This window comes from Megalopta genalis, chromosome 7, assembly GCF_051020955.1.
Source record: "Megalopta genalis isolate 19385.01 chromosome 7, iyMegGena1_principal, whole genome shotgun sequence".
In the NCBI taxonomy this organism is placed as follows: Eukaryota; Metazoa; Arthropoda; class Insecta; order Hymenoptera; family Halictidae; genus Megalopta; species Megalopta genalis.
Window position 1 is genome coordinate 21,852,985 of NC_135019.1, and position 72,089 is coordinate 21,925,073.

The 72,089-nt window shown below is 44.9% G+C and overlaps 2 protein-coding genes and 1 long non-coding RNA gene across 3 annotated transcripts; 1 reads left to right on the forward strand and 2 right to left on the reverse strand.

Annotated features, from left to right (window-relative positions):
* Positions 1-3,307: 3,307 nt before the first annotated feature.
* On the reverse strand, positions 3,308-4,312 carry LOC143259840 (uncharacterized). The gene is made up of 4 exons (XM_076523566.1): positions 4,139-4,312; positions 3,901-4,033; positions 3,604-3,846; positions 3,308-3,504 (listed from the first exon to the last, which is right to left on the reverse strand). The coding sequence occupies exons 1-4, from the start codon at positions 4,310-4,312 to the stop codon at positions 3,308-3,310; spliced, it is 747 nt and encodes a 248-aa protein (XP_076379681.1).
* A 4,198-nt stretch (positions 4,313-8,510) lies between these two features.
* LOC143259881 (uncharacterized) lies at positions 8,511-48,223 on the forward strand. The gene is made up of 2 exons (XR_013033911.1): positions 8,511-9,538; positions 43,427-48,223. It is a non-coding gene; the product is annotated as an uncharacterized LOC143259881 (long non-coding RNA).
* Positions 13,166-13,782, reverse strand: LOC143259880 (mariner Mos1 transposase). Its single transcript, XM_076523878.1, is given in 3 exon segments — positions 13,166-13,389; positions 13,391-13,638; positions 13,701-13,782. Coding segments are annotated over 3 exon segments (537 nt in total). The 3' UTR covers positions 13,166-13,182.
* Positions 48,224-72,089: the final 23,866 nt, after the last annotated feature.

A 72,089-nucleotide genomic window follows, 5' to 3' on the forward strand; every position in this document is an offset into this window, starting at 1 on the left:
GATAAATGAAAGTCATTTGAGAAGGGTATCTGAATTTAAAACTAAGGTTTCAGTTAGAAAATTGCTGAAAAATACTAAATTTCGTATGGGGTCAAATGACCCCCCGTGGTACGTAAGGTAGGTAAAAAATTTTTCGTTAGAAAAAATTAGCTACGAAAAAAACGAAAAGCGAGAAATTGAACAATCCGATGACATACAGTCGGTCACGAAAATATTCGGACACCACTATAATTTTAACTATTATAATCCGTACTTTAGACAAATATTTAAAAAGAACAAAAAGAGGCTTCACGTATGTTACTATGCAGTATGTAGTTAACAAAAACATAAAAAATATTTATTTACGATACGTGGTTATATAAATAATTAATGAAATATAGAAAGAAGGCCTATTTTAATGTCACGAAAATATTCGGACACCATGAAAATTAAATTTATTTTATTGTACATAAATCTTACTTTTATAAATTAATATTTCGTTGCATATCCCATCTGCTTTATGACGTATCGCAATCGTGTTGGCATATTACAAATTATTTTTTTTAAATAAACTTGCCCAATACGTAGCCATTCTTCTTGCAGACGTCGTTTGAGTTCTTCTTTTGTGTTTATGGGTGTTGTCCGAATTCTACGATCCAATTCATCCCATAAATTTTCAATGGGATTCAAATCTGGTGATTGCGGTGGTGGGTGGAGGACATTTTTACAAGTATATAAAGGGAATTCTTGCACAATTCGCGATTTGTGCTTTGGGTCGTTATCCTGATAAAACTTTATCCCATTTTTAAGACCCATATTTTCCGCACTTTTTTTTAAATTTTTTTGCAAAATGTGCAAATATCTGTTTTTATCGAGGATATCGTCGATAAAAACAAGTTCTCCTACGCCATGGGCCGAAATACAGCCCCATATCATCACAGATCCACCACCGTGTTTCACAGTCGGCTGCAAATGTTTCGGATTTAATTCTTCCTTCGACTTTCGCCAGACTCTAATTCTTCCATCACTTCCATAAACATTAAATTTGGACTCGTCCGCGAAAATTACGTCCTCCCACCATTCACTGTCCTTTGCAATGTAGTTTTGTGCAAATCTCAATCTTTTCATTCTGTTCGCTGCGTTGATATACGGCTTCTTTCGAGCGATTCTTCCATTATAGCCCTCCGATCGTAACACTCTCCTTATGTTTTCTGGATGCACTGATATTCCACGGCATTCATTTAATTCAGTTGCTAATTTTGGAGCACTTATTCGAGGATCACATTTGATTTTCCTAATTATAGAGCGTTTATCGCGAACAGTTAAGATCGGTTTGCGTCCGCTTTGAGGGATAGATTCAATTCTATCTTCGTTCTTGTAACGTTGAACAATGTCCCATACGGTGCTCTTGCTAATGTTCAATAAATTAGCAATTTCGCGAATCGATTTCCCCTTTTCCCGATGAAAAATTATTAATTGTCGCTTTCGGGTAGGTTCGTTCGTAATTAAGTGTACTCGGGTGCGGTGGTAGAAAGTTCTTTTTATTTCGCGGACTATGTCTGCGGACGAGTCGCGATACAATGATCTTTCGTTTTGCCGTTTGCCCTGGTAAAATTCTTGAACAACCCTGATTGGTCAACCCCACGCGTTGGGCCTTTCCAATCAGCGTTGCTCATTTTGTCCTTCTCACCGCCCGCCCCTTACGCTCTTTGCGTATTTTCGGGACGGCTCGGTAATCGGGGGGGATGATGAGTCATACGTGACACGTGTGGAAACTTTCCTCCGGGTCACCCACGTCGGACCACCTGGCCTTTGAGTCGCTGGGCCCGCCTCGAGTACCCTTCGGAAATTCTCCTAATCTATGACGGTCTCTTTAGCTATTGAGGAATTTCTTAGAAAGACTCTACTGTGTGAACATCTACCGTGAAAGACTCTACTGTGCTATCAGGTGGTGAGCTTGTCTTCTCAAAAATAGCTTCTTCGAAGGAGAGTCATAAATTACGTCAGCCGTTTGCACGAAGACTAAAGATCTTTTTGTGCGCACGACTGGTCGCTACATCACCCCCTTACCAGTGCAAACGTTACTTAATTCTACTTAAATTAACTTATCTCTAGGTCTAAAACTACTATATACAAGATTTTACTCGGTACTTTTTACAATGGTGTCTACCTATTTCCGACTTGCAGTCTATCTGGAAATCGCACTCGCCTACCCGAACGAGTGCGAGGGGGTTCCTGCGTGCAAGTCGGCGGACCGTCTGGGTTACGCTCGTCGTTCGGTCTCTGTTCGTCCTGTTGAGTCTGTACGTACCCGTCATTGTCGTCGTCTAATATGTAGGCGGGTTTGAGTCGGTCGATTGAGACCGTAGTCTCTTTACCTCGAACCCGCACTACGAATGTCTTTTCACTTCGCGATACGACCGGGAATGGGCCCTCGTACGGATTCTGAAGAGGGCTTCTTACCGCGTCTGTTCTAATGAAGACGTGCGATGCTGTCGCCAAGTCTTTGAAGACGAAAACTCTCTTCTGACCGTGCCGAGAACCACTCATAGGTCGTATGTCTCTAAAATGATTACGGAGCTGGCGCACCACTTCGGCTGGCTCTGCTTCGCTGGTGCTCTCGTTGCGAAACATTTCCGCGGGCAGCCGTATGTTTTCGCCGTACACCAGCTCGGCTGACGATGCGCGTAGATCATCGCGGTACGCGGCGCGGATACCTCGGAGAACGGCAGGTAACGCATCGGTCCACCGGTCGTCGGCGCGACACTTTATCGCGGCTTTTAACTGTCGGTGGAGGCGCTCGACCATACCGTTCGCTGCGGGGTGGTAGGCGGTGGTTCTGAGATGCGTGCACCCGAGCAACACGCTCAATTGTCTAAAAAGATGGGACTCGAATTGCCGGCCTTGATCTGTGGTGATCCTTGCCGGTGTCCCGAAACGCGCGTTATGACATCTACGACCTTAGAGACCTAACGGACGCTACCTTTTGTCAACTGCACGTCGCTCGTTGACGGACGGACAACTCGCCTCGTTGAGTCGGAGATTCCCCGTCCATAAATGTTTTTTTGGGGGGGTGGGGGGGTGGGGGGTGGAAGGAAAAGGGAATTCGTCCCGGAGAAAGCTAAGCGGATGCGGTCCGAAATTCCGTTGAAGGACGGAACATATTTCCCCCGTTGAGAGGGTACCGATCAAGTTATATGTGCGATTGGGTTCGTGAACGATACATAGATAAGAGCTAAATAGACATGATAAACCTATAGTGATGCAGTACAGTAAAAGGCTTCGATATGACGGGCTTATACAAGAAGAACGGTGTGAGAGTCCTTGACTACTGGTTGTTTATGGATGTCGTATTCTCGTTTCGGCGGTGCTCCTCCGGTTGATGAAATATGGGTACTAGTTTCTTCACGCTGCGATCGAACACGTTCGCGGCGGTCTTCACTGTGACGGCTCGAATAATGCCGTCGGATCTGGGGTGGATCTTGAGGACGCGTCCTAGAGGCCATTGCATCGAGGGCACGTTGTCTTCCCGGAGAAGGACAAGCGTACCTTCGGTGATCGGATGTTGTCCTCTGGTCCATTTATTTCGGCTCGTTAATTCGTTTAGGTATTCCCGGCACTAACGCTTCCAGAACTGTTGTTTAAGCTGCTGGATACGCTGCCATACGGATAGTCGATTTGGATTGGTATCCTCCAAATCGCGTTCGTGTAGGCTCGTGAGAGCATCACCAATCAGGAAATGTCCGGGAGTCAACGCGAGGAGGTCGGTAGGATCGGAAGATATAGGAGTGAGGGGTCGCGAATTAAGGATGGCTTCGATGTTTATGATTAGGGTGTTTAGGTTTTCGAATGTGAACAGTTCAGCACCTACGATGCGTTTAAAATGATGTTTAAACGATTTCACCGCGGCTTCCCACAGACCTCCGAAATGTGGTGCTTGTGGTGGTATAAAGTGCCAATTGATGGCTCGTTTGGCTAAAAATGTTACGACCCGTTCTCGATGATCGTCAGAACGCAATAAATTTCGGAGTTCGCGTAATTCATTGGCCGCCCCCTTGAAATTGGATCCGTTGTCGGAATATAAATTTGCGCAAAGCCCGCGTCTCCCGATGAATCGCTGTAACGCCGCGATGAATGCTTCGCTGGTCAAATCGCTCACTAGTTCCAGATTAACGGCCCTTGTAGTGAAACACACGAAAACTGCCACGTAGACCTTGATGCGTCCGCGGTTTCGGTGTTGCCGCTCCTTCACGAAAAACGGTCTGCAGTAGTCGACGCCTACGTCGGTGAATGGACGTGTCTCTATGACCCTCTCTCTTGGTAGACTACCCATGATGTATTCCACGGGTGGACGGTTTGCTCTGCGACAGCACACGCACCCGTGGATTGTCTTCCAAACTTGATTCCTGCCGTCTATTGGCTAATATGTACGCCTCAGCGAGTATAGGGTGGTTTGCGTTCCAGCATGTAGTAGGTTCCTGTATTCGGACATGATAATGCACGTTGTGGTATGAGATTTGGGAAGAATAATTGGATGCTTCTGAGAGCTGCTTAGGGTCGAATTGTGCAGGCGACCTCCTACTCGTAGAATGCCATCCTGATCTAGAAATGGGTTTAATTTTGCTAATTTGCTGCTTAGGTGTGGGTCGATTTCACGCTGAAGTCTGTCTATTTCTGCCTTGAGATAGGTTCGTTGTAACAATTTCATAATGACGGCCCTTGATTGTGAGAGTTCTGCAACCGTCAAGCTCCCTCGAACGATCAGTCCTGGCTTCGATCTTCGACATAGTGCGATTACTCGCACCAGCTTCTCCCATGATGAGTATCGTTCGAGGACGCTCGTGTCGGTTGTGGCAGGAGTTGTTGCCATGCACATTGCACTCTTTCTCTCTGGATCTTCAGCGGGTGGCGTTGGTTCCCAACGGGGCCAATGTGTTGACCCTTGCCGAAGCCAGTGCGGCCCGTGTTGCCAGATGGATGGTTGCACGAACTCTTCAATTCCTTGACCTCGTGACAGTAAATCGGCTGGATTGTCTGAAGATCTGACATGATGCCAGTTCGTGATGGTTGTGGTTGATTGTATTTCTGCGATTCGATTCGCGACAAAGGTTTTTAAAGAGTGAGGGGAGGAATGTAGCCAGTGAAGGACTATAGTGGAATCTGTCCAGAAGTGGATGTGTTCAACCGGTATGTGTAGTGCCCTTGTGATGGTGTTCATGAGCCCGGCGAGTAATACTGCTCCGCATAATTCGAGTCGGGGTATCGATTGGGTTTTTAATGGTGCGACTCTGGATTTTGCTGCGAAAAGTTCCACGAGTGTGTCGCCATCAGTGTTGCAAGATCGAATGTACACACAAGGCCTTCTCGCTTGCGTCGCAGAATCCGTGTAATTCTAGTGTGGTCGCGGATGAAATGATGACCTTCCGTTGAAAGCGTACATTGTTTAGCAAGGGAAGTTTGGTGTAATACAAGTGATAATCCTCAGCACTCGGAATGTTGTTTAGTAGTTTTTTAACTAATGTTAACGGAATTCGAGAGCTGTGGGAAATAAATGGTTTTACCACTCATCCAAGATACTAGTGTATAGGTTTATTAATACGAGTGATTAGATATTTAACAAATTTATATTAAAATATTCTGAGTCCCAATCGGGGTCGCGTAAATTTTCGTCGGCGAACAGGCTCTCTATGTCGTCGTTGTTAGCCCGGTCTTTATCCGATACCGGATCATATACCTCCACAGACGGAGGAGAGTCCGGGAACGGATCCGGCTTTAAGGATTCTTCGGCCAGTTCTCTCCCTATATCTCGGAGCCTTTGCTCGAATTTTACGCTGAACTCCCGTTTTAGCGCGCGGACTCGTCGAAAGAATCTGGTTTTACGTCCCCCTCGACGTTTATTACGTGGACGCTTCTTCGAACCATTCATCTAAAGATTAATTTTTAGATTCATTATAAATATATATATATTTTTGGATTCTTATTATTATTATCCTCTCAGTATTATTAACCTTAAGCGTCACTTGGTCGCAGCTAGGTCGGCACGTGTAAGCGTCGCTTGGACGCAGCTAATTCGGCACGTGTCAGCGTCGCTTGGACGCAGCTAATTCGGCACGTGTAAGCGTCGCTTGTCGCAGAATAAGTGCCTCGTATTAGCGTCAGTTGGACGCTGAGTAAGTGCCAGTCCAGAGAGGTAAATAATGATAAGAATCACGCTTGATTTATATTTAGTAAAATTGAGAAACGTCCGAATACAGCTTGAACTAATTTCCAAAAACCAATTCAATTTATTAATAATATAAAGTCGGCGTTAGAACAATAAACCATGCACTGAGTTTTACAATATTTATATAAGATACCTTAATGTATATTATTCGACGTTGATAATTAATTTTAAGATTTTGTGTGGAAACGTAACGAACTCTTTGACTTCTGCTTGATAGACTATGTTCACGATTAACTCTTCGATTGACTCTTCGGGTGGATTTCTCCATAAAGCGTCTGCGTTGGCGTTGGCTCTGCCTTCCTTATATTGTATTTTATATTCGTATTCTGATAATTTTAATTTCCATTTCCACAATCTTGAGGTTGGGTCTTTGATTGAATGTAGCCATACTAATGGCTTGTGGTCCGTAACTATGTTAAATGGTCGTCCGTATAGGTACGGTCGAAAATATGTAGTGCAGTATACAATCGCAAGACATTCCTTTTCTATGGTCGAATATTTTTGTTCGGCAGGATTTAACATACGGGAGGCGTATGCTATGGGTAGATCTTTGCCTACCGTCCCCTGACTGAGTACACCTCCAATAGCATATCCGGACGCGTCAGTTGTTAAGTTGAATGGTTGATTGAAATCCGGAAATTGAAGTATTGGTTCTGTTACCAGGGCTTCCTTTAAAGTTTGGAATGATTGTTCCTGGGCTTCTCGCCATTTGAATTGGGTGTCCTTTTTTAATAGGTCGGTGAGAGGTTTAGCCGTTGCAGAAAATTTTTGGATAAATCTGCGATAATAACCAGCTAGTCCTAGGAATTGTTTAATGTGTTTTGGGTTTCTTGGTTTTGGGAAATTTTTCACTGCCTCGATCTTTTTGGGGTCTGGTTTTAGACCGGACTCGCTAATAATGTGTCCTAAGTAGGCAACTTCATGTCGTAGAAATTCACATTTGTCTGGTTGTAGAGATAGGTTGGCTTCTCTTAGACGATTCATCAGATTGTTGAATTTCATTTCATGTTCTTGTAGCGATCTGGCGTATAACACAATATCGTCTAGATATACAAATAATTCTGTCCCTTGCAGTCCAGACAGAACGCTATTCATTAGCCTTTGGAAGGTGGCTGGTGCGTTCTTTAAGCCGAATGGCATTCTTTTGAATTGGAAGTGTCCATATGGTGTTGAAAATGCTGTTTTGTGTGCATCCTCTGCTGCCATTTTAATTTGATGGAACCCAGAAGCTAAATCGAAAGTGGAAAAGTATTTGGCGCTTCCAAGCTGATCGAGTATTTCCGTTATATTAGGTAACGGGTACGCGTCATTGATTGTTTTATCGTTGAGGTTTCGGTAATCGATGACTAGGCGCCATCGTTTATTTCCTTGCGAGTCAGCTTTTTTGGGTACAATCCAAACCGGAGAGTTGTATGGCGATATAGATGATTCCACTATATTTGTGTCCAGCAATTCTTATACTTGTTTGTTAATTTCCTCTTTATGTACTGGGGGAAATCTATATTGTCGTGTGTTTATTGGGATATCGTCTGTTGTTGGAATTTTGTGCCGAGATATGTTGGTTCCTTGTAGTATTTCCCCTGGGATGTAAAATCTGTCTGCGTTTCGTTCGATTAGTTGTAATATATTCTTTTTTTCTTCCGAGTTCAGATGATCCAGTCTTAGTAATTTTAGTATTGCTTGGAGACGATCTTGATGGCATATTGTCGTTGTAAAGCATGTTTTTATTTCTTTACCCTTGAGTTCTTTAAATTGTTGCAGTTTAACCACGGGTATGTCGAGCACATAATCCTTTAACGTAGTGTTAGTTGCTCGGATATGAGCTCGTCCGTTACGGTTGGTTACGATCGCTTCACCGATGAATATACCATTTTCTTTGGTTATAATTTCTATGTTACGATTGTTGGTATTGAATGAATGATTAAATGGATTGTTCGCAGTTTCGAACCTACCTGCATACACCGGTTGCAGTTCGGCAAATTGAAGGTAAATAAATTGTTTTACCACTCATCCAAGATATTAGTGTATAGATTTATTGAAACGAGTGATTATATATTTAACAAATTTGCATTAAAATCTTCCGAGTCCCAATCGGGGTCGCGATAATTCTCGTCGGCGAACAGTTTCTCTAATTCGTCGTAGTTCGCCCGGTCTTTATCCGATACTGGATCATAAGCTTCTACCGACGGGGGAGAGTCTGGGAACGGATCAGGCCTTAGGGATACTTCTGCCAGCTCTCTCCCTATATCACGGAGTCTTTGTTCGTATTTTACGCTAAATTCCCGTTGGAGTGCGCGGATTCGTCGGATGGCTCTAGTTTTGCGCCCCCCTCGACGTTTATTATTCGCACGTTTCTTGGAACCATTCATCTAAAGATTATTATTTTATTCATTAAAAATATGTATATATTTCGGATTACTATTATTATTATTCTCTCAGAATTATGAACTTTAAGCGTCACTTGGACGCAGAGAGGGTTGGAAAGTATAAGCGTCGCTTGGACGCAGCTAGGTCGGCACGTATAAGCGTCGCTTGGGCGCAGAGAGGGTTGGAAAATATAAGCGTCGCTTGGACGCAGTGTTAGTGCCAATCCGGAGAGGTAAATAATAATAGGAATCACACTTGGTTAATATTGAGTATAGTAATAAAATCGAAACGTTCGAATGCGGGTTGAATTATTTTTAAGCAATGAACTAATTTTAAGATAATATAAACTCGGTGTTAGAACTAAGAACCATGCACTGAGTTTTACAATGTTTTTTTATAAGTACCTTAGCGTATGTTATGCGACGTTAGTTGAACTATTATTGAATTATTATTTTCGATAAACTGTTCGGTAGACTGGTGTTCGATAAACTCGTGTACGGTAGACTCGTGTTCGGTAGACTCTTTGGCCACTGTGTTTGGTAGACTCTTTGGCCACTGTGTTTTGTAGACTCTTTGGCCACTCTGTTTTGTAGACTGACTTCTGTGGACCTCGCCTGTGTTTTTATAGGGTGCAGCCAGTGGTCAGACCGGTGGGGGTTCCCGTGTGATTGCGTCTTCGCGGCCTGTCCCGCTGCATTCCATTCCCATCTTGATTTTGCATGTGTGCCGACTGTTATCGCAGTCACGTCCGCTGCATGGGACTGAGTCTTCGAGGCCTGTCTCGCTGCATTCCATTCCTATCTGCATCCGCTGGCGCGCCGGTCCTTATCGCAGTCACGTACGATCCGTGTGCCAACTTCTGCTTCGCGTTTCCCACCAGAGTATTGCCATCGCCACAACGACTGAGTGGGGACACTCGCTGGCGGGGATGGCTACGTTCGCTGGGCCATCGCGTCAGTTGAGTCTTAGGTTCTAGACAGTGCGGTACGATAGTATTAACACGTTCCGTGCCACGTGTACCATAAATGGTACACGTTAAACTTGACCATCAGGCCACGTGTACCATAAATGGTACACGCGGACATATTTATTTAAAGCGCTGAAGACATACATTTTGTGACAAATTTGATTCTATAAAATATATTTCCACCAAAAGGATGAGAGGCATTGTAAAAAATGCTGTATAGAACAAAGCACATATATTTGTTTAATCGTTATATACACAATAACTATTAATTACAATGTTTGACTTTTTTAAAGCAAGAGCTGCATAAAAACGGTTGATTCGGGCAATCACTACAGAATGTCACTACTCTTCTAGTTTTCTATCGCGTAAATTCAGTGCCAAATTTTTTAACATTTTCTTTATAACAAGAAGTGCAGCGTTTCCTTTCTGTCTCCGCTTTGCCCGCTTTCTTCTGAATTTCATGGCTTTTTTTAGACCCTGTCGTAAGTTGAGGAGTCGAACTGTTGTTGTCATCTTCACAATAACATAAATAATTAAATAATTTTTTTCTAAATTCTAGTATTGATATAGATTTTTGAAGCCGAGTATTGTATAAAATCCAAGCGTTGACAACCGATGTATTGAGGAAAAATTCAAATGCTATTTTTTTGTACCATTTTAAGGTTTTTCGTAATGGACTACAGTACGCTGTCATTTGGTCGGAAATATCGACAGAACTCTTAGCATCATTATAATCGACTACAAGTTTCGGTTTAACCCTATCAGATCCGTTTTTCCTAACAATAATCGTGTCTACAGAGTGTTTAGTGGATAACATTAGAACGTCTCGCTTGTCCTTCCACTTCATTAGGGTTATTCCATCTCTATTTTCTTTTACAAAAACTTCTCCTCGTTGTAATTCCTTTTGGACCACTTCTTTGGAGATTCTACGACGATTTGAACGAATCGTCCCTATTACATGCGTATTTCTAGCAATAAACTCTTCGGCTAAGTCTATGCTAGTATACCAATTGTCAACACATAGTGACATAGCAACGGCTTTAGGTGTAGTTTTCTCTTTCCCAAGTTGGTGACCGCAGTAAATTTCAAAATTGTATGTGTATCCCGGTTTGAAACAAAGCTTGAATATTTTTACGCCATATCTGTGCCGTTTTTGTTTGATATATTGCCTGAAAACGACGCGACCGCGAAATGGTATTATAGACTCGTCAATACACACCATTTCCGGCGGATTATAATATTTCGCAAAATTTTCTTTTAGTTTATGAATAATTGGTCTAATTTTATACAGGTGGTCTTCAGTATTTGCATTTTCATTGTTTACGAAATGGAGCATTCGTAATAGCAGTTCGAAACGGTTTCGTGACATCACCGACTTAGGAATGCTTTGGGCAAATGTTGGATCCTTTGACCAATATAAGCGTATTTCGGGTAATTTTACCAACCCCATCCAAATAAGAAGGCCGAAAAGTTTTTTTATTTCCCATTTGTTTGTGGGAATCCATTGGTTTAGGCGAGACGATTGTTTCTGAGACAATTTTTGGGTTGCATAGATGTTAGTTTGCTCTGCTATATCTTCGAAAATTTCTTCAGTGATAAATAATAGGTAAAATTCTTCTTCTTTCCACAAATTATCCAATAATTGTGTTCCGGGTGTACCCATGAATGGTATTAGTGACGGTTGATTTCCAGTTGGATTTATCCACTGGTCTTCTAAATTATTACGAATATTTTGTGCTTCACATTCACTTTCAGAACTATTTACAATTCGGCGGCATTTCGGTCTACGACGAACGGTAACCTCAATTGATGTATCGGTTGTCTCATCGGGGAAGACGGTAATAAAAATCTACGCGAGCCCTCCATAGTAAATGGGAGTTCTATATTACTGGAACTAGAACTGGAACTATATACGTCTTGTTGTTCCATATTGCCTATCATTAGGGATAAAAATTAAAAGTTGGATCACTTTATCAATACAAAAATGAATTATAAGATGAAAGAATAAACTAATGAAAGTTAACAATACAAACTTTTTTTCCAACAGAGACAAACGAAAAACACAAAATGTTATCTCCGTATATTTACCTACTCCCTCTTTTGTTTATTTTATTTCTCTCGTTTTTTACTTCGTTTTAAACAAATTCAAATACAGCAGATTCTTTTTACTCTTTGAAAAGTTTCAATTTGAGTGACTTTTACAGCCGAACTGACTCCAGCGCCACACGTGTACCATAAATGGTACACGATGTGATAACTACTTCAAACAAGCTACATACTTATCTACTGATGATATAATGAAATATTATGTGATAATGTATCAATCTTTAGTCAAAACATCAAATGGCCTGAACGACAAGTTAGGCAAAAATGGCTTGGCACGGAACGTGTTAATTGATAAGTTTTGATTTCGCCGTCGTCATCGCGCCAGGGTATTTATTGGTATTTCCTATCCTCTGGACGGACCAGGAACTGCCTGTACATCTTTTCGATGTCACCGGTGATGACGTACTGATGCGTGCGGAATCTAAGCAGGAAATAGAGGAGGTCGTCTTGTAATTTGGGTCCGGTGTGTAGGGTGTCGTTGAGGGATAGACCGGTGCTGGTGGCTGCGGATCCGTCGAAAACGACGCGGAGTTTCGTTGTGTGGCTGGAGAGTTTGATCACACCGTGGTGTGGGAGGTAACATCCCTCACTGTTGTCTTGTACTTGTGACATGTCGCCCTGTTCAAGATAGTCGTTGAGAACCGCCTTACGCTGGATCTCGGCGTAATTTTCGTTCGAGGGACATCAGTCGCTTATGGGCTATGGATTTGGATTCCCCCAATTTCGTCTTGTGTTGGTTGAATGGAAGGGCCACTATGTACCTTCCTTCTACGTTCCGTGTGATAGTGTGTTTGAAGTTTTCCTCGCACGCCGTTTCCGCGTCCGAGTAGTGACGTGTTTGTGGACCGTCTTCTAATTCCCAAAATCGGGTGAGGTCGCATTGTATTAGGGGGACCGGAAAGTAATGTCGTTTTCTTAAGTTAAATTCACACGACTACATTTTTAACAAGTTTTTATTTCTAATCAACAATATATTCACCTTCGTTATCAACAACCTTTTGCCATCTAGTACACAAATTTTCAATGCCGGAGCGGTAAAAATCAATCGGTTTTTCTGTAAAATATGTCGAGATAGCATTTTGGACATCATCAAAATTTTCTAATTTTTTGCCACTAAGACAATGTTGTAGTGATCGGAATAAATGGTAATCCAAGGGTGCAATATCGGGCGAGTATGGTGGGTGAGGCAGTACCTCCCACCCCAATTCGTTAATTTTGTCTAAGGTCCGTTTTGCACAGTGCGATCTTGCATTGTCATGTTGCAGAATAACTCCTTTTCTGTTGACAATGGTCGGATACTTTTCAATCAAAGACTGGTTTACTCGTTCCAGTTGTTCACAATAGACATCTGCATTAACAGTTTGTCCAGGTTTTAACACTTCAAAGTGAACAACTCCGCGTGTATTCCACCGAACACACAGAAGTGCCTTTTTGGGGTGTAAACCCGGCTTTGCAGTAGTTTGTGGTAATTCATTTCGGCCGAGCCACTGTCTTTTGCGTTTCGGATTGTCGTACAGGACCCATTTTTCGTCTCCAGTGATCAAGCGATCAAAAAACGGATCTGTACGGTGCCGTTGAAGCAATACGTTGCACGTGATGGACCGGTTGGCTTTATTCTGTTCGGACAGATTATGGGGGACCCAAACACCAGTTCTGCTTATTTTTCCAGTCTGTGGCAAATGTTCTTGGATGGTTGACCAAGGTTGGTTAAGGCTGTTTGAGAGTTCCTCAATTGTTTGACATGGATTTGCTTCCACTTCTGCCCTTAACACATCGTTATCTAATGTTGTTGGTCTTCCTGATCGATGGGCGTCCGAGAGATCAAAATTGCCTGATCTGAACTTGGAGAACCATCTTTGGCATTTTCGAACGTCCAATGCGCTTGGATAAACATCGCAAATGTTTTTAGTCGCAGCAGTTGCGGTATTACCCTTGCGAAACTCAAAAAGCATACAATGCCGGATATGCTCTTCTGGTATTTGGCTGGCCATTTCACCCCAAATTACAAAAAAAAAGTTTAATACTTAATTATTCAGAAGCAAATATGATACAATAACCTCAAAACCTCTTTGACACGCCTTCCAAGTACGTAATGAGCTACCAAATGACAATCAAATATCGACATGCGCAGAAACGACATTACTTTCCGGTCCCCCTAATATATCCAGTAGCAGAATCACAAAGCATTCGTATAAGGATACCATATTTGGTAATTTTGGATGGATTATAAGTTTTTAAGTTAAGCCTCTCGCGCCACGGTATCATACCTTCGTTAATACAAATGTTTTGCGAAAGATTGAAATTTTCTTCAAATTTTTTGGAGAAATATTCGATTAGGTATTGTACCTTGAAGAGTCGGTTACCATTGGTAGGCGTGTTAGCATTGTTTGCAAAATGAATATATGTCAATATTTGCCTGAATCTATTGCGGCTCATTGCCTTGGAAAATATGGGAGTCTCTATCAGTGGATTTGTGGACAAGTAATCCTCCATTCTTGGTTTTTTTACAAGTCCCATTATAATTATTAGTCCAAACCACTTTTTCAGCTCTGCCACCGTTACATCGAACCATTTGGCACTTTTTTCTTGCTCTTTATACTTTCCACAATTCTGTGCGTGGTATCTGTTTGTTTCTGTGGCAATAAATTCAAATAAATCGTTTCCAATAAACATATCTTTTTTTTTTTTTTTTTTTTTTTAACATGGAGGTAATCCCTTTACGGATATCCCGCCCCCTCGCGGGAGAGGGGGCAGGATTATGCGGGGCTCCATCGAGCCGCTCGATCCCGGAAGGGGAGCGACCGGCCCGACAACTACCCGCCAATTCCTCCATGTCCGTCTCGCGAGCTTGCAGCGGGAGTCTGGGATCCGCGCGCGCATTCCAACCAGACTCCCACGCTCGTCTTCATTCTTCCCCGGAGGGGGGCAGATGGCCCTCCCCCTATCACCCCTATCCGAAGGCGCTCGGCGACGGAGTGCAGAGCGCCCCCCCCCCCCCCCTGTTGAGCCGCCCGATGGACTAGCGAATCCCGTTCGTTTCGCCCGGCGGCTCACCGGAGACCACTCCACGGGCGCGATCGGCGCGCACCCTGGGTCTCCGCACCCCCCTACGCCGACCAGGATCACAGGCTCGCCTGCGATGCCGCTCTCCTCTTCCTTCTGCAGCATGACGCTCTCACAGAAGAAGGAGAACGCCTCCCATGACCCCGCACTCCCAGCCATCTCCGCAACTACAGCCGGGAGCGCGAGGTTCCGCCCTACGATCGTCCGCAGGCCATGGCACTCCGAGGCTCACGCTGGACACTCCTCCAGCGTATGCTGCGCCGTGTCCTGGGGATTCCCGCAGTGATGACAGCGCGCATCCACCTCCTTCCCGATGCGACACAGGTAACTCCCGAAGCAACCGTGCCCCGTGAGCACTTGCGTCACCCGGTAGGTGACCCTCCCTCCGAGTCCGGCATTTCGCCATTCCCAGAACGCCGGGAGGATCGCGCGGACTGCGCGCTGCTCCCCCCTCCTCCTCGCGGCCCCCAATGCCAGGCGCTCTCGCCACGCCTCCACGGCGCGCCGCCCAGCGGCCCCCCGTTCGGCAGCCACCTGGAGTCTCCTCTCCCCCGGGTCCACCCCCGCCAGCCGAAGGCCGCGGTCCCGGACGTACACGTCCGCGGGTCGCACAGCCTCCAAGTCGAACGGAAGCAGCCCCGAGATTGCCATCGCCCCCATGGATCCGCATCCAACGACGCGACGAGCTCTCGCCACGTCTGGTCCTTGGCCCTGGCGATCTCCTTTCGGAGCCCCGACAGCGCATCGCGGTACTCGCGGTAGCACGCGTGCGTCGTTTCCTGCGCACCACGCGCACGCCGGCGCGCTCACGTAAACCGGCGCCGGGCGGCATGGCATGCTGCACGCAGGCCGGCAATCTTCGCAGACCACCAATATACGAGCGTCCTACGGGCAGCGTCGCCGCTACGGGGCATTGCGGCGTCAGAAATCGCCCACAACACCTCTCGCAGCAGTTCGGCCCCCCGTTCAGGGGCAACCTGCCCATCCCCTGAAAGCCCGATTGCCCCCCCCCCCCCACGATGCCGCCAATGCCGCGGCCTTGAGCAGGTCGACGTCGACCTGCCTAATCCCCCATCGCGGCCGTCGCCGGCCGGCCCGTCGAGTCACGGGACCCCGCGCGTCGCTGGGGGCAGCTCCCACGTCCATAATAATTGGGACGTGGTCCGAGGCAAGCTCTATCTCCTCAGCCACCCTCCATCCCGAGACTCGACGCACGGCAGCAGGGGTCGCCCAGGTCAAATCCACAATGGAGACCCCCTGCCACCGCACGCACGTCGGCCAGGATCCCCGGTTTAGTAACCGAAGATCCAACTCGCCGCCCAGGCCAGCACAGCCTCCCCTTGAGCGTTCGTCCCGCGAGAGCCCCACGCAGTGGCGTGCGCGTTGAAATCACCCAGTACGGGGACTGGACGGGATGCGTATCTCGCGAGACACGCGTGCAGCCCGTCCAGGAATCCCCGGACCCCTCTGAGGGCGCCGTTCGGTGAGATGTACACGTCGACGACGGTAATATCCCCCCATTCTACCGCGACGTACCCCCTTCTCCTCTCCAGAAGGGTGACGGACGGGAATCCAGGCTCAACGCACGATGCGGTCATCACCACAGACCCCGCCTCGTCCCCGATCCAAAGAGGATTATCGGGGATACGGTATGGCTCTGCCATTACCTCCACCCCCGGTCCCATCTCGCGCAGGGCCTGAACATATAAGTCCTGAGCCCTGCGCGCGAGTGGTTCCTGATCGACGAAAACTCGACGGAATTTGTTCTTCCGTGCCGGAGCAAAACGTGAGGCGCAGATGTGCTGTGGAGTGTCTAATTATCTTGTTTTATGGGTTGAAAAATGCGGATGGTTGTACTGGCATAAAACATTCTATGACAACGGAACATGTATTTTGTTTCAAAAGGGTTTTGGCCAAGCGTAAGCTTGTGTAAAAATTACCTGTAAACAGATGATAGCCTTTGTGCAGATAATTTCCAATTGAAAGCAATTTTTGCGCAACCGTAAATCCAAGACCATATTTTTTGTACTAAATCTTCGATATCTGTATTTTTAGCTCCTTTGTAGCAAAAAAACCCTAAGCAATATTTAGAAATCGAGTCGCACAACATCCAAAATTTGATCCCCCATTTATGGTGTTTTTTGTTTGGGATGTATTGTTTTATGGCAGAATGACAGTGAGTACCAACTAACGACTCGTCGATAGATAATTGTTGATTTGGTATATAATGCCGCTGAAATACAGTATTTGCATGTTTGACAAGCATATCAAACCTGCTACATGGGTCATAATTCGGATGGCCTGGTTCAAATAATAACGTATTGTCAGTCAAGTGAAAAAACTTCAAAATCAGTTGAAACCTATCCCTTGAAAACATTGTCCTAAACCATGGTATATGTCGGGAACCTTTTATCCAATAACTATCAATTGTTGGCCTCCTCGTAATTCCCATTTCGAGTAAGACTGCAATAAAGGCTTTTATTTCGTATATTGTTGTCGGCGTCCATCTTTTTACTCGAGAATTATTCGAAATAGTGTGCGAGGCAAAAAACTGGATAGCATATCGATTTGTTTCCCTTACGATGGTTTCAAGCAGTGATGTGGTAAAAAATAAATTGAAATATGTTATGGGTGTAGCATCGGGGGGAGGCGCACATCTAGGTCCAGTAGTCTCGAAAAAATTATTTGTTGTTTTCGAAAACACATTTGTCAGAGAAACATTCGTAAAAGTTGGTGTTTCTTCTGTTTCTGAAGATGAAGATGAGATAAAAGACTCACTTTCAATCCTCAGTCTTTTTCTTCGATGAATTATAATAATGCTATCATCACTACTGGTGTCTGTTCTTTCACCATCCTCAGAATCACTAGCAGTCGAATCAACGTCCGAAATAAGAGCCCGTGACATGGTTATTTTTTAAAAATAATATATAAAAACGGTAAAAAGTTATTTTAGAATGCACTCGTGTTACAAAGTACGCGTAAGGTCAGACTACGTTCACAGCCACGGAGCAACAAAGATACACTGAAACTCGCAGTGCAAAAGCGCTGCGTCGCGGTTTTCGAGACAAAAGAACGCAGCGCTTTTGCGCCGCGTAGCAGTCAAACGGTTAAAATGTTCTGTTAATACTGTTACGAATTACTACACTTCTCCCGCGTCGCGGCATTTTATTTACAATAGAGAACACGAACTATAATACAACTAAATTATGTTAGAGATCTTTGAATTAGATGGTGTTGATCGCTCGACGGTCCGATCCCGACTCCTCGATTGTCCGTTGATAAAACACCTCCGTGGCAACCCCTCTCTTCTATTTTTCTTTAAGGAGTTGCTCACAACAGGGCAGTTTCACATTACAGCGACTTGATTTGTACAAGTCGCCGTAACAATACTGTTGGGAATCACTCAGTTTCTCTCGCGTCGCGGCATTTCATTTATAATAACGACGGTCCGATCTTGACACTCCGATTTTCCGTTGGTAACCCTCTTCCGTGGCAACCCCTATCTTCTATTACTTTTTAAGGAGTTGTTCACAACAGGTGTTACTCGCCGTAATGATACTATTGTATGTGGCTCCTTTCTAAAGATCCATTTGTTTGTGGCCTGTAGACGTATGTGGTCTGGTGTTGTGCTGTTAGAACACAACACCTCTTCTGTTGACCAATTCTGGCTGTTTCTGGTCAATCGCTAGCTTCAAACGATCCAGTTGTTGACAGTAGAGATCCGAATTTAGTGTTTGGCCATATGGAAGCAACTCATAATAAATGATTCCTTGCCAGTCCCACCAAATACACAGTAGAACCTTCCTGGCCGTTAGTTCTGGTTTGGCCACCGTTTCAGCTGCTTCATCGCGCTTTGATCATGATCATTTTCGCACAATGTTGTCTTATATGATCAATTTCTCACCTCTAGTCACCATCCGTTTAAGAAATGAGTCGATTTCATTCCGTTTGGCCAAGGCTTCGCAGATGGAAATTCGATCCATCATGTTTTTTGGTGTTAATTGGTGTGGCACTCAAACATCGAGCTTCTTTTTGAATTCAGCTTTGCGCAAATGGTTTAAAACTGTTTTATGGTCGATCTTTAGCTCCTGGGTGATGCTACGACTACTAACATGCCGGTCAACTTCGATTATTTCTGTGATTTTATCGACATTTTCGATGACGGGCCTGCCTGTGCGAGGTGCATCTTTAACATCAAAAATGCCCGAACGGAATCGACGAAACCAAAATTGCACGTAGAATGTTCGTAGAATCTTCGTCAATGTGTAGAATGGTCGTTCCCATTGTTTGGATGGAAGAGGTATTTAGACCCGTTATGTTGACCCTTTCCCTGGAAATGATTTTTGCCTTGCTTCCAAGTGAATCGTAATTTATTAACCCTTTGCGGTCGGCGACTTTTTCGGCCGAGCGAGGTGCCAGGTCGGAGCGAATTTCGCGAAGGTGTCGGACGCCTTACAGGTAGAAATAAAATGATCTTATACATAAATTATCTTATAAAAACGTTATATTTTAAGAGCTTATATATATTTACACCTTAAAAATGTAATTTCTCAAACTTAATTTCTGTATTTTTCTTTTGTATGATATTTGGAAAAACATTGACCAAGATGCATTCTTGGTTTTCCTGGACATGTGTCACAATAGTATGTGGTCTCGTGTCTTCCACCTGGTTTGTTTCTGATGGAACAAACTTTACAGTCACTTTTTGTCACACAAAGCATTACGTGAAGTTTCCCATTGAGCCGAATCTCATCCGAGTGGGAGGTCGATGTGGGAGGTCATCGCTACTGGCAAAAATCTCCTTTCAACTGCTTCACTAAGATTTTCCGGAATTGTAGGTGGTTAAGTGACCGCTCGTTTCTCTGCTTTTTTACTAATTTGTAGAGAATATAGGAATTGATTAAAGAAACTTCTACTCCCCCAAAAAATAATTTGCGCCACCACTTCAATGATTTCCGCATAAAGCAGTAGGTCGAGGCATACTGATCCGCCAGGTCGACGCCGCCCATGAATTTTATATAATTTACGACAACATCGGGCTTTCTAACAACAATTCGAACACCATGGTGGAGTGTTCGTTCTACGTTATTCGTCGTCGCATTATAAATATCTTTCCACGCTACAACAATATTATCAAGTTTGCGGTAAGCTACCATCGATTTTTCTCCTGAAGGTTGTCTTCTTCTAATTGCATCTGGCAAATGTTTTCTATTCGGCATGATTGTCCCAGTCAAATGACACTTCAATTTCCGTAATTCGATCGCCAAGATGTAGTTGGTGTAATATCTGTCAGTAAACATGTGATGTCCCTGCGCACCAGGAACTCTATTCAACAACATTGTATATAAATGCAACGGAATTCTTGTTGATACTGGAAGCTCTGGTCTGAGTAATGTTTGTGTTGTAAGGCTACCATAGTACGGTAGAATTCCGCAAATATATCCCGTACCAGAATCTGCCAATGTATATATTCGGATGCCCCATTTAGTCGGTTTTTTTTGGGTTGTATGTAATAAATGAAACCCGTCCTTTGAATTTGACGACAGATTCATCTGTGTGAAATGGTTCAAAAGTCTGGAGTTCAGCTACCTGCCGCTGAATCTGTCTCTACATGTAGCATCCAAAAAATTTGGGTAAACCGCTCTCTCGAGAATGTATTAGGGAAAAATGGAATATGACTTGTAGGGTCTTTTGCCCAATACTCCTTTAGATTGGCGGCTGTTATTGTCCCCATATTTATTATTACTGCGATAAACGCCAAAAATTCTGCATTCGTGACATTATACCACGTGTGCCAAATTGATCGTGAGGCCAGCGGTACGTGCGCTGCTGTCTCGGCTACCTGAATGTGGGGGCCTGTTGTGTCCGCGATCGCGTCGGCCAGATCGGCCACCTTGTCCAGTTCCGCGTCCTTCTGGTTGGCCAAAATGACCTGCATATTTGTGGGTAATCTTCCCATCCAGAGTGTGCGCAGAACGCTATCGGAGAATGCGGTTCCCGCTAGTCTTTTCAGACGCCGCAGAAACTGCGACGGTTTTCGATCGCCGATCTCTTCTGACTGGAGTAAACGTCGGGTCTTCTGCTCCTGCGTTGAGCTGAGCCGTCGAATCAGCTCTGTCTTTAATTTCTAGTACTGTCCAGAAACCGGCCCAATACGTACCCGAACATCGTGTTTTCCGCGGTCACCTCTGATGCTTCGAAACTGCGTTCAACCATGCTGAACCACAATTTTGGGTCCGAGGCGCAAAATTCGGGAATGCGGACAGCTACCCGTCCTAACGTTGCCCCTCCCTCGTTAGAGGGGCCTGGCGTGGTGTCATTTCCTGTGGCCATTCTTCTAAATTTGGCGGTATTGCGTGGTTCGATGAACTTCGTTTCGTATCTCGATCACGTCCGGGTCACCAAATATTGAAGGGGTAGGGAAAGTTTATTACTTAGTGCTTGGCCTCTGCAAGCGAATTCTCTAACGGTTATTATTGTCGCCGACCGTGTACCGCTATAAAATCGAAAGTTTTTCTAGGCGGGCGCGTAGTTGCAGCACAAAAGCTGCTACAGGTCCTAAGACGCTGCCTTATGGTACTCCTGCTTCAATATTGTTAACGTCCGAATGCGAGTCCTGGAGCTTAACGTAGAAAGTTCTGTCTTCGAGATAAGATTTGATTAGAATATAATAAGATAGAGGAAAGACTTTTCTGATTTTTGATAGAAGTCCTTCATGCCAAACTTTATCGAAGGCTTTTTCTACGTCAAGAAAGAGTGCACTGCAGTATTGTTTTCTTTCAAGAGCTGCTGTAATAGTGTTTATCAATCTATGTATTTGTTCACTTGTAGCATATTTGTTCCTAAAACCGAATTGGTGTAGTGGTATTATATAAGATTATTGGTGTTGATTATTTCTTTCATTCTGTGTAGAATTATTTTTTCTAGTATTTTGGCCATTAAGGGAAGAAGCGAAATCGGCCTGTATGATGATGGCTGGTGAGGATTCTTTTTTGGTTTAGGAAGCATAATAACTTCAGCTATTTTCCAATAAGTGGGAAAAAATGAAATCCTTAGTACGGCATTAAATATAATTGTAAGAAACATAATTGCTTTTAAAGGGAGCTCTTTAAGAATTTTGCCTCGTTGTTTCGTGTCCCAGCGATAAGCCGTAGAGACCTCCTTAACCGACGTTGATAAGCTGTTTTTGGTGGAGTTGGTTACATTCTCCGAGAGTAGAAAAGTGTCCAAAGTGGCCACGGTAGAGTTAGTTATGTTTAGCTTGAATATACCACGTAGATGTTCAGCGAAAATTGTTATTATAGTTAAAGTAGTTATAGTTAAAGCAGTTATTATAGGTTGTTTAAGTCTTTTAGTGGCTTTCCATAGTGAGTGGTTTGCATCCTCGTTGGGTGAAAGGTTAGAAATGTAAGTATAAAATTCTTCGTTAAGATGAGTTTAAATTAAACATTTAACTTCTTTTGTTATAGTGTTAAGTCTTCTTTTATTGTTTTGATTTTTTTTGTTTTGCCATTTTGCCAGGTGTTTTTAAGGGTATATTGCAATTTAAATGTTCTTCTAAATATTCTCTGAAGTATTTCCAGTTAGTTGTATTGTTGTATAAATGTGGTGTAGTGATTTTACGTGTAGCTTTAAGTAGTAAGTTTAGTATAACTAGAGAATGATTAGAGGTAAGATCCATATAGGAATGTATTTTGAAGTTATTTGTAGATAGTCTTTTGGTTATGGCAAAGTCAAGTAAATCAGGAGTTTTTTCCTGGGTAGATGGCCAGTGTGTAGGTTCACCTGTTGATATTGCATTTAGTGATAATTTACGTATAGCCTGTTCTAATACTATGTCTCGCGGTGAGATAGTTTTAGAGCCCCAAAGATTATGTTTCGCATTGTAGTCTCCGCCAGCAATAAATTTATTTCCCAATGATTTAAATAAGTTCTCGTATTGCTGTAAGGTTATCTTATGTTTAGGCGGGGAGAGTATGCAGCCGCTAGTGTTATGTAACCTCGACCCTCCGAGGATCATGCCGCAAGATATAATAAAACTAGAATCTAAGCATGCATTTAACAAATATTAAAACTATATAGACATTTCAATACTCCCACTTAGTTTTAAATCTCCGACTACAGTTAGTTTTGTTCTTAAGTACATAAATTGCTGTTTCGACAGTGGCTTCGTAAAAATGTCGGCTAGTTGCTCTTTTGATGGCATCTTACATGTCGATGTGTTTAGGGCGTTTATGATCAATCGCATTACCTGAAATCTTAAAACTCTTTTAGCACCGAGCGAAAGAAGCGTACCTAGGCGAAGAATACCGGGCCGAATCGGCGAATTTGTAGAGGTTTGCGAAAATGCTCGTAAAAACCAAAGTAGGCGTGATATTTACAAAATTCAAAAAGCAGCATATTGCGAAAGGAATGGAGAATAAATCAATACCAATGAAGTTTCGATATTTGTTAAAAATCATAAGAATAACATAAGTATAAGACATAATGAAAATCGTACAAAGTAATTTCTCTTTTTCAAAACGTAATTGCACATAGAAAAAATCATCGTTTGGTCATCGCTTTATATATATCTGGTAGTATGGTGTATTGACATTGCATTTTGCAATCATTTGCAATGAAATAGCTGGTGTCGGATATCAAAACGAAAGGATAACGCAACACGTTATCCTCGTTATCATCGAATATGATGCACGGCAAGCGTCAGACAAATCTAATACCCAAGAGGATCGTGCAGCTGGTAATACGTCACTAAAAAAATATAAATGTTATTATAAATATTTTTAGTTAGTTCTCTGTCCACTAAAAATGTGTAATGTTTCCGTATTTTTACTTACATAAGCCATTTATCCGCATTGATGCTTACTTATGCATACACCATGCAACCCTTTATTGCAATGATTGCAAATTGTGCGCGATCTTCGCACAGGCTCTCCATCCACCCTACCACACACAACGCAAACCTTTCCCCTCCTTCCAGGAAGTTTACGGATACCTGGGATTGTGGAATCTTTCGATGTGTGACCCAATGAACTTTCTGGATCCATATTCTTTTCAGCCATCCATTCTTCTGTGATCGACTGAATGATACTGGTTATAAATTCGAGTCGAGTCGTAACCTTTCCTTCTGGATTGTGTTTGCATAATATGTATGCATTCAAGACCATGCGAGAGAAAATGGAAAATACCACTTTCTTCCAATATTTCACCGTTCTCCTTTCGTCGAAATATGAGTAGACCATCATATCTGAGACATCAATGCCTCCCATATATTTGTTATAGTCGCAGACGAGTTCTGGTTTTTGAACTTCCGTTTCCTGATTCCGTCTTCGAATTACAGTTGTTTTATTTGCGGCTGTCCCATGCGTTGACAACAGTAGTACATTTTTTTCTGTGATTTCTTTTCTCTGTACGCTAATAGAAGTATTTCCCGATTTCTTAGGTACTTATATTCACCCACTTTCAATTTTTGTTTGAGCTGCGATGGAATATGTTTTCTGTTACTGCGTATGGTTCCGGATAAAAATGTATTCTTCTCATACAGAGATCTTGCTAAGGGGATGCTCGTAAAAAAATTGTCGACAGTTACATGGTATTGTCACGTCCCGCGCGTGGCTTCCCGCAAAAATATATATATTTCGCGAGACCGCGGAATTAGACGTAATTAATTAAACGATTGCCTTTGGTTCACGCGACGCGTGCCGTTCGCGTATCACTGAGTTTCGCTTACTCGCTCGAGAGCAGCGGTAATCGGCGCGGGCACTTACTATTGAGATGGCTCGCTCGCTGGATGCACGTACGCTGATCGTCTTGGATCTCCTGCCGGAATCCTGTTAGGATTGTAGTTCGGCCGTGGAATCTCGATTTCTACGGGCTGCTTCCAAGGTTGGATACGATGATGTTGTGGAGCGCGATATATTCGCGGGCGATATGGATTTCCTCGCGATATGTAATTTCGCCCGTAATTGAATCTACTTGCGGATTGTAACTAATAATGTTAATGTCTTGGCTTTTATGATTTACCCTGGGTTCGTAAGGAACTTGGGCGTACAAACGAAGGAGCCGCTTCAATTGAGCCCTACGTCCTGATTGACGCGGCATAAATGATAGCAATAATAATTATGCTCGCTGGAATGGTCCGTTCTGTCCGGTAGCGTACAGGACTTGTGGGGAAAGCCCGGTACATACGCTTTCTGGACAGATTTGGCTACGAGCAACTTCGGTGGCGTGCATGGCTTATGGGGAAAACCCGGTGCACTCGCTTTCTGAAGTTGCGGTTCTAGATAACGAAATAACTCGAATGGTTGGAATCTGGGAACGCAGAGGTTATTGAATATAACACTTTCACTGCTTCTATTTGAATATATATATATTATAATTTTGAACTGAAGTAAGGTTACAATGCCTTAGAGACTATACGCAAGATTTATGAAATAGAATTAAAATTCAACTCGGAGATTTAAGCAACTGACAAAATTTTCTACTGCTAATTGTGTTTCTATGAAAACGTTGACGGCTTTTGAATACTGACTCCACGTTCGACGGATCAAGAAAGAGTGAAAAAGATTTTAGGCTCGCAGCGTCGATGCACTGGTGCCACTTGAGTTCTCTGATAACTAACATAAACATCGTAAAGATTGCGATTACGGTCCAGAGAATGTATCTCGTGTCGACGGATATCCGAGGGATATATATATATCACTCTGACATATACAGACCCTCGGCACGAAACAACATAAGATATAACAGAAAGTTGATCTAATAAACATTTTTTCACTTGTGTTGCATCGAATATGAACCATTTTAACATTTTATGAAGTTATACTTAAACACAGATCTTTTGTGATGAGTATAATAAGGCTCTAACGGAGGCGCAACGATATATCGTCGTTCGGTGCTAAAAGGGTTAATAGCTGCCTGGTTGTCTACAAGTATTGGAATAATTTTACATTAAAACCCCCATGGCGACCTAGGAACGCTGTGCCTGTCGCTGGCGGATTACGGGGGAGCCACGGGAACTCTTGTAGAACACTACCGCGGCTTCCCCTCGCCTGGCCGGCCACCAGGGAATAATTTTACATTGAACATCAAGTTCATTCAATATGCGGCGCAACCAAACGGCTTCTTTCACATCGTGAAATAGCACGATATACTCAGATTCAGCCGTTGACACAGCAACAAGACCACGATATTGGTGCACCATTCAAGGTGAAAACAAACTCGCTTCTTGACTTTCGTGTCTCTATGTAGCCGGCATAGTCAGCATCAGTGAATCCGATCGTGTCTAATGAACTCCCACTATTCCCGTAAACAATCCTGTAGTTGCGTGTGCCGTTCAAATAACGCATTATTTTCTTTACCGCTTGCCAATGGCTTTCATTGTAACAGCTTAAAAATTAACTCGCATAATTTACGGCAAACTCAATATCCGGACGACTTACTCGTGCAGCGAACAATAATGAGTCTATTGGTTCCGCAGGTACGCTTGACAAATTCGCGTCATGCATATTAAATTTTTCTAAAATTTTGCTAATATACCCGAACTGAGAAATCTTTAACTTTCGATTCTCGCGATCGCGCTTAATTTCAAAGCCAAGAAATTCATCGGCACGATCTACAGTGATCTTGAAATTATATTTTAAGTATTCTAATACGCTTTCTATCGCATTCATACTCTCACTCATGATCAGACCATCGTCCACATACACAGCTAAATACACTTTGTACTTTTGCACTTTACTGAGAAACACGCACTTGTCACTACTAATATTCACAAGATTAAATTCCTTGAGGAACCTCGTGAATTTCTCGTTCCAGCATCTCGGTGATTGCTTCAGTCCATATAGACTCCGGTGTAGCTTCAAAACTGCGTTTGGTTGATTCTCGTTCGTGAGGCTGGTCCAGATAGATTTCTTCTTCAAGATCTCCGTATGAAAACGCCGTTTTGACATCAAATTTCATAGATTTCAATCTCAAAATCTATACCTTTGCGCTGTCAAAATCCTTTGGCAACTAGTCTCGCTTTATACCTTTTTAGATTTCCGGCTGCATCGAGTTTAATAGCGAAGACCCATCTGCATTTGATCGCTCTTTTGCCTCTGGGTAGATCACACAGGGACCATGTGCACTTCCTCGTCCATGGCATTTATCCATTTGCTAGCATTCTCACTCGATACGGCCTCATGATAAGTCATAGGTGCCGCATCTGTGAAATAAGTGACAGCAACGCCGTATCGATCAGGTGGTCGCAATCGATCTCTGTCACCCAGCTGTCTACCTTCGCGAACGTTTTCATTGGCTACTACTTGCTGAATATTTTCGTCTATGACTGACTCAATATCTGGTATAGGTGGAAAACGATCTGCTGGTCGTTCCGTTATTGAGTCTCGTTTTGCTCTTCCACGTGTGGCTCTTGATGTTCGACCCGAGCGATCGGCTCCATTTTCTCTTGTGGATCAAACTCGATTATAAACTTCTGAGATTCTGCATCGCCTTCAGCGCTTGGCAAAGCATTTTCATTGAAGGTTACATCATTGCTGATTAGTACTTTCTTTGATGCATTATCCCAAAATCTATAGTTCGTTGACTCACCATCATAACCGATAAAAGTGACCGCCTTGCTTTTGGGGTCGAACTTGTGCCGTTTTTCTTTGGGTACATACAGGTAGGCCTGAGCTCCGAATACCTTTAAGTGCTTTATGGTGGGTTTTCGCTTAAACCAGTTCTCGAATGGAGTAGTGGTGTGTCCCTGCTTAAATATGGTCTTATTCAAAATATAGCAAGCAGTGTTAACTGCTTCGGGCCATAATTTTTTATCGATCTTTTTAGCGTGTAGCATTGAACGCGCACTTTCTACTAGAGTCCTTATCTCGCGTTCGGCACGTCCGTTCTGTTCACAGATCATACTCGCGATCAACGAGGGGCATGGACGATTCATTTATGATTGTAAATTCATGTTTCGCTCGATATTCTGTTAACCCCACGAAATCATCGCAATCAATATCATTGAACATGGGATCATTTCTTAACGGCGTCGGTGTTGAGCTAGGTCAGACATGTTCGGTAGGACGCTTCCCGTCCTTCATAGGCCCGGGCAGCGGTGATGCGACTGTCGGTTTGAGACCTACCTTCTTCTCACGAAACCTTGGAGGAGCTTTCTTAGTTTGAGCACCTCCAGATACTGGTTTACGCTCCGGTTTAGGCGATGTTTCCGGAGTTGTGAGCTCTGCACCATGCTTTCGCACTTTGTCCATTGCTTGCTAAGCGATTCCCTATAATATCTCTGTCAGACATCGTGAATGATAGAGAAATCACTTGCACTTAATAAACACAGAAATCAATCACTGAATTTCACTGAGCCTGCGGGCTTGTTAACTTTATACTATTGCTCAGTGGAAACGTGCCGGGCCCATAACCTGTTGGGTATCGGTTCTTATGCATAAGCAAGGAACTCAAACTGTTATTTTAAAGCAAAATAGTATTTTATTTAGTTAACAGAAACAAGGTGGGTCAAACCGCAAGATATACTAAAACTAGAATCTAAGCTTGCATTTAACAAATATTAAAACTATATTCCTTTATTTGTTTTATAGTAAGGCAGCCCTTTATTTGTTTTATAGTAAAGTTGTCATTAGCAATTTCCTGTAAAAGTTCAATAAGGGGCTCTAAAACGCTTGCTTCAATATACAGGGTGGGGCATTTTAAACAGGTCACCTGAATAACTCGCTTGTTTTTGAAGATAGGAGAAAATGCATTAGACCAAACTTACTTGGTATCGGGGGGCTCATAATCTGGTATTACCAATTTTTCTGCAGGTGAAGGTGTCAAGGAGATATGAAGGTCAATTCTGTTTTTTTAAATGGAACAGTAAGTTCTTTTACTTACATTCTGATAGAGTGTTTCGAGGCGAATACAATGAACTATTATGAAGGTCATTCAAGGTCACCCAAAGTCAACTGCAAGAGAAAACTGATTATCTCAAAGCACACTTCGAATACTTGGATACTTTAATACTGCCTTATAAGTGTTCAAAATGGCGACCTTGAACATGGATACATAGTCTAAATCGTTGCAATACTGATGATACTGCCTGGCAAATTTCATTTGTATCTATTACAGAGCAAGCTCTTCTTATACGTTCTTGCATATCAAGTTTGGTAGTTGGTTTTTTACGGTACACTTCTGCCTTTAATTTTCCCCACAAATAAAAATCGAGAGGTGTCAGGTCTGGGGATCGTGCCGGCCATTTGTTACTTCCTGATCGACCTATCCAACAATCTCCTAATTTTTTATTTAGAAATTCTGTAACATTGCGTGCTGAATGAGCAGGACATCTTATTGGAACCACATGGACTGTCGTATGTCCAGTGAAGTGTCTTCTAACAATTCTGGCAAAAGATCTTCTAAGATTCTGAGGTATTTACTACTATATTTAACGTGCCATCAATAAAATATGGACCAAAATTGGAGGAGGTTTAGGTGCAGAAATATTATTTACCGTTGGATTTTCTTCCGGATTAGCGTCATTTAAATCTTGTGGTGGACTAAAATATTGTTAATGGGGACATTGCTTAACCACTTAACTTGTTCCTCAGAGGTAATTGAAGATGTATTGGGTTGAGGAATAAGTTCGTTGCGTTTTTATCAAAGACTTTTATTTAAACAAAAATCAATAGTTATAACAATAAATTAATCAATTATGTATTCGCCGTTGCTGTTTACGACGTCCACCCACCTCTCGACCAATTTGTCGATGCCGTTCCGCCAAAAATCGCCCGGTCTGGTATTGAAGAAGTTGTTGAGCCAGTTTTTAACACATTGACAGCCGGCGACCTAAGAGACATTTAAAGCCTGTGCGCCGGTGTTACGTAAAACGATACCAAGAAGTATAAAAAAAGGAGTTGAGCCGTGGCCCAACTCTCTAACTCTTTATTACAAATAATACAAGTTTTATACGATTTACAATACTTATGATAGTTTATACCGAGTACAATAGTTCCGTAGCTGGTGGAGGATTCGTCAAGACTGAGGTTTGGAGACTGGTTGGAGACTGGTATTTATATATCGGTCTTTGTCAGGGGTTGATGCTTCCAGGACATTCGGCGATGGGGCCGTGTGCAGGATCTTGGGTGGGTTAACTTCCGGATAACGTAGTGTCTGTGTGTAACATGAGAATGTATAGAGGCCCTTACACCGGCAACGTATCGGCCATTTAAACCCCGAACGCCGGTCTTATTCGCTTGTTTCTGATCACTGAATAGTCAAAAAAAATATTTAAAACATTATATATTTTCGTAAAATAGTACATTTTATTTGCATATTCTTCATATACAAATTAACGGTAATTAAAAATTTAAACAAAAAATCGAAATTTTTAATTTATAATTATAAAAAAAATATAGTTTCTCATTTCATGGTGGATTATTACATATATATATAACGTAAACCGGAAACAAAAGTTTTAATATTTAAGGCAAGTGTGGTATTTCTCGAAACATTGTCCAAGATGTAAAAGTACTAAGCATTCAGCACACATAAAGCTACTCTCGCTTCTTTTTTTACCAGCAGAGCAAACTTTACACGGACGTCGTACGTATTGCTTTTTTTTCCTGATCCAAGAATAACTTTGTTTCTTCATATCACCCGGAAGTCTCTGGGGACTATTAAATTTTTGTGTGCGAGGTGTAGGAACAAGTACAGAAATACTTGAAGTATTAGAATGAGAAGTGCTAAAAGTATCATTTAATATATCTTGAGTATTTGCGAATTCCTCGATCCAAGAACGTCCAACAGTATATAAAAATTGTTTATATTTTATAATGTTACCGTTCAAGTCAATATATAATCTAAATGCATTAAACATTGCGCAATTTAAAAGAAACAAGACTGTCTTCTTTGTCCATTTCACCGTTTTTCTCATGATCGAATAATATGATAAATATTGATCTGCCAAATCTACATCCATCATATATTTATTATACTCTATGACGGAATGCGGTTTTGTCATTTCTTGTTTCGTTTTCCAGTGTATTTTATTTGTTTTCATTAATTCTCCCGAATGTATCGTGGAAACCATGTATACAGCCTTCTGTTTCGGCTTCCACGCCTGTACCAAAACTTCACCCTTTCTTTTACATCTATATTCTCCAGTTTTCAATTTGAGATGCCGTAAAGACTCGGGAACACCCCTATTTGGTCTAATTGTACCACAAAGTCATAAGAAATTCTGCGGTTTTAATGCTATTATAATAGTTGTCCGTGTATAAGTGGTGTCCCAAACATATTTTTATCAAGTAATGACATAATTGTCTGGTCCAATTTTTTACCTTCCGCACAGTATACTTCTATGTTGGAAACTTATCCGATTCTAGCTTCGCATAGCATACGGCAAAGTAGGCCGTACTTTATTATTTTTGCAGGATTGTATGTTTTTTAGATAATTTTCCACGCCATGGAATAATGGATTCATCAAGCAAAAGTTCTTTCCTAGGCGTATATATCGATTTAAATTTATCTAATAAATAGCTCAGAATGGACAGAATCTTCTGGAGCTTATTAGAACCGGTTATTGTTTGATTGTTTGAAAATTGCCACGTCCTCCAAATCTGGCGAAATCTATTACGTGGCATTATAGTGGAGAACGAAGGGTTTCTCGTATAAAAATTGCAGCACCAGTAATCATCTTTTACATCTTTCTTTACCTGGCCCATCATTATAATTGTATAATACCAAGAAATTTTTTCATCTCGGCTAGAGTAATATCACGCCACTTTGACATTTTCTTCCTCTCACTCATCTTGTCTTTATTTTGCTGGTAATAGATGTTGGATTCATTGACCATTAATTGAAACAAATCATTGCCAATAAATAATTCGACGACTTCTTTTATGCTTTTCTTATTAGTAGGAAAAATCTTTAGGCCGGGCTCACCAGTAAAATCTGGTATGTTAGGAATTTTATCGACATCTGACCATACTTCACTGTAACTATGTGATTCTGTGGACATTTCACAATCACTGGAATCATCGGAATCGCTTGAATGCTGTAGTGGAATAGCTTGATCTTCTTCTTGGACCCACATCACTATCGCTGACCTCGACTTCTACATCAGAATCTTCTGAATGTATCGAATAATCCGATAGAGAGTCAGCAATATGCTCATTTTCACACATATTATATGGGTAAAAAGTTACAGAAGAAAATAACTTGTTACACTGTTCAATCAAAAACATAAGCGTACGAAAGAATACACTGCTCGAGAGTGATTCTTGCCTGGGTTGTTTCTGAACAATCGTATACGTTTTATCTTTAGAGTATGACAAATGAAGATCGACGTAACCATGGCAAGTAAATACAAATCGATGAGTAAGACACTCATACCAGCAAAAAAAAAATCCACATCATCGTGGGGCAGCTACTTAAGCGACAGACTCACAAATCCGCGTTTTCGCGGGGCCGGCGTTCAAGCGACAGACTCAAAAACCCGCGTTTTCGCGGGGCCGGCTGTCAATGTGTTAAGGCCCTCTTCATTGTCGAAGGTAACGCCCCTCATATGGTTCAACAGGGGCGGAAAAGATGGTAATCCGTGGGTGCAAGGTCCGAAGAGTACGGCGGATGCTGAAGGACCTCCCATTCAAGCTGTTGGAGTGCGGCTTGACAACTTCTCCGTATACGTTGCAAATGTCCCAGGCTGCTTTAGCAGCTTTTTGGCCTCGATGAAAAGCGTAGAAGAGAAGGTGTCGAAAATGTTGCTTTTTACCTCCTGGATATTCCATTTCTAAGCCTCTAAAGTAATAAAAAATTAAATTACTCAAAAAGACGATTAGCACAGTTTTGTAGAGCAGAAAGAGCTCTATCGAATTAATATTATACACTTTGTCAAACAGCAAAAAATCGTTGTAAAATAAAAGAAAATGTAAAAACGCTACGAACTTATTCCCCAACCCAATAGTTGGAGGGATTATTTTACGTTTCTTTGGCGTTTCCTTGTAAACCATATTCATTTGCATTGATGTTGTTGCAGAATTGTAGTTATTTGGTTGATTTTCAACAGAATAGTTTTTACTGGTCTTAATAAGATTTAATTTTAGGATACCGTTGTGAGACATTAACACATCGAACTTGCCGAAATGGCATATTCCTGCGTCGTTTAATATACTAATAATATAACAGTACAAGTTTGCGTGAATCACTCAAAACGTAAACACGAGTTCGCGTGAACGCGTCTTATTACTTCGGAGGTTCAAAGACAACTGATTCATTAGTGTTAGATCTAGAAAGTGATAAAAGAGTCTCACATACCACTTTCTATTAGGTTGGTACGTATGAAATGTCGGATGTTTAAGTGAATATATAAAACTGCATGTCTTTTTTCAAAAGTTGTTTATTTAATCAAAATATGCTTCATTTGCTTCGGTACATTGATCTTTAGAATAAATAAACTCTGATATGAAAATTTTCAAACTGTCTTCATTTCCATACTGTTCAGCCCGTAAAAACTGTTCTAAATGTTTAAAAAATTGAAAGTCGGTTGCCGAAAGATCCGGCGAATAAGCTGGATGCTGCAAAATTTCATATTTTAATTCATTTAATTTCACAATTGTTTTGAACGGTATATGTATGCGGTCAAGCGTTGTCGTGGAGAAATATAATTTTCAATTTTTCATGCATTTCATCAATGTACTGGCAGTACTTTTTCGGCTGTAATTGTCTCCCCAGTTCGAAGGAATGAGTAGTGAATTACTCCAATCACATTCCACTAAACTGTTATTAAAATTTGTCGTGGTTGATATGATGGCCTTGGAGTATGAGCACAAGCCTCATTCCTATCAAGCTTCTGAGCACACCTTTCCAATTGTGCACTATATACTTCACTTGTAATGGCGTGGCCGGTTAGTAAGTGTTCATAATGAAGCATTCCTTTAAAATTCCACCAAACACACAACATCGCCTTTTTCGCATGCAAGTCAGGCTTTGGCGTGGGCTGCGGTGCTTCGCTTTTGTCCAACCATTGTGGCCGTCTCTTCAAATTAACATAAAGCACCCATTTTTCATCTCCAATGACAATTTGCTCTAAAAACGGTAATCGGTTTTGACGAGAGAGGAGCGAACTGCAGATTGCGACTTTTTGATTACGGTTGTTTTCGGTTAATTCATGTGGAACCCACTTTCCAAACTTTTGGACCTTACCAAGTGGCCGCAATTGATTGCAAATAGTTTTTTGCGAACAGTTTAAAGCTGTCGCAAGCTCTTGTTGCGTTATTTGAGGGTTTCTAACCAAAAGAGCCTGAAGTGCTTCCTGATCAAAATTAGACACACGGCCTCGACTACTCTCTCGTCATTCAACGAAAAATTTCCCTCGCGAAATTTCTTTAACCAACGCTGGCATTTTCTGACGCCAACAGTATCTTGACCGAAAGCACTACAGATATTTTTTGCAGCCTCATTTGCTTTTCTTCCTAATTGGAACTCATAAAGCATGCAATACCGAATATGCTCTTCATCTGCCATCCCTTAACCCTAGTTTCTATTTAGGTTGTCAAGTATGAAATGGAGCAAAAAATGCATATAATTGAATTCGATTTTTTTCCAATAAAAACTTTTTATTTTTAATCAAAGTATGCACCCATATTATCGGTACACTTTTGCCATTTTAGAGGTAACTCATTTTTCCCTTTGCTGTAGAAGCCTGGATCACGGGAGTCGATGAACTCTTGAAACGCCATTTTGATAAAAAGTTGTTTAAATTTTGAAAGAAATGATAGTCAGTGGGGGAAAGGTCTGGCGAGTACGGTGGGTGACGGAGAGTTTCCAACTTCAACTTCTGTAGCTTTGACATGGTCATTCGTGCGGCATGTGGTCGAGCGTTGTCATGCAGGAGGATTGGAGTCATCCAATTAACTAATTTTGGCTGTTTAATCGCAAGATTTCTCATCATTTCGTCTAGTTGATAACAGTAGATATCCGCCGTGATCGATTGCCTAGGTTCCATAAAGCTGTGGTGAATGACACCTGAATCAGACCACCAAACAGTGACCATCAGCTTCTTCTGGTGGATGTCTCGCTTCGAACAGTGTTTTGGTGGTTCATCTTTGTCCAACCATTACGATGAACGCTTACGATTATCGTACATGATTTATTTCTCATCACACGTAACAATTCGATTGAGAAATGGTTCGGCCTTGTTGCGAGAAAGAAGAGAAATACATGCGTTGAGTCTTCGTTCCTTCTGTGCATCGGTCAATTCATGCGGTATCCACTTGTCCAGCTTTTTCACTTTACCGATTTGTGCCAAATGAGTCAAGATTGTTTGCTTTCATACATTGTACATTAATGATAATTCACGTGCACTTTGGCTGGGATTCGCTTCCACAGTGGCTTTCAGGACGACATTATCCACCTGAGTCTTGGGTCGACCACGTGGTTCATTAGACAGGTCGAAATCTCCTGAACGAAATTTTGTAAACCAACGAGCTACAGTCGTGTTTGTAGTCACTTAAATGCCGAACACACTATTGATATTAGGTGACTGCCTGCCGTGTTGTGGCTCCACGGTGGAACTCATACTTCATCAACACACGAATTTCGCTGATTTCCATGGTTTCACTTAATCGCCTATACAAAAAAACTATTGCAAATTTTTTCAAAATGAAATATGAGTTAGAGAGAGTCACACGAAGAACAAATTATGCCAAAATACGGCGTCTAAATGAGGTTGTGTGCGATTGAAATAAATAACATGAAGTTTGCTCCACTTCATACTTGACAACCTACTTTGCCTCGCAAAGCATAAAGGTTTTGATTCCGAATCTAGATCGTTTCAAGTATTGCTTCCATCCCAATTTGCCTTTGTATAATAATAAACTCTCGCCTACGAAAAGATCTTGGTTTGGTGTAATTGCTGACATAAAAGAGCGATTGATGCGGTTGAACACAGGCCAAATTTTGTGAAGTTTCGGATTTGGATGATCTGGTCGAATCTATACGTTGTTGTGGAGACAAACAAAGTGGAGACGACTTTTTAACAACCGAAATCTGTCGCATAATATTTCGCACAAACGGCGTGTCAATGCTGTGCCGTTTCAACCAGTACCATTCTACTATGGACTTTTGTACTAAGGATTGCAAGATATGCAGTGCAAGAAGTACGTAATGACGCTCTGCCCGTGACCGTCACGGGATACACTGTTAATGGGTTTTAACTGCCGCAACTCAAATTTACTTTCATCAGCCCACACTACGTTTTTCCAGAATGATAGTGGCATGTTAACATACTTTTTTTTGCAAAAGCTAAACGTTTCTTCGCATTTGCTTGATTAATATGTGACTTATGTCTAGCTTTACAGCATTTTAATCCAACCTCGTGTAATCTCCGTCTTATCGTTTTTGATGACACATTTAATCCTAAGGTTTCTTGAATATTACGCGATGCAATGTGCTTGGATTTTTACAACATTGTCGAATAATTTGACGATCTTCTCTTAAAGTGGTACAGCGTTTCTGACCGCGACCTCTGAAATTTTCCACTATATTGTGCGATAAACATTTTTTATAAATTTTTTCTACTGCACTCTTTGATACACTGTATTTTTCTGCTATCACACGGTAACTTAATTTTTTGGAACAGTCCGAAGCAATTAAATGACGAACTTGATACGAAATTTCTTTTCTTCGAGACATTCTTCCAATTGTTCTGTTTTGTACAAAGTCTATGCTTCAACTAAATACGTGTGCAGATGTTTTGTTTTACGTTTGCAAGTATTACGCGTGGCGGATAGCTATAGCCTATGTTTGCTATGTTTCTCGCCGGAATAGATCGTCCTGGCGTTAGAGCGTAAAGGTCGTTAGGATCAGAAGATAGCGGAGTTAGAGGTCGTGAATTCAGAATAGCTTTAATTTCGTCAATAAAGGTGTTGAATTCTTCGAAGAGAAGTCTCAGTTATTTGTTATAAGGAAATAAAGTCAAGAAAACGAAAAATCCAGAGTCAAAAAAGTATTGGCACACGTACGATTTTGCTATAAGAGCAAGTGTTACGCAACTGTAGAAGTGTACAATTCAACTTACTTAATATTTGGTGTGCATGCCTTTAGCCTTAATTACGGCCTGTAATCGATTAGGTATCGATTTGATAAGTTTCTGCGTAATTTCCAATGAAATGTTAGACCACTCTTCTAAAAGCGTTGCTTTTAGATCATTTTTATTTTTAATTTTCCTTTTTCGAACTTTTAAATCGAAAATATGCCAAAGATTTTCTATCGGGTTAATATCCGGCGATTGAGGCGGTGTAGGGAGTTGTTTTGGTACATTGTACAATAACCATTCCCTTGTTTTCCTTGCCGTGTGCTTCAGGTCGTTGTCTTGTTGGAATCGGAACGATTCGTTTATGCCCATTTTTGTTGCACTCGTTAACAAATTGAGCCGCTTATTTTGAAAGTGGCCTAACTCCATTTATCTTCAAATCGAGATATTTAAAGTTTTGCGTTTCAATGAATTTAAAAATATACGTATAGGATACTAATGAGTCATACTGCTTAAGCGTATCTAAGGATGTTAAATTTAAAGTTCCTGTTAAAATAGTGGCAATTATTAAGTAAATAACGTGCGTTTTCTTATCAAGAATGGAGTTGGGCCACTTTCAAAATTAACAGCCAGATTTATTATAAAATTTGAAGGTGCCCAAGTCCATTCAACATAATTTAAGATATTTCAAATTGAAAAAAACAATACTGAATTTGTTTTACATATCTTGAAAACACTTCGGAAACATAATTTATGCGATTTAAAACATTTTTTAATTACAGGACATAGAAAATTACAAACATAAATTTATTACAAAACAATTTACTATTCGTCTACATTTTGTGCGTGTGAAAGTGATTTGAAGAAATCATGATGTTCTGGTGGTATGTATCGTAATAGATCAATTATGTCCTTAAATTTTGCTGTTGTAATTTGTCTAATAGTTTTATACAATGGTGTCAATACAATATTTTCGAACTTTCTTGGTCTGCCCCGACGTGGTAATAAATTCAGGACTTTAAAATTTTCATCCTCATTCATTGATGTCTTATATAAAATTTTATATGGTTCATTTCTGACAAAACGCATCCAACATATTCTTAACCAGTTTACTGATTCTCCATCAGAATTCTTTGCCCTTTTAAAAATTGCGTCTTCTAATAATTTTGTTGATACAAAATCTTCCTGTCTTATTTCATTTACAATGAAATTATTACCCTTCTGACACTTTTTAATAATCTTGTAATAATCCTGGGGAACGAACAGTAAATTGTTTTTTTTATGCAATTTCTACCACGCCAAAATCTCTATCATTTGGTAAAAACGAATGTCCTGATATTAAAAATTTATGATCTATGATTTCCACATTATTATCTAAAGTTTGGACAATTTTTAACCACATTAAAGCTACTTTAATGTTTCTATTTTGCCCGGTGCACATGTCACTGTAAGCTATAATGTGTCTTTCACTTCTTAAATTTTTAATATGTTTTAAGATGCATGAAACAACTTCTTGAGCACCTCTTGATGCAATAGTTTCATCCCAAACGTACATGTAAATATTATCGTTATAAAAATTGTGTATACCAAAATTTAGAATATACATATTGCGTTTGTAATATGCTACTGAGGTAGTCAGCTTGGGATACGGTAATGCTTTTTGCAAGTCGAATGAGAAAGCAAAATAATAATCCGAATTACGTGATACTTGCTCCATGTTTTACTGTAGGAATAACATGCTTCTGATTTAATTCGGTGTTCGGTTTCCTCTATACAAATCTTTTTCCATCAAAGCCGAAAAGATTAAATTTGCTCTCATCTGAGAAAATAACCGTCTTCCAAAATTCCATTGTCTTACTTGCCTATATTTTTGCAAATCCGAGCCGTTTCTCCCTATTCTTTTCATTAATGAACGGTTTTTTCTCGCTGCTCTACCATAAATTTCCGTATACCTTGATCCGATTTCTATTGCGAAACTTCTTCTCTTTGATGTAGAAGGGACCGCAATAGTCAACTCCTACGTTGTTTAACCCTTTCGCTACCGGGCGGGTTCTCCGCCGCGGTACTTCTGCTGAACGGAGTGCCGCGACATCACTGCACGCTACGCGATGCGCGATGTCAGCGAGAGTACCGCAGCGGAGAACCCAAGCGGCTTGAATGTTTTCGGACGAAAAAATGTTTCTTCAAAGGGTATTTATAAATAAAGAGAAATATAATTAGAGCATTATGCAATATAATATAATATAATTGAGGAGGTGGGATCGGCGACGGGAAGAGAGAATTGAACCCGGTTACAATTAGACTATCTTTATTTACAATCGACGAGGGTTCTTACTGAACTAACCATTCGCTCACCGATGCATCCCATCCAGATCATTCTTTCTCATTCTCACGGTTCACTTTCACTCTGTCCTGGCTAGACGCATTCATTCTACGCGACACTCAAACCAATCGTCTAGACATTCGCTCGACGCTAACGCACAGCATGCAGCCCGGCCCATTCGTCCAAACATTCTTACGCCTTAAAACTAAACACATGGCGGAGACGTGGCGCCGGCTTGTCGCCGCCACATCACCCCCCCGCCAGTGATTGACTCGATCACGAAACTTGCAATCGGTCCGGGAAACGCACTCTTCTTCCGGACCGTGTGGTGCGTAAACCCGCACCTGGTGGTACTACTATGGGGGGCGGCACCGCCGGACCCCGAGATGGTGGCGATGGTTGGGGCGGCTACCCCGTAAACTCGCTCGGAGTGGGTGGTGATGGTGGTGTTGGTGGTCCCTCGGACTCTCCAGGTAACGCTGGCTGTGTTGCCCCTGGTATCGTCGGCGGTGCTGGATCTGTAGCCAGCACGTACGCCGGCTTTAGGCGATCTATGGTCACTGTAACCGCCTTGTCCCGGATACTGAGGGAGTAAGTCCGGTCCCCTCGCTCGAGGACCCTGTATGGGCCGTCGTATGGCGGCTGGAGGATTCCTCGCACGGCGTCGTTCCGCACGAACACATGCTCTGCCGTGGCGAGGTCCTTGAAAACGAAAACTCGTTTCGTCGAGTGATTGCTGCCAGGCGTTGGGGCGAGGGTCGCGAAATGCTTTCGTAATCCCGCGACAAAATCCCCTGGCAGCGGCAGCGACTCCGCTCTCTGTGGGACCAGGAATTCCCCTGGTAGGCGCAGTGTCTCGCCGTAGACCAGCTCAGCTGCGGTGGATTGTAAGTCCTCCCTCCAGGCTGCGCGGATGCCCAGCAAGATGGTGGGAAGAACCTTTGTCCAGCTGACGTTTTGCTGGCAACGGAATGCTGCCTTAAATTGGCGGTGGAATCTCTCCACCATTCCGTTTGCCGCCGGGTGATAGGCCGTTGTCCGCCAGTGGGCTGCACCTGTTAGCTGTGACATTGCCTGAAACAAGCGCGACTCGAATTGTCGACCCTGGTCGGTCGTCACGCGCAACGGGGTTCCGAACCGTGAAATCCAACCCTCGTAAAAGGCGCGTGCCACGGTCGAAGCTTCTTGATCCCGAATTGGGAAAGCCTCGGGCCAGCGCGTAAAACGGTCGACGCAGGTTAAACAGTACCTGAACCCCTTTGAGACCGGAAGAACTACAATGTCTATGTGCACGTGCTCGAATCTTCCGGTCGGCGCGTCGAAACTTCCCGGCGGCGCGAAAACGTGCTTGTTTATTTTGGCGCGCTGGCACGGAACGCAACCGCGAGCCCAACTCCGGCAATCGGCTTTAACGGACGGCCACACATATCGTTCCGTCACGGGTCTCACCGTTGCTTTAACACCTGGATGCGCCAGGCGGTGCATCGAGTCGAATGCGGCTCGCCTGAATTGTCCCGTGACGAAAGGTCGCGCAATCCCGGTAGACACGTCACAGATCACTTCAGTGTTCGAATCGGGTGGGCGTATCCGTTTTAAACGTAAATTGTTTTTTATTTTCCCGCTCATGTACGCCTGAAGTTCCGCGTCGCGCTGCTGAGACTCCGCCAAATCGGTGTAGCTGAAGGACTCTACCACTTCTTCCAACCTGGATAGCGCGTCGGCGACGACGTTGTCCTTCCCGGCGATGTGGCGGATGTCGGTGGTGAACTGCCCGATGAAATCCAGGTATCTAAATTGCCTGGGAGAACATTTCTCGGGCTTTTGTTGGAAGGCGAAGGTCAACGGTTTGTGGTCCGTGTAGATGGTGAATGTTCGCCCCTCCACCATGTGTCGGAAATGCTTGATTGCCGAGTAAATGGCCAACATTTCCCGGTCGTACGCGCCGTAATTCCGCTCGGCAGCGCTGAGCTTCCTGGAGAAGAAAGCCACCGGCTGCCAATCCTTTCCGACCCGCTGCTGCAGTGCCGCGCCTGCAGCAAAATCGGACGCGTCGCAGAACAAGGCGAGTGGCACGTCGTCCCTCGGATGCGACAATAACGCCGCCTGCCTCAAACTGTCCTTCGCCTCGGCGAAAGCCGCGGTAGCTTCCTCGGTCCACGCCAACTTGGCGTTACCCTTGATGCCGTCGTGCAGTAGGTTGTTGAGGGGCGCTTGTACCTGCGCAGCCCTGGGCATGAAACGCCTATAGAAATTTAGCATACCCAGGAACTGCCTCAGCCGTTTTGCGGTGGTCGGTTGGGGGTAGTTGGTGATCGCCTCCACCTTTGATTCCAACGGGCTGGTGCCTTTGGACGATACGGTGAACCCCAGGAATTTAACCTGCGCCTGGCCGAAAATGCATTTCGCCCCGTTGACGGTCACGCCGTACTTGTCGAGGTGTGAAAAAACTTCCTCCAAGTGACGCAAGTGCTCCTCTTCTGTCGACGATGCCACCAGTATGTCGTCGATGTAGGCGTACACAAAGTCCAGGCCGCGCAGCACCTCGTCGATGAAACGTTGAAACGTTTGTGCCGCGTTTCGCAATCCGAACGACATACAGGGTAACTCGAATAGTCCGAAAGGGGTGGTTATCGCGGTTTTGGCGATGTCCTCTGTGGCCACTGGAATCTGGTTATACGCGCGCGCCAGATCTATTGTGGAAAACACCGTCTTCCCGTGAAGCGCGTGAGAGAAGTCCTCGATGTGCTTCACGGGGTACCTATCCGGCACCGTGCGCGCATTTAAAGCTCGGTAATCCCCGCACGGTCGCCAATGTTACGATCGTTGGTATTAAATGAGAGATTAAATTGATTGTTCGCAGTTTCGAACCTGCCTGCATACACCGGTTGCAGTTCGGGAAATTGAAGGGAAATAAATGAAATGGTTTTACCACTCATTCAAGATACTAGTGTATGGTTTATTAAAATTAAATGTTTAACAAGTTTATGTTGAAATATTGCGGGTCCCAATCGGGGTCGCGAAAATCTTCCTCTTGGAAGAGGTGCTCTAAATCGTCGTCGTGATACCGGTCTTTCTCTGTTACCGGGTCATAGACCTCCACGGACGGAGGAGAATCAGGGAACGGATCTGGTTTCAATGCTTCCTCGGCCAGCTCCCTCCCTATATATCGGAGCCTCTTGTTCAAATTTCACGGTAAACTCCCGTTGGAGTGCGCGGATTTTTCGGATTGCTCTCGTTTTGCGCCCCCCTCGACGTTTATTATTTGATCGCTTCTTCGAACCATTCATCTAAAGATTAATTTTTTAGATTCATTAAATATATATATGTATTTTTGGATTCCTATTATTATTATCCTCTCAGTATTATTAAGCTTAAGCGTCACTTGGACGCAGCTAGGTCGGCGCGTGTAAGCGTCACTTGGACGCAGCTAGGTCGGCACGTGTAAGCGTCACTTGGACGCAGAGAGGTCGGAAAGTATAAGCGTCGTTTGGACGCAGAATAAGTGCCTCGCATAAGCGTCTGTTAGACGCTGAGTAAATGCCAGCCCAGAGAGGTAAATAATGATAAGAATCACGCTTGATTGATATTTAGCAAAGTAGTAAAATTGAAAGTTCGAATACAGCTTTAACAAATTTTGACTAGTGAACTAATTTAAAAATAATAATGATAATAATACAAACTCGTCGTTAGAACAATAAACCATGCACTGAGTTTTACAATATTTGTATAAGTACCTTAGCGAAATATTTGAATTACGTTGTCGTAGTTAGTCGTATTACTATTCGAATTATTACGTTTGATACTCTTCGGCCACTGTGTTTTGTAGACTGCGTTCACGATTGACTCTTTGATTGACTCTTCGGTTGACTTGTGTTTTGTAGACTGCGTTCACGATTGACTCTTTGATTGACTCTTCGGTTGACTTGTGTTTTGTAGACTGGCTTCTGTGGACCTCGCCTGTGTTTTTATAGGGCGCAGCCAGTGGTCGGACAGGTGGGGGTTCCCGTGTGAGTGTGTCTTCGCGGGCTGTCGCGCTGCATTCCATTCCCATCTGCATTTTGCAGGTGTGCCGACTGTTATCGCAGTCACGTACGCCTCGGCGAGACCGAGTCTACGTGCCTCTTCTCGCTGCCTGCATCCGCTGGCGCGCCGGTCCTTATCGCAGTCACGTACGCCTCGGCGAGACCGAGTCTACGTGCTTCTTCTTGCTGGCTGCATCCGCTGGCGCGCTGGTCCTTATCGCAGTCACGTACGGTCCGTGTGCCAACTTCTGCTTCGCGTTTCCCATCAGAGTATTGACATCGCCACAACGACTCAGTGGGGACACTCGCTGGCGGGGATGGCCACGTTTGCTGGCCCGTCGCGTCAGTTGAGTCTTAGCTTCTAGACAGTGCGGTACGATTGTATTGGCTAAGACCAGTCGCGAGTGCAATCACAGTTCGTTCATTATTAGTATTTGATTTTCCGTGTCTACGAGTGTTTCTTCGTTTGAGTTTTTATTCGGCGAGCTGTGATTCTCGTTCGTGGTGAGTTTTACAGTTCTATTTTAAAAGCGGTATGGTATATTCGGGAAATGTTACGTTTTTGACATTTTTGTTTTGATTCTCTTTAGTTTAGTGATCTTTTTCGGATTTTTAAATTGAAGGGCCGAGTGCTCAAATGGTGTCAAATTGCGATGTAATTTGACACCATTTTTCAAAATTTTGCGAGCGCCCGGCGCTCGACCCGACTTTACAATAACGCTTTAGTCGCGGGACGTGACACCAAGCGTCCTGTTCTTTTTTGGGCACCATATGTAGAGGCGATGACCACGCACTTTCCGACGGTCGCGCGATGCCGAGACGCATCATCGTCTCGAATTCTTGTCGCGCGTGCCTCAAACGATCCGGCGCGAGACGCCGGGGCCTACAAGCCACAGGCGGACCCGGCGTTGTGCGGATATAGTGCACCGTTTCATGTTGCACTTGCACGGGTGTCCCCACTGGTCGCGTAATGTTCGGGAAACGTTGCAGCAATTCGTGGAATTTCGAATCACCGAAAATTGTCTTCACCGAGGGCGCCGATGGCCCGCACTCGCGCACTGAGCGTCCTGGCACCGTCATCGACGTCACCTGGTCTAAAAGTTTGCACTTTTTGACATCCACCAATAGTTCGTAATGCGCGAGGAAATCTACGCCTATAATCGGCTTTGACACGTCGGCCACCACGAAACGCCATGCGAAAACGCGACGGAGCCCGAAATCGAGGCTCAGCGTAACCGTCCCGTACGTGGCAATTTCCGACCCGTTCGCCGCATATAAAACGTAAGATGCGCGTTCGCGGAACCCGCGAGTTTTCGATCGAGGAGAAACGCAGAGATCGGCACCGGTGTCGATTAAAAACTGCGTTCTCGTTACTCGGTCGGTGACGAACAAACGGCGCGATGGTGGGCAGTGGTCGCTGGCCGTCATTAACGACTGCCCATCTCGTTTCCCGACGCGGACCAATTGCATGGGTGTTCGCAGCGGAACGCGTTCGCGCCGAACTTGTAGTGGTAAAAACACTTCCCGCCTCGTAGCGCGGTTCGTCGTTCTCGGGATAGCGATCGCGCTCGGCCCGGGGTGGATGGTCGCCGTTGGGAAAAACGCGGACCGGGGTTTATCTCGCGGCGAATTGCTGCGAGCTCCTGCCGAAACGTCGCCGTGAGCTGTGCCATCTTCGAGCACAGTTGTTCCTCAACTTCGCACATATCCCTCGACGGCTTGCGACGGGACCTGCAGAGGCCTCGGCTACCCGCGTGCGTGGGCCCATCGTGTCAGCGATGGTGTCGGCCAAGTCGGCCACTCGGTCTAGCTCGACGTCTCGCTGCGTCGCCAGGATGACCTGAATGCTCGCGGGGAGCCGGCCCAACCACAAGGTACGCAGTATCTCCCCCGACACGGCTGTTCCTCCCAAGGTCCGCAGGTGGCGTAAGAACTGCGACGGTTTGCGGTCGCCCATCTCCTCGTGCTCGAGGAGACGCCGAGTCTTCTGCTCCTGCGACGCCCCGATCCGCCTTATCAGCTCTGTCTTGAGCCTAGTGAACGGCTCAGCCGGGGGATTCAAGATGATTTCGCAGACCTCGGCCGCGTATTCTGGTTTGAGCGCGCCCAGGACGTACCCGAACTTCGTTTTTTCGGTCGTAACGCCGCTCGTCTCGAAACTCGCCTCGACCATCGCGAACCACAGCTCGAGGTCGGTCGGCGAAAATTCCGGTATTTTCACCGCGACGCGGCTGACTGTCGATACGGGCGGGGATGCCATCGTACCGAATAAACGTGCGAATGTCCGTGTTCTCTTCCGAAAACTCCCGATCCACTGCCACGAAACCACGAACGAAATGCGACTGCAAAATTCGTGTCGTTCGCTTCCTTTAGATCACGTCTGGGTCACCAATGAGGAGGTGGGATCGGCGACGGGAAGAGAGAATTGAACCCGGTTACAATTAGACTATCTTTATTTACAATCGGAACCAAACTCGCGACGCTCGCGTACCGTTCCCGACGAGGGTTCTTACTGAACTAACCATTCGCTCACCGATGCATCCCATCCAGATCATTCTTTCTCATTCTCACGGTTCGCTTTCACTCTGTCCTGGCTAGACGCATTCATTCTACGCGACACTCAAACCAATCGTCTAGACATTCGCTCGACGCTAACGCACAGCATGCAGCCCGGCCCATTCGTCCAAACATTCTTACGCCTTAAAACTAAACACATGGCGGAGACGTGGCGCCGGCTTGTCGCCGCCACATAATAAAACAATATAAGATATTATAACGTAATTCTACAAATAATTCAACACAACATAATACAATTCTAATAATATAACTGCGTATGATAGTTTTTAAAGCATGGTGTTACACACAGGCCAACGTTGCAAATTTCGCATTGGTATCGCGATCTCTTTTTCTTGTCATTTCTTGAACAAACTACACACCTTCGCAGCTGATTTTTCCGTCTTGGATTTACATTTGTGTATAGCGACGGGAAGTGGTTTCCAGCGAGGCGAAGTGGATTCGTTTCCCCTGATTTATTTGCAATGTTATTCTTACTGTCAGACTGATAACGACTTAAAAGTTGTCGAATTAGTTCTAGGTGAAATTTTGCCATTGATATTTGTCTTCCAGTTTTTAACTTATATAGGCAATAAGCATTCCAAATGCATATATCCATTAAGTGAAAAAAATATTTGTTATACCATTTCAATGTTTTGCATTCTGAATGAATGGTGCTGATGACCATATCGGTTTTATCAACAGTTCCCATTAATTTATTGTAATCAACAACGCACTTTGGCTTCATAATCATTTCTCGAGTCCGATAATGACGTTTCGTTTCAACGAATTTTTCGTTATGGAAAGAAGATGCATGTATACGTCTCTCTTATCACTCCATCTCATCGCTAATAAATACTTGGAGGAGCGAAAACTTGCTTCACCAGTTTTTAATTTATTTTGGATAAGTGCCATGCCTTTCCGCCTTTTCCGTACCGTTCCACAAGCGTTAGTCTGATTATGATGCAAAAGAATAAAAAGTGCGGGGCTTGTATACCAATTGTCTACGTATAACGTATGGCCTCTGCCTAAATAAGGTTTTAGTAATTCCATTACTATGTTTCCTGACTTCCCAATAAATTCATTTACGCAGTCTACAGTGGTTAATGAGCCATTATAAATAATCAAATCCTGCACAAATCCAGATTTGGTATCGCATAAAACAAATGATTTTATCCCAAATCTGTTTCGTTTGGAGGGTATATATTGCTTAAATGATAACCTTCCTTTGTACAGGAGTAAACTTTCGTCAATACATAAATTTTGAAAAGGATAAAATGCCTCCTGAAAACGGTGTCGCAGCTTATCACAAATTTCCCTTATTTTATATAATTTATCACCATCTGCAGTCACAATGTTAGTATTAAAATGTACAATTTTCAGCAAATACAAAAACCGGTCTCTACTCATCACCTCTCCAAAAATGCTGGTCTTCAAAAGTTTGTCGTTAGACCAGTATTCAGAATATTTTAGTTTTTTATTTCGCGACATCAAAAATTTGATGGCAAGAAAGCAATACATCTCTGGGAGAGAAGTATTTTGTGAATTTATTGTATTATGATTCTTATCAATGCTATTGCAGTAACTGTTTGTCGTGCCGACAATGAAACTTATAAAATCTTCCGAGCAGAACAATTGAAAATAATCTAAAATCGATGCCGAATACCTAATTGACGCCTTTATTCCGGGATGCTGGGAATTAAATCTATGAAAAGTCGGTTGAAATAAGTCGCTGGCCCATCTAATATCTGTGAGATCTTTTTCAGATTTAGATGAACAGTCTTCTTCGTATTCGGTTGTGCTGGATTTCATTTCTCGAAATCTTCTACTATTTCTATGAGGTCTCTTTCTTGCCAAATTTGAATTTATCTCGTCACCCTCTGACGGATCCGTTTTTTGTCTTCATTTTAAGGGCGAGATAAAATCTATTCAGAAATAATAATTAGTCTAAATAAAATTAAAAAAAAATTGAAAAACGATAAGGCATACCTGTTTTATATAATTTATATTATTATACCTATTTTATATTATGTATATGAAGGTGAATTATCTTTTTGCACTAAGTACTGTCTTTATTCGCTACGAACGATTGATCAGCTACTGAATCGAGACTGACTGTCGAGGAACATCGGTTGCTAAGCAGTTTGTTATTTCGGTTGTCAGCAACAAATGATGCCCAGTGTCAACAAACCGGTTGGCCGCAATAGCTCAGTGGCATCTTGCGGAGAGCCACTATAGTGGCCCGTAGTACCTCGGTGGCACCATATGGAGGGCCACTATAGTGGCCCGTAGTATCGAAAGGGTTAAGGGTCGATCTTTGCTAACTCGAGCCCTTAGAAGATTATCCACCATGTATTCTGTTTCTGGTGGGTTTTCACGAAAGCATTTAATACACTGGCGAATGACTCTGCGTGCTTGATTCCGACCATCAAGGGGGCAGTATCGTTGACGTGCACTATACAGAGTAGCTTGTATTGCAGCAGGCATGTTTCGGGAATGCTCGTTTCGAGGTATCAGAGTTGTGATATGGTGTGATTTTGGAAGTATTAGGGGGACCGGAAAATAATGTCGTTTTTTTTACAGTAAATTCGAATAAATAAATTTCTTACAAGTTTTTCTTTTTAGTCAATGATATAATCACCGTCGTTGGCAACAACCTTTTGCCATCTAGTGTGCAAATTTTCAATGCCGAATCGATAAAAATCAATTGGTTTTTCAGTAAAATATCTGGAGATGGCATTTTTCATATCAACCAAATTTTGAAAGTTTTTGCTTGTTAAGAAGTGTTGCAGTGAACGGAATAAATGGAAATCCGATGGCGCAATGTCGGGCGAGTATGGTGGGTGAGGCAGTACCTCCCACCCCAATTCATTAAATTTTTCCAGCGTTTTTCTTGCGCAGTGCGGTCTTGCATTATCGTGTTGCAAAATAACGCCTTTTCTATTGATAATCGCTGGATACTTTTCAATTAATGATTGATTTACTCGATCTAATTGTTCACAATAAAGGTCTGCATTAACAGTTTCTTCTGGTTTAAGCACTTCAAAATGGACGATTCCACGAATACCGTACCAAACACACAAAAGCGCCTTTTTCGAATGTAAACCTGGCTTAGCAGTCCTTCGTGGCGGTTCATTTGGAGAGAGCTACTGCCTTTTGCGTTTTGGATTATCATACAGGACCCATTTTTCATCTGCAGTGATCAAGCAATCAAAAAACGGATGTTCTACCAATGTTGGTTAAGAGTATTTGACAGTTCCTCGATTATCTGACACGGATTTGCTTCCACTTCCGCCCTTAACACGTTAAGCGCCACGCCGGCCCCTAGGGACCGGCGCTAGACTTTCCATTCAGACCACGCCGGTCCCTGCGGACCGGCGACAGATTTTTCGTTCTTCTATCGCGGCGCGTGTGTCGGTCCTTGCGTATTTATGAGACTGAACATTTCAATTATGCGAAATCGGTTTTTGTTTGGTCAATGCTTGAAGGAATAGAATAGAATACTTAAAAACATTAATGTAATTTATTAAAACAAGATATGCAAAGGTGAGGTTTCTTTGCACATTGGTTACAAAAGGTTGTTACTTTTTGCGTTACATTTTTAGCTGTCTTTGGTCCTAACATTCGTGTATTCTGATTATAGCATTCGGTGCAGTATCTTCTAGTTTTGTGCGCACTGCCTTCTTTTTTTTCCAAGTGATGCCGAGGATTTACACGGGTGTCCACTTGTTCCTCGTTCTCCTGTATAAGTCCGTCAACTAATTTTTTGCGGTACGTTGTGATACACATTTTCTGGCTTGTTGTTTCTTGGTATATAAAGAAGGAATTTACAACAGCAGTGTTCAATAACATCTCAAAACCTAATTTTCGATACCATTTCATCGATTTTCGTAATGAATTACTGTATGCAGCAACTTGATCTGACAGGTCAATCGATTTTTTCCCCGCATTATGGTCTATAACAATTGTTGGTTTACTAACAACTTTTGATTTTGTTCGAACGGTCTCCATTTGGAGTGTATGTTTGGTCGAAAGTAACAGAACGTCACACTTCTCTTTCAACTTCAAAACTGTGATCCCTTCTTTACTCTCTTTAGCGACACATTCCCCCCGTTTTAGCTTCTTGAATACCACTTCTTTTGGGGTATCCTTGCGGTTACTCCTTAGTGTCTCAATCAAGTGAGTATCTTTCTCTATCAGTTTCTCTCTCTTGGCCAAGTTTACACTGTACCCGTCCGACACGGGCAGCGGGCCAACAATGTCCAATTGGACATGGTCGAATCGAGCATCCGGGGCAGCAAAGTGCTCGGGCAAGTGGCTAGTATGCCGCGAGACTTTAGCTCGCTGACATTTGATGCACTGCTTGCACCACTGAGCAACATCCCGGTGAATGTTGGGCCAAATGTACCGCTGTCTAATTAATCTGTCGGAGACCCTGGCACTCGGATGAGCCAGATTATGTACAGTATCAAAAACTGCCCTCCGTAACTTCGCGGGAATGTATGGGCGGATCGTCTCACCAGATATTTCACACAATATCGGTATATTGTCCGAACCGAACAGTAGTTTCTTTAGTTTGACCGAGACATCGGCGGCTGGCACAATTGCTTCAGTTGCTCGTCCGTTTCCTGATGCTCGGAGATATCTTTCAAACTGACTTCAACGGGCAGGCGGAGTGCGTCGACACGTGACAATACGTCAGCTACGACGTTGTCCGCCCCCGGAATGTGGTGGATGTTCGTAGTGAACTGCGCGATGAACGAGAACTGGCGGATTTGACGCGGAGAAGCCTTCTCGAGCTTCTGTTGAAACGCGTAAATAAGCGGCTTGTGGTCGGTCAGGATTGAAAATTCCTGGCCTTCCACATAATGCCGGAAGTACTTAATTGCCTCGAATACTGCCGTCAGCTCACGATCATACGCGCTGTATTTCACCTGCGCGGGTGAAAATTTGCGCGAGAAAAATGCCAGGGGTTCCCACAGTGATTTTAAACCCCGCTGTTCAAGGACCGCCCCCATTGCAAGATCGGACGCGTCAGTGACAACGCGTAAGTCCGCGCCCGAACGAGGGTGAACCAGGAGAGTCGCTTCAACCAACGCTTCTCTGGTTCTGACGAAGGCATCAATAGCCTCTTCGGTCCACTCGATCTCGCGTGTATCGCGCTTTCTCGAGTCGCGAATGAACTCGTTTAGCGGCGCTTGTGAACGTGCCGCATGAGGTATGTTGCGCCGGTAGAAATTTACCATGCCCAAGAAACGACGGAGGTGAATGACCCTCTTGAGCCTGGGGAACTGCGATATGGCTTTGATGGCTGATTCCAGGGGGCGAATGCCCTGCGGACAGACAAGATAACCTAGGAATTCTATTTCCTTAACAGCGAAAACACATTTCGTGAGGTTCACCCTTAAGTGGTGTTCCTGCAGGCGTCTCAAAACAATATTTATATGCCGAATGTGTTCCTGTTCCGACTCCGACGCAATTAAAATGTCATCAATATACACGAATACAAAATCCAGATCGCCCAGGATCCTATTAAGGAAGCGTTAGAAAGTCTGGCTAGCATTCCTCAGACCGAACGTCATGAAGAGGAACTCGAAAAGACCAAAGAGTGTTATTACCGCCGTCTTTTCCACGTCTTCCGGAGCTATGGGGATCTGGTTGTACGTCTTATAGAGATCGAGTGACGAAAAGTGCGTCTTCCCGCTTAGATTAGTCGAGAAATCGTGTAGATGGGGAGTCGGATATTTGTCTGGGATCGTCTGCTTATTCAGCCCCCTGTAATCCCCGCACGCGCGCCAGGTGCCGTCCTTCTTCAAGGCCATATGGATGGGACTAGCCCATGGGCTTGAAGATGGGCGGCAAATGCCGGCCGCAACTAGCGCTTCAAACTCCTTCTTCGCCGCGCGGAGTTTGTCCGGGTTGAGTCGACGAGCCTTCTCTGATACTGGGGGACCGGTTGTCAGGATGTGGTGTAACACATCCACTGACTTGGAGGGTGGCATCTTGGCGGTGCCAAACACCTCCGGGAACTCCGCGAGTATGTGCGCCACGCGCGGGTTCGGAACTACGGAGCTTACCGTGCGGTATACTACCGATTTCGCCGCCGCCACGGTGTAGAGGCTGGTCATCGGGTCGACCAGTCGGCCTCTACGAAGATCTACCAACAAACCGTAGTGTTTGAGGAGATCCGCTCCCTTAATCGCCGTGGGGCACCGCCGCGATGCAGAAGTTCCAAGTGATAACGCGGCGCAATCCTAAATCGAGGGTCCGAAACGATTCACCAAAGGTGTCTATAGCCGTATCGTTGGCCGCATATAAACGGAAACCGGTTGGCCTGCCATGGATTCGCGAATTAGCAGGGACCAGGGACAGATCGGCGCCCGTATCGATAAGAAACTGCTGACCCGTAACGCAGTCGCGTACATGTAATCTGGACGTCTTGCGCCTCCCTTCCAAGCCCGTCCCAGCAATGGAAGGTTTATCTAGTTTCCCGTGGTGAACTCGTTGTACCTAGCGCACCACGGCTTGCAGGAGTGTGGCGACTGGGGAAATTTCGCATGCGCATGGCACAAGTTACGCGCCGGACTCTCATGTTTGGAACGGCCGCGTGATCCCGACGACCTCGACTGACGCCTTTCCAAAGCTCCGATCTTGGCCGTCAATTTGCGTATCTGGATGATCAGGCGGTCCAGCTTTTCCATCAATCCGATGCGCACGCACATGAGCTGCGTCACGACAAGATGGCCGCCGCACAGCGCAAAAGTGCTGAGTCACGGAAAGATATTCGACACGCGCGTTTCTGGGGTCTCGGTGAATTCCGAGAGCCTCAGACGGTATGATTACTGGCGATACCTCGCCGTATATGCACCGATGGCGGTGGCTTCGCGCTTTACTTCAGCAGGGAGCAGGCCGTCACGGAATTGTGCCACGGGAACCTCTGGAGCCAGCGTCGTCTTCCACGTGGTCGAAGCCACAGTTTTCCGGCCGGAAATCGGTGAGAAGGCGCCGGTGACGGTGGCTTCACGCATTCCCTTCAAGTTGCACAATTAGCCGGCGGCAGTAGTCTTCTATTTCGTCCACGTTGATGCACACGAAAACGCGTTCTTAATCGAACGTTGGGGTCACCAATGTAGGGTTCGTGGTGGAATTAAATATGCCAGGTTCCCTACTATGCGTGTGCACACTTCGAGACTCCTCGTGATGGTGGCTAGAAAGCCGCCGCGCCTGCGCTACGCGCAGGCGGACGGAGTGGGGGAACCACGTCCCGACACAATCCTAGCGGGCCCTTGCCTTAGACGTGGGGGTAGGACGAAGTCTCTGTATATATAGGGATCGAGGCGGATCGGTTACTAGCGGGAAGAGGAGCCCTCTGCTGGCGGGTCTGGAGGTAGCCGCCACATACCCCCCCCCCCCCCCCCCCGCCAGTGGATAACGATATCTAGGATGGTGGTCCTCTCCATGCTAGATGTTCGCTATACCTCGTGGGCATCGATGCGGTTGTAAGTATGAGCCTTCGTAGGTCTGCTGGCGGGTCTGGAGGTAGCCGCCACAGCGTGATAGTTGGATCGATTCAGAAGACTATTTAATCGATTTTTACGTGCATGGAATGAAGGTTCGTTTCGTATAACTTGGCCAATCTGAACTTGGCCGTTGGTGTTGCTGGATCGCAGATAAATGCAAACTCCATGACCCATCTCGCTAGCGTCCATGAATTTGGATGTTTGCGGCATCCGCGAGGAGAATTCGTCGTTCGAAGGCCAAATTGTTCAGTAGATTGAGTTGTGTGCAATAGTTGATCCAGGTGATTTGCATGATAAGCTTGGCAGTGATGATAACTGGACCAAGCAAATCCAGAGGATCGAAGATTTTGGCAATTGTTGAAAGGATAGTCCTCTTTGTGGCCCTTGTATTGATGGTAATAGGATATACAGAATAGACTATGGAATCTTCAGGAGAATTCCAAGCATGTATCGATGTCCTTTGTCTTCGGCGAGTTGTTGGAGACACCGCGTTGCCAGGAATGGAGCAGGAGACAATCCGAAGGTGACGGTGTTGAGTTGGAACGTCTTCACCTCACCGGCTAGTCCAGATGACGCGTTGAAATTATTGATCCTCCTTGCGTATGAGGAACTGTCGATACATCTTCTCGATATTTCAGGCAAGGACGTAATTGTATAATCGAAACCGAAGAATATGCGAGAACAGATCATCTTGTACGATCGGATCATCCATGAGAACTTCATTGAGCGAAATCCCAGTGTCGGTTTTTGCCGAACCGTCGAAGACCACACGCAGTTTAGTTGACATGTTGGTTTCCTTCATTATAGTGTGATGAGGTAAGAAGAACCCACACATTGTCAACGGTTGAATCGGTGTCTTCTGTTGAATGTGTCCGAGAAAAAGGTATTCCTGCATGACCTGACTGTATTGATCCTTGAATTCTGGATCTCATTTAAAACGATGTTGGAGAGCATTGGGCCGTTTCAGAGCCATGGAACGGTATCTTCTCAGAAGTTCCTTCTTCTGTTTAAGAGAGAGAGTCACTTAATTTATCGATTGATTGGTACTGCTTATGAATTCGAGTCGAGTCATAACATTTCGAGTCGTTAACTCTTAAGTTAACAGTCGAGTCATGCATTCAAGACCATTCTTGAAAAAATGGAAAATACAATTCATGTTCACACAGAAGTGGAGTAACCACTCTATCATCCTGTTTCACATTACCAATACTGTCGAAGGTTATCCTCGTCTGCTGAACTAATTTGGGCAGCAGAATAGATAGAAGGGTATCCCAATGCTCGACTGGAACCTTGAGCGTTTTGAGGGATCGTATGTGCTGCTTCGCATGGTTTACGAACCCTCGTAGATCGACGACAGTTTTCTTGGTGCCAGGAGCCGTTTGAATTAAGAGATCAGTATGCCGTGTGACTATGAGTCTCTCACTTGCGTATGTATATTCAAGCAATTTCCATGCTTGAGAATAATTCGCATCAGTGGTAGCCATTGCTTCGATGACCTTTGATGCTTCACCGGATAGTGCCGATTGAAGATATTGAAGCTTTTGCACGTTGAAGAGGCCGTCTTGGCTGTCTGTCATGGACGAGAATTTTCCTCTGAAAAACTACCGATCTTCGAATTTGCCGTCAAAACGTGGCAAATCAGCCTTGGGCAGTTTTACGAACATCTCAGAACCTTGGGTGAATGCTGGGGACTCTCGTTGAACGATGGTAACGTTCGAAACAGGGTCTCCGAATGTTTACAGCAGTTCTTCTGCTGTGACGATTGTCTCCATGTGGCGTTCCTCCATGGTGCAGCGAGCTTCCTCCTGATCTACGTCTTCCTGCAGAACCTTCAACTTGGCCTGGATGTCGTTATATGCCGCATAAACCTCTTTCAATCGCGCTGAACGGGCGCGCGCACCGTGAATACGTACAATATGCTTTGTTGCTGTATATTGTTACGATCGTTGGTATTGAATGAATGATTAAATGGATTGTTCGCAGTTTCGAACCTACCTGCATACACCGGTTGCAGTTCGGGAAATTGAAGGTAAATAAATTGTTTTACCACTCATCCAAGATATTAGTGTATAGATTTATTGAAACGAGTGATTATTTAACAAATTTGCATTAAAATCTTCCGGGTCCCAATCGGGGTCGCGATAATTCTCGTCGGCGAACAGTTTCTCTAATTCGTCGTAGTTCGCCCGGTCTTTATCCGATACTGGATCATAAGCTTCTACCGACGGGGGAGAGTCTGGGAACGGATCAGGCCTTAGGGATACTTCTGCCAGCTCTCTCCCTATATCACGGAGCCTTTGTTCGTATTTTACGCTAAATTCCCGTTGGAGTGCGCGGATTCGTCGGATGGCTCTAGTTTTGCGTCCCCCTCGACGTTTATTATTCGCACGTTTCTTGGAACCATTCATCTTAGCGTATGTTATGCGACGTTAGTTGAACTATTATTGAATTATTATTTTCGATAAACTGTTCGGTAGACTGGTGTTCGATAAACTCGTGTACGGTAGACTCGTGTTCGGTAGACTCTTTGGCCACTGTGTTTGGTAGACTCTTTGGCCACTGTGTTTGGTAGACTCTTTGGCCACTGTGTTTGGTAGACTAACTTCTGCGGACCTCGCCTGTGTTTTTATAGGACGCAAGCAGTGGTCAGACAGGTGGGGGTTCTCGTGCGACTGGGTCTTCGCGGCCGGTCTCGCTGCATTCCATTCCCATCTTGATTTTGCAGGTGTGCCGACTGTTATCGCAGTCACGTCCGCTGCATGGGACCGAGTCTTCGCGGCCTGTCTCGCTGCAGACCTTTCCTATCTGCCAACTGCCAACCAATTTGTTACGTCCCGCGGCGCGGTTACACGAAAAATATATATTTTCTCCCGCGTCCGCCGCGGATTCGAGACGCTTGCAACTTTTCGTTCACTAACGGGGTGTCACGATGGCGCGCGCGCAATACACAAATACGCGACTCACCGGTGCTGAGCGAGATGCGGCGCCTTGGTTGAGCTTGATCGGTTGACGCCAGTGCTGGATGCAGTGCAGGTGCCGGACGGACTCGGCCGCTCGTTGACAGCGTTGTAGTTCTTGGAGACGTTGTCGAATTGGTGAGGTTGATACACACTATCGCGTCGCGTAGGGAGCGTTCGGGTTATTATTGTTCAATGACTTCACTATTTAACTGGTAAGATTATGTATATTCTGGTACTTAGTTACAATGGTTTCTTAGACTATGTATGATATTCGCAAGTAGTAAGATATGGTACGCGGGAGCTCCCGAAGAGACGTCGTTACTCTTCGGAGCATGGAACTGAAGTGTGGCGTTGTGCAAGCCTCCTCTGCGCGCCGGGTTCGGTCGATGGAGGGGCGACGTCGGTGCGAGGGAGAGCGCGTCTGCTGACGGTGTTCTCTCTCTCTTCGCTGAGCGCTGTGAGACTCGCTGGTGCTTGCAGTTTCCCATGGAGAACGGTCGGCTGCGAGCGTGTTGGAATGTGCTGAGTCTGCAGTTCTCGGTGCGAGCGGATGCATCTTATCGGTGCGAGTGGATGCATCGTGCGTTCTCTCACCGAGGGCTCGTCCGGTCGCAGGCGTGTTGGAATTTGCTGAGCTTGCAGTTCCCAGCGTGAGCGGATGCATCGTGCGTTCTCTCTCGCTCCTGGCATCGTGAGATTCGGAGAACGGTTGCATCATTGGCGTATGCATCAATTCCTTGCGAAGTGAACGGATGCATCATTGGCGTATGCATCAACTTATTTTAGATGTTTAATTATATAATTTTAGCAATATGACGTGTTTCGAGTGTGTGTGTGTGTGTGTGTGCTTAAGATTTAGGGTGTTGTTCTGTGTTACAATTGTGTACTTATACCTATTGTACGCATTTACGTTATATACTAATTCTAGAAGCTTATCATCTATTCGCGCTTAGACGGATACGACTTACAATCTACGCAATACGTCCTGAGGGCAGGACGTAACACCTCCCCCGTGGGAAAAAGAAAAGCGACGCAGTCGGTTTTCTTCCTCTGAATCGGTGTCATGCGCTTTGGTTTTCCTAAAACTAACGAACCGTTCGCCGGGTTTAGTGTGTCTCTCTATAAAGTCTCTGGGTTTGACACTCGGGGTTTCGCTGGGGGTATAATTAGCAGAGTTGTCTGAGAGTTTTGTTGACTTCTCGTGAGAGTTTTTGTTTTGGGGTTCGCGCACGACCACTTCACTTATGGGGATGCATTCCGTGGTGGTACACTGAGGGGCCACTTCACTGTCACTTTGTTTGTTCTTTAAGTACAGGCAGAAGTGCGTCAGCGCGCTCCACGAAGCCGCGAGGAGTTGGAGGCTGCAGCCATAAGCTGCGTGCAGGGCGATTCCATTCAGTATGGTATTGATACACAATTTAACTATGCGTAAGGCGAGGTATATTCCCATCAGTCCCGCCATTACTGAGCCGAACTCGATGAATCCGCTCCATATTCTTTTCCCTGTTGACTCTGCGATCTTCTGTAATGTTTCTTCGTCTATTAAACCGAGCATTTTTACTGAGCCGTCCGCGTATGACCTTCCCGATGCTCCTTGAGCCAGTGCGTTTACTACCGCGATCCTTTCTATGGGGAACATTATATGGTCGCTGAGTTTTTGCACATCCTCTTGCGTGTAAATTCCGCCGGTGGCCAGGTTTGCCGGGTTTGTATATTTCCAGACGGATGATGTTAGCGGTTGTAGTGGTGGAGGTGGAATGCTTTCCGTCGGGCGTGGCGTCATCCTGTACCACGTTCCGTGGATTTTGTAAGTCGATGGAATCAGCTCGTCGCACATCCGTTTGGTTCCAGTTTTCGTTAGGATGTGCGTTCTTGGTGTTAGGAAGAACGAATCGTTCCTGTATGTGACGGGAAGTTCGTCGAAGCATTCGTCCGTCTTCCTGAGTGTGCATTGGACAGGAGTGCACTTAATCACATGAATTACTTCGCCAGCTGGGACGGCCATATATCCGGATTCCTTGGCGATTGTCATGGCTACTTCGGCCGGGGAGATGTGGACCAGCGATATTGCGTTCCTGAGCACTTGTTGTTCTAGTATGCATTTTTGTTTCATTATATCTTGATAAAGCGCGATTATTTGAGATTTAAGGTGTTTCTCGACGTATATAAATTTCGTGTTTACATACGTAAAGATATCGAGGTTGTTAATTCTGCTTCCCGAAATAGATTTAAATTTTCCTTCTCTTTCGGTTTCTAGTAAGAGTATTTTCGGATGCTCCGTTTTGATGAGGGTGTACCCGCAGATTTGCGTACGTCCTGTACTAGTGAGAGCGAAAGCTGTGTCGCCTGAAGTTACTGTATATGTTGGGGTTCCGTGGTGTTCTTCTGAAGATACCTTTGTGGCTCTACCTTCATAAAGGACTTCGTATCTGTTGAAAAGACAGCGGTCGGTGGGCAGGCTGTCCCAAAATGTAAATCCGTCCTCCGGGTCCGTGCAGTACTCCTTATCCAGGGAGCAGCGATGTCCGGTAGGCAGATATATTTGGTTGGTAGAGATTTTTACCGGTGCGTTAAAACCTTTAAGGGTCACCCTTATTATCGCCTGGACTACCACCTTGTCCCATGTTCCGAATGGGTCACTGTAAGTTGTACCGCCGCACGTTCCGTCTTGTAGGATGGATCCGGCTAGGGTAATGCTTCTGACTGTCGTGCTATTGCCTGTCAATCCGGCTAACTGCCCGGTGGGAGGTAGGATTAATATACCTGAGCTATGCATTGTTCTGCAGGTATCTCTCGGAGTGTTAAGGAGATATTGCTGGCGACCGTTGTTTACGACTGACATATGCGAGTGCATTCCGCAATAATAAATTGTGCGGTCTATTTCCACCTTGCACTGTACTACCGGGGTCTCTTCGAAATCGATTAATTGGAGTAATTGCACGCTCGTATTTTGGACTGTCGGCTTGTCGTCGGCGAGTTCGCAGAGGGGTCGGTCCATTGTAGAGACGGTTGTAGTGTTTAAGGTTGAACCTCCACAGTCGTAGCCGATTAGGGCGGTGGTTGGTTGCAGGATCGCGAGCACGAAGAGCGGTATCGGAGTCTGCATCTTGGCGGTGTCGGACGACGAATGAATGGTCTCTCGCAGTTCGCTCGCGGTTATGTATTGTCTCGAGGTCGTTTTGTTAGTGTTCGTGGGCGGGGTGGGGGAACACGTCACTCTCGCGCACCGCACTCGTGTCACTGGGTTGGGGGCGCGTTTTAGTTTATTGGTGTGTACCACCCGCGAGCCATTCTTAAATTTTAAACGCACATTACATTCGTTCACGCGTTCCATAATACAATAGGGGCCCACATATTCGTCATCGAATTTTCCCTTTTTGGGTTCCTTGAGAAGAAATACGTACTCTCCGACGGAGAATTCCTGCGCGTTTACCTTTCTGTCGTAGTACGTCTTTGATCTTAGTTTGGCGGTGTTCAGGTTTTCTTTCGCTTTTGTTATCGTTTGGGAGATTTTTGTTTGTAGATTCTCGAGGTATTTACTATAAGATTCGTCAGACGAATCATGGACAGCTGTATCTGCCGAGGGGGTTCGCGCCGCTACACCGAATACTAGCTCATGAGGTGTAAACGAGGTGCCCTCGTGGACGCTCGTATTGTATGAAAATGTGGCATACGGCAGCCACTCGTCCCAGTTCCCTTTCGAAATGTATTGTTTCAGGTATTCCTTCAGGACGTGGTGCGAGCGTTCGATCGACCCGTTGCTTTGCGGTCTAAACGCGGTGGTGCGAAATTGTGAAATTTTAAAGCGTTTCGCGACATTTTTCATGAGAGAGCTTAGGAAGTTGGTGCCCTGATCGGTAAGAATACCTCTGGGTGCGCCGAATCTGCATATGAATTCTTTAATAAAGGCATCTGCAATCTCGATTGCGGTTGCGTTGCGAAGGGGTACGGCCAAGGAATATTTGGTTAACAGATCTTGCATGGTGAGGATATAGGAGAAACCTTTGGGTGACGTAGGTATAGGACCGACGATATCCATGGAAATTTTTTCGAACGCGGCGCCCGGCGTGTCTGTAATGACCATTGGTTGCCGCGTCTTAATCCTGACTAATTTTTTCCGTTGGCATGTGGTGCATGCATTAACGAAATCCTGCACTTCTTTCTTGAGGGTCGGCCAATAATATTTTTCTCGGATTCGTCTGTAGGTTTTCGTTATTCCTTTGTGGCCGGCGTAGGCCGAACAGTGGTTTTCGTTTATGATTTCCGGACGGTCAGTCGAAGGAGGGATTGTGACCTTATGTTCACAGGCAAAAATTTGGACGTTGGTGTCGGAAAAGAGTTCAATCAAGGATTTGTAAATTGTTGTCCAAGTCGTATTGTCTATCGTCGTTTTTGAGATGCTGAAAGAGTCTAATTGGAGCTCTGTGGTGACGTCTAGGATGGATCTAAGGGAATCCATCACGTCGTCATGCGTCGCCGTATGGTATTGCGTTGGTTTTACTGGGAGTAGGATTAGTTTTCTGTTACCGATATTTAGGACTTTCGCGCGAGCTAGGGTAGGGTCCTTGATTTTGGGAATTTTTCCGGAATTGTGCAAATCCGTCGCGCCCTCGTCAATCGGTAGTCCGTTCATTGTGATAAAAGCAACCAGATTATCGTTTCTCATGATGAGGCGGTCGCGTGTGTTCGTGAACGTTCTTTTAGTGGATGTTGCAGGGGCGTTGTGATCTTCGAAAAGGTTTTCGTCAGTGTCGGAATCCGAGTCAGGACTCGATGTCATCGCCATTTCGGCGGGTTGATGGATCGTCGGGATTGGCGAAGGGGGGGTGCGAGGAGACGAATTGCGCGCGGGAGTCGGGGATCGCGATGTGGACGGGAGGAGTAGCCTGTTGGAAGGTGGCGTCTGCTGCGGCGTTTCTGGAAGGGATTGTGGTGATGGCGGTGAGGAAGAATAGGAGGTGGGGGAAGAGCTTGACGATGGCCGACGGCGGCTAATGATCGGGGAAGGTTGTCGTGATGCAGGGACGGACGATTTTTTGACGGCGTCGAAAATGCCGGATGAACTGGAATCTGTGGAGAGAGGGAGGGCGGACATAGGGTTTCGTGACAACGCGTCCGCGTTGAGATTAGTTTTGCCCGTCTTGTACGTAATTTTATGATCAAATTCTGCCAGTTTAAGACGCCACCTCAGCAATCTGGACGTAGGGTCCTTAACTGAGTTCATCCAGACTAAAGGTTGATGGTCGGTGATTAAATTGAAACGGTGTCCGTATATATAAGGTCTGAAGTATTGCGTGCAATAAATAATAGCTAGGCACTCTCTCTCTATAGTTGAATAATTGAGTTCCGCGCCATGTAGCAGCCTCGAGGCGTAGGCGATGGGCCGATCTTGTCCTGGGTCGCCCTGACTAAGAATACCGCCGATTGCAAAACCCGAAGCATCAGTGGTTATGTTAAATTCGCGGTCGAAGTCGGGATATTGAAGTAATGGTTCTGTAGTCAAAATCTCGCGGAGGGTCGAAAAGGCTTGCTCTTGTTCATATTTCCACGTGAATTTTGTATCTTTCTTCAGAAGTGTCGTTAATGGTTTCGCGATTTGGGAATATTTCGGGATGAACCGACGATAATATCGGGAAAGGCCCAGGAATTCTCTGAGCGATTTTAGATTTTTGGGAACTGGAAAGTCTTTGACTGCCGCGATTTTCTTAGGGCAGGGCTTAACGCCTTCTTCGCCTATAACGTGGCCTAAATACGCGACTTCTCGGTGCAGGAAGGAGCATTTTGAGGGTTGCAATTTTAAGTTTGCCTCGCGGAGTCTCTGAGCTAGTTTATTGAATTTCGATTTGTGTTCTGACAAACTGCGCGCGTAGATGACGATATCGTCAAGGTAGACAAATAGTTCGTTTCCCTGGAGACCTGACAAAATACTGTCCATGAGTCGTTGGAATGTCGCGGGGGCATTACGAAGACCGAAGGGCATACGCTTGAATTCGTAATGGCCGTACGGCGTGGAGAACGCGGTTTTTGCTGCATCTTCCGGATGCATTCCGATTTGGTGAAAACCGCTAGCAAGATCGAAGACGCTGAAGTATTTTGCACTGCCGAGCTGGTCCAAGATCTCTAGGATACTTGGCAGTGGGTACGCGTCTGGGACGGATTTTTCATTCAGCGCTCTAAAGTCGACGACCATCCGCCAACGTTTATTTCCGTCGGAATCTGCCTTTTTTGGGACAATCCATAATGGGCTGTTATAGGGGGATTTGGACGGCGCGACAATGTCTTGTTCGAGCAGTTCCTTCATTTGCTTATCGATTTCCGTACGGTGAACGGGAGGATAGCGATACTGTTTGACGTGTACTGGGATGTCGTCGGTTGTAATGATTTTATGCTGGACTGCATTTGTTTTTCCCAGGCGCTCCTCTGGGAGGTGAAAGAGATCGTGGTGCTCCTGAATTAGTTGTCTGACGTGCGATTGTTCCTCCTCGCCGAGGTGATCCAGACTAATTATGTCGGTGATCGCCTCGTAACGGGATTTGTGAGGTCGAGAATTTAAATTTAGCACGGATTTGGAATTAGAGTCGAATTTAGAATTGGAATTGGTAGTTGAGTTCGATTTTGAAAAGAAGTTCGCGTTTTCCGCGGCATCCACCATTTCTTCCACCCCCTCCAGCTCCATGATCGGCATGTGGAGGTCGACAGATTGGTCCGTGGTGTTAGCGCATCGGATGTACGCGTATCCGTCGGAGTTTCTCACCACGCAGTGGGGAATGAGAACCCCGGGCGCGAGCTCGCGACGGCTTATATATCCGATTTTGGGTCCCGTAACATTTACCGCGACGCTAGCGGTCGTTCGTGGCCCAATTACGCATTTCTTCCGAGACGTGAATGGGAACTCGTTCCCTTGCATCGTTACACATTGTTTCAGATAGGAGATTTCGGCTCCGAGCGATAGGAATACGGATCCCAGAATTCCGTCCGCAGGAATTGGGAATTCGTCCGATACGACATGGAATTCTACGTTGCGATCGGCGATTTTAAGCGAAGCCGTGCCCAATGTCGCGACCGCGCCCTTGGTAATGCCCGATATATGTATAACGTTATGCGTATCAATGACCACGCCCGGTTGCAGTGATGACGCCTTAATGACGTTTGGTTCTGCACCGGTGTCTATCATTAGCCTCGCATTATCGACTAATTCGGGGGACGCGACAATAATGTGTGGGACGGCAGGAGTGGGTTGCAAGGTTATTCTTGTGACTCTTCGGTGCTGATCGGAAGGTCGTTCGACATTGTTCGTACGTTTTGATTGCGGTAGGTTACCTCCCGACGTTCGCTCGCGGGAGTCGGGAGGCCTTGCTCGTTTCCCGACTGTTGTTGTGATTTGATGCGATTATTATATTCCCGCTTACGACATTCGTATATATCGTGCCCTGCGTTTTTACAATAGTTGCAGTGTTTGTTTGAAGGAGGATTACGCGGAGGATTGTTCATGGGACGTGGCCCAGTTGCGTCGAGGGTTGCTCGTGTATACCTAGCGTTATCTCGGGTCGGGGTGTACGGTTGGTCGTGAACATTAACATTTGGCGGACGCTGGCTCGCCCGTTGCGTCACCTCGCGATAAGATGGTCGGGGTACCGAGACATTTGGTCTCGAAGGTTCGGCGTATCGCGATGTATATTCCGGCCGGTACGGTGAGGGAGATCGATAGCGGTTATGCAAACTTCCGCGGCGGTCGTCCGAGAATCGTACCTCGCGGGAAGGCGGACGTGAGTAATGTTCTTTATCGGCTTCTGCTTCTTTGAAGCAGTTTATCGCGGTATCGAATAATGTTTGGAGTCGCACGTGTTCTAAATGCCTCATGCCGTACCGAAGCGTGGGAATGACGCCGCGGATAAAACTGCGCTTTGTTAGCTCGTCGATATTTTCGATGTCCGGTCGTACTCGGTCACAATCGATTATTGCGTTTCGCAGGTCTTTTATTCGCGCGATGAAGTCGAGTATATGTTCCGATTCACGCATTCTAATATTTGCCATTTCGCCTCGATAATGGTCTATCGTGTTTGATGGCCCGAATATGTCTTTTAAGCGGTTGCAGAGGCTCGCGACGGAGTTTACTGGTTTATCTTCGATGGCTGTGTAGGCGCGGCCCCGTAATTTGTTAATAATCAATTTCGTCAACGTGAATTCCGCGTGAGACGGCACGAGGTCTCTGGCGCGATGGCACGCCCGCGTGAATTGCCAAACGGGCAGGTTTGTGCCGTCGAAATCGGGAACGGCGTTGCACGCCGCGTTCATTGTAATTCCCGAATTTCCGGCGGTGGCTTCGAAGCCGGGGTTTGTGTTAACGGTTCTGTTTATTTCCGATTCCGGGGTACGGTCGGTCACTGTATCGTCATGGAACGCAGTTTTACGGTTTCTGAGCGATTCTAGTTCTTCACGAAGCGCGGCGTTTTCGCTTATCCACCGTTCGCGTTCTCTCTTTAGGTTATCTTGCGCGTGTTCGTACTCTGCTGACAATTTGTTTCTGTTTTCTTCTAATTTCAGAGATTGCGATTGCAAACGCGATTCCTCTGCTCTTAAGAATAATTCATAGTCGGCTAATTGTTCCGGGGTTTTGGAGGCGCTTTGCGATCGCGTATTGCTCGCAGGGTTCGCCATGGTGACCGTTGCACGATCCCACCGCTGCCAACTTCTGCTTCGCGTTTCCCACCAGAGTATTGCCATCGCCACAACGACTCAGTGGGGACACTCGCTGGCGGGGATGGCCACGTTTGCTGGGCCGTCGCGTCAGTTGAGTCTTAGCTTCTAGACAGTGCGGTACGATTGTATTAACTAAGACCAGTCGCGAGTGCAATCACAGTTCGTTCATTACTTTATACTATTAGTTTTTTGATTTTCTGTGTCCACGAGTGTTTCTTCGTTTGAGTTTTTATTCGGCGAGCTGTGATTCTCGTTCGTGGTGAGTTTTACAGTTCTATTTTTAAAAGCGGTATGGTATATTCGGGAAATGTTACGTTTTTGACACTTTTAGTTTTGATTCCCTTTAGTTTAGTGATCATTTTCGGATTTTTAAATTGAAGGGCCCAGCGCTCAAATGGTGTCAAATTGCGATGTAATTTGACACCATTTTTCAAAATTTTGCGAGCGCCCGGCGCTCGACCCGACTTTACAATAACGCTTTAGTCGCGGGACGTGACAATATACGTTTTCCTAGATCTTAAATAACAATTTTGTTAAATAAAACAACTTTTGCTGTAATATAATAAGTATAATTTACATCTTTGGTATGAAAATATTTACGACTTAAATATAGTCGTAAACCTCATGGTTGTCAACCGGTCTGCTTTGATGCTGAATTACATTATTACGCCGATATTTTGCAACTATTTGTTTTGAGGAGGTGGGATCGGCAACCGGAAGAAAGAATCGAACCCGGTTACAATCGGACTACTTTTATTTACAAATGACGCCGGAACAAAACTCGCGATGCTCGCGTACCGTTCCCGACGAGGGTTCTTACTGAACTAGCCATTCGCTCACCGATGCATCCCATCCAGATCATTCTTTCTCATTCTCATGGTTCGCTTTCACTCTATCCTGACTAGACGCATTCATTCTACGCGACACTCAAACCAATCGTCTAGACATTCGCTCGACGCTAACGCACAGCATGCAGCCCGGTCCATTCGTTCAAACATTCTTTCGCCTTAAAACTAAACACATGGCGGAGACGTGGCGCCGGCTTGTCGCCGCCACAGTTTTAACAACTGCAAGTGGAATTTTGCAATAGAAATTATTTCTCGTATATTATACTTATAAAGACAATATGAATTCCACACACAAATATCGATCATGTGCAAAAAAAGATTGCGGTACCACTTCAACGATTTTCGTGTTGTATTGACAGTACCTATAACCATATCGACTTTGTCTATTATGCCCATTGATTTATTATAGTCGATAACACATACGGGCTTAGCAACACTCTTTAGTTCTCTATATCTAGACACAGCTGCAAAATCTGCCGTATGCATGGTTCTAATTGTTGAGATTATTTATTTGTATATAGGTTTTACAATAGACTTGAATATAAAAGGTATACATATATATATGATGCGAAGCTCACACGGAAGTGTAAAACAGTCGCAACACAAACCACGCTCGATCACACAACCTGCAGGCATTGCTCACATGTATATTAGGGCGTATTTCCAACAGTAATCATATAGACTTCTTTTTTGTCTAACCACTTCATCGCTAGCGAACTGTTAAATGAACGAAAACATGCCTCTCCTTTTTTACAGCCGTTCCTCAAAATTCGGCATTCCTTGTCTTCTTTTGCTAACCGTCCCGCACGCATTGTTGTTATTATTATCATGCAACAAATGAAATAATGATGGAATCGAATAAAAATTGTCTAGATAGACTGTGTGACCTTTTTGTAAGAAAGGTCATAAAAGCGACAAAACTATCGCATCCGATTTTCCAATCCCCGTGGCTGGAGGATTTTTAACAGTTGTTGAACGTCCGCAAAAGCATGTAAGATTTGATGCCAAATCTATTCCTTTTCGAAGGAGTATATTGTTTGAATGATAATCGGCCTTTGTATAACATAAGGCTTTCATCAATACAAAGATCTTGAAATGGATGGAATGTATCATTGAAAGATTTTCGAAACGTATTGACTACATCTCTAATTTTTACTAAACGATCATCATTGCGCTCAGATTCGTGTGTAAAGACGAAAGATAGCGATCTCTGATCTTAATTTCAGCAAAAATACTGGAATGTAAATATTTATCCTTCGACCAATACTCTTGTATTGTCAGTTTTTTGTTACGTGTCATCAATAGAGATAATGCAAAAAAACAGTAAAGTTTGTCTATTGTCGTCGGGGTGTCCAAATTCTTATGAGCCCGATAGTCGTTAGTTTCATCGGCAATATACTGTTGCGAATTACTGCATTTCTCTCGCGTCGCGGCATTTTATATTTACAATAAAGTACATAAACTATAATACAACTCAATTCAATTATGTTAGAGATCTTTGAAACGTTGATCGCTCGACGGTCCGTTCCCGACTCCTCGATTGTACGTTGATAACACACCTCCGTGGCAACCCCTCTCTTCTATTATTCTTTAAGGAGTTGTTCACAATAGGGCAGTTTCACATTACAGCAACTTGATTTGGACAAGTCGCCGTAACATTGCCCTCCCCGCCGAATGAGCGGCCGTCCCGGTCGTGGCAAATTTCACTTCTGTTAACCAACGACAATCGAACCGTTAATCCTGCCAGCTTCAGTCCTATAACCTCGAACTATCGTTCCATCGGACAACTGTCTGACGTTCCATCGTACTTCTGTCTGAAAAGTAGGTAAACAAGGAAAGAATGTAATTAGTTACTTAGGTGGCCTTTTCCAGACAGTTTACGTCCTGACATTTGTCCTCCGTCTCAAGGGAAAACCACCAAAAAAACCTGGAGCAGAACGTCAGTACTTCTACGACGCGTACAGCTCTAAACTCTGTCGCTCACCCTTCCTCTTAATTCTTCGTTTCGAGGCTTGAGCGTTTCTTTCTTGAAGAAGTTTTGAGAACTTCTCACTTGTAGACTTCTCGGGAGTTCCCTGCTCTGATCAATCACTAAAACTCTTCCCCGGATGCACCTCCAATCACCACAGGATACTACCTGCAGTAATATGGGATCCGGTGCATCTCTTTTTGTGGACCAGTCAGGAAAGGGTGTACCTCCTGAGAACACGTCCTCACTCCCCAATGGGAGGACGTAATCTTCCAGAGGATACAACTTCCTTCCCCCATCGAACCGTTTCTTCCACAAATGGAAAGAGCTCAGCGTGTTAGTACATAGATCATCCCCTCGTCTTCTGCGAAGAAACGTCCTTTTCTTGGGTGAGAGACAGTCAAAGGTTTCTGTGTACAGCGTCGTAGCGAGCCAAGCGGTTAACGTGTAGGATCTTCGGTTTCGACTTCTCCAATGGAAACAGGAAGACGCTTTTTACCAAAAATCGGTAATCTCTGACCGGAGACTGAAAAAATCTTCACTCCTGTCATGCTCGCCGAACCGTTCTGCCTTGTAGCATAAGTTTCCCGTCGAAGGTTAACCGATGAGCCCGTATCGAAAATGATTTTCCTCTCCTTCGCTCCAACGATGCCTTCGACGAAGAAAATCCCTCGCTGAATAGGTTCCAAACGCAGCACGACAGGGGGAAAAACGGAAGATGAAGTCGGACTATCCCCCATTATTCCGACTTCTTGAAGTTTCCCTGCGAAACTTGTTTTCTTTAAACAATCCCGTTGGGGGTGGCCCTTCTTTCCACAGCTCCAGCAATGCGACAACTCCCGTTGATGACCAACCACTCATTGAGAATGTCGTTCAGCCGCACGTTCCAGCATTCCCTCGGAAGTAAAGGGACGTTTTAAATACCGTTCACACGTTTGTGTTTTTTGAGAGCTTAATTTATTGAGAGCTTCCATCTCTAGAGCTCTGGTCACCGTAGTTTTAAGAGATGTAAAACTTTCATATCTCAACATTCTCCTCATCTCTTCATTGGCCAACGCCGTCACAAACTGAGAGGCGGTTAAACGATCCCGAACATCCATTGGACATTCTGAGAAAGCGCATTGCGCCAGCCTCTCAATCTCCGTGGCCAATGCAGAAATTGACTCCCCTTGCCGCTGTTTATAATTTTGAAATAGAACGTAATTTAGCTTCGAAAAGTTTTTTCGACCAAACCGAAACTCGATTGCCGAAACTATTCCTTGGAAGTCGAAATACTTATCGGCGGGAAGAGAAGTCAGTACTCCTCGAGCCGGACCATCCAACGAAGCAATTAAAGCCGCAGCTTTCTTTGCTTCGTCCCAGCCATTTACATTCGCAATCATTTCAAATTGAATTCGGTACTTATCCCATGACGTGGAACCGTCATAACGTGTCGGCTTCACGGAGTATCCTAATCCAGTTACGAAGCGTGTAGATTCACGACACTCAGGTAACGATAGCACCGACTGTGAAGCAAATACAGGAACACTCGGAGCAATAGGCACACTCGCGTTATATACACTATTAACATTATTTACAACAGTGTCCGCACTATTTACACGCGCCTCCGAGTGTTCCACCGACGAGAATGCCGCAGAATTTAAGACGGAATTTCGCAATGAATCCGATAGCACCTGTGGCATTGGTTCTCGATCCTTGCTATCCCCTCTTCCATGCGAGCCTCTCGTTCGGACGCAGCAGCCTGTTCCCGTTCCTCGCGCTGAAGCCTGTCCGCTTCCAGTCGCGCCTCGAACTGCCTCTGTTGCTCCTGCATTTGCTCGCATAATTCTTGTCGGAGGTTTGCAAACTGGATCTCCAGTGCCGGCGTGACATTTCTGATCGATTCTTCGATCCCGGACGAGCCCCCAATGTTGCGAATTACTGCATTTCTCTCGCGTCGCGGCATTTTATTTACAATAAAGTACATAAACTATAATACAACTCAATTCATTTGAGGAGGTGGGATCGGCGACGGGAAGAAAGAATCGATCCCGGTTACAATCGGACTACTTTTATTTACAATGACGCCGGTACAAAACTCGCGATGCTCGCGTAACGCTCCCGACGAGGGTTCTTACCGAACTGTCCCATTCGCTCACTCATGCATCCCATCCAGATCGTTCTTTCTCATTCTCACGGTTCGCTTTCACTCTATCCTGACTAGACGCATTCATTCTACGCGACACTCAAACCAATCGTCTAGACATTCGCTCGACGCTATCGCACAGCATGCAGCCCGGTCCATTCGTTCAAACATTCTTTCGCCTTAAAACTAAACACATGGCGGAGACGTGGCGCCGGCTTGTCGCCGCCACATCACCCCCCTGCCAGTGATTGACCCAATCACGAAACTTGCAATCGGTCCGGGAAACGCACTCTTCTTCCGGACCGTGTGGTGCGTAAACCTGCACCTGGTGGTACTAATATGGGGGGCGGCACCGCTGGACCCCGAGATGGTGGCGATGGTCGGGGCGGCTGCCCCGTAAACTCGCTCGGAGTGGGTGGTGGTGGTGGTGGCCCCTTGGACTCTCCAGGTAACGCTGGCTGTGTTGCCCCTGGTATCGTCGGCGGTGCTGGATCTGTAGCCAGCAAGTACGCCGGCTTTAGGCGATCTATGGTAACTGTAATAACCGCCTTGTCCCGGATACTGAGGGAGTAAGTCCGGTCCCCTCGATCGAGGACCCTGTATGGACCGTCGTATGGCAGCTGGAGGATTCCTCGCACGGCGTCGTTCCGCAAGAAAACATGCTCTGCCGTGGCGAGGTCCTTAAAAACGAAAACTCGTTTCGTCGAATGATTGCTGTCAGGCGTTGGGGCGAGGGTCGCGAAATGCTCTCGTAATCCCGCGACAAAGTCCCCTGGCAGCGGCAGCGACTCCGCTCTTTGTGGGACCAGGAATTCCCCTGGTAGGCGCAGTGTCTCGCCGTAGACCAGCTCAGCTGCGGTAGATTGTAAGTCCTCCCTCCAGGCTGCGCGGATGCCCAGCAAGATGGTGGGAAGAACCTCTGTCCAGCGGACATTTTGCTGGCAACGGATTGCTGCCTTAAATTGGCGGTGGAATCTCTCCACCATTCCGTTTGCCGCCGGGTGATAGGCCGTTGTCCGTCAGTGGGCTGCACCTGTTAGCTGCGACAATGCCTGAAACAAACGCGACTCGAATTGTCGACCCTGGTCGGTCGTCACGCGCAACGGGGTTCCGAACCGGGAAATCCAACCCTCGTAAAAGGCGCGTGCCACGGTCGAAGCTTCTTGATCCCGAATTGGGAAAGCCTCGGGCCAGCGCGTAAAACGGTCGACGCAGGTTAAACAGTACCTGAACCCCTCTGAGACCGGAAGAACTACAATGTCTATGTGCACGTGCTCGAATCTTCCGGTCGGCACGTCAAAACTTCCCGGCGGCGCAAAAACGTGTTTGCTTATTTTGGCGCGCTGGCACGAAACACAACCGCGAGCCCAACTCCGGCAATCGGCTTTAACGGACGGTCACACATATCGTTCCGTCACGAGTCTTACCGTCGCTTTAACACCTGGATGCGCCAGGTGCGTATCCGTTTTAAACGTAAATTGTTTTTTACTTTCGCGCTTATGTACGCGTGAAGTTCCGCGTCGCACTGCTGAGACTCCGCCAAATCGGTGTAGCTGAAGGACTCTACCACTTCTTCCAACTTGGATAGCGCGTCGGCGACGACGTTGTCCTTCCCGGCGATGTGGCGGATGTCGGTGGTGAACTGCCCGATGAACTCCAGGTATCTAAATTGCCTGGGAGAACATTTCTCGGGCTTTTATTGAAAACCGAAAGTCAGCGGTTTATGGTCCGTGTAGACTGTGAAGGTTCGCCCCTCCATCATGTGTTGGAAATTCTTGATTGCCGAGTAAATGGCTAACATTTCCCGGTCGTACGCGTCGTAATTTCGCTCGGCAGCGCTGAGCTTCCTGGGGAAGAACGCCACCGGCTGCCAATCCTCTCCAACCCGCTGCTGCAGTGCCGCTCCTGTAGCAAAATCGGACGCGTCGCAGAACAAGGCGAGTGGCACGTCGTCCCTCGGATGCGACAATAACGCCGCCCGCCTCAAACTGTTCTTCGCCTCGGCGAAAGTCGCGGTAGCTTCCTCGGTCCACGCCAACTTGTGCGCGCATTTAACGCTCGGTAATCCCCGCACGGTCGCCAAGCGTCCTGTTCTTTTTTGGGCACCATATGAAGAGGCGATGACCACGCACTTCCCGACGGCCGCGCGATGCCGAGACGCATCATCGTCTCAAATTCTTGCCACGCGTGCCTCAAACGATCCGGCGCGAGACGCCGGGGCCTACAAGCCACAGGCGGACCCGGCGTTGTGCGGATATAGTGCACTGTTTTATGTTGCACTTGCACGGGTGTCCCTACTGGCGCGTAATGTTCGGGAAACATTGCAGTAATTTGTGGAATTTCGAA

Bases quoted from the DNA above. Each gene is read 5' to 3' on its own strand.
- LOC143259840 (XM_076523566.1), bottom strand. From the start codon at position 4,312: ATGGGTAGTCTACCAAGAGAGAGGGTCATAGAGACACGTCCATTCACC. The intron at 4,034-4,138 runs GTGAGCGATTTG...TCCAATTTCAAG, and splicing joins GGGCCGTTAATCTGGAACTA to GGGGCGGCCAATGAATTACG. The intron at 3,505-3,603 runs GTTAGTGCCGGG...TTCTCCGGGAAG, and splicing joins TAAACAACAGTTCTGGAAGC to ACAACGTGCCCTCGATGCAA.